Source organism: Mixophyes fleayi, chromosome 1 (assembly GCF_038048845.1).
Source record: "Mixophyes fleayi isolate aMixFle1 chromosome 1, aMixFle1.hap1, whole genome shotgun sequence".
Lineage (NCBI taxonomy): Eukaryota > Metazoa > Chordata > Amphibia > Anura > Limnodynastidae > Mixophyes > Mixophyes fleayi.
In genome coordinates, this window is record NC_134402.1 from 355,459,015 (window position 1) to 355,531,103 (window position 72,089).

Consider the following 72,089-nt stretch of genomic DNA (forward strand, 5'->3'; position numbering starts at 1 on the left):
TAGGAAGATAAGAAGAGCGTAGAAATTTCCTCTTCATTTGTGGGGTCAAATGAAGAAAGGGTGTCAGAGGGTAGTGGGAAGGAAATGAGCTGATTGCTTGTTGAGGAAGAGGATACCATTTCTAGTCTGATCTTGTCAATCTTGTCCTTGAAGTAGGAAGCAAGATCCTGAGCACTGATAGTAGATGGAGGGTTCGGGGTGGGAGGATTGAGAAGATGATTAAATGTATTGAAAAGGCGTTTGGGGTTAGAAGCCTGAGCATAGATAAGAGATTGAAAGTATGTTTGTTTTGCAGTGTCCAGAGCATTTCGATAGGAGTGGTAGACAGAAGTATATGTGAAGAAGTCATTAGAGCTTCGAGATTTACGCCAGTGACGTTCTGCTTTACGGGACAGTTTTTGAAGATTTCGTGTTGCTTTGGTGTGCCACGGTTGACATCGAAGTCGACGTGTAGTATGAAGTGTCGCTGGAGCCACTTGATCAAGGGCCGTTGCTAAGGTTAGGTGAAAATGAGGTACTGCCATCTCAGGGGATGAGAATGTAGAGATAGGGGAGAGAAGGTGTTGGAGAGAGGTGGAAAATTGTTGAAGATTAATAGAATTAAGATTTCTACGAGTATGAGGAGGCTTGGTTGAGTCAGACAGTAGAGAGGTTAGAGCAGTGGGGGTGAGAGTGTAGCTGATAAGGTGATGATCCGAGAGGGGGAAGGGTGTATTAATAAAATTAGAAACTGAGCATAGTCTAGAGAAAACAAGATCAAGGCAGTGGCCATCCTTATGAGTAGATGATTCAATCCACTGGGAGAGGTCAAGTGAGGATGTTAGAGAGAGTAGTTTGGAAGCAGCTTTGGAAGGTGGGTTATCAATGGGGATGTTGAAGTCACCCATGATGATGGTGGGGATGTCTGAAGATAAGAAGTGAGGGAGCCATGCAGAGAAATCCTCAATAAATTGTTGGTGTGCTCCAGGGGGACGATAGATCACCGCAACACGTAGGGAGAATGGATTAAAAATGCGAATAGCATGTACTTCAAAAGATGTGAACGTGAGTGATGGGACATTTGGTAGAACTGTGTATGTGCACTGTGGGGAGAGAAGTAGTCCAACCCCACCTCCTTGTCTGCCTTCAGGTCTGGAGGTGTGGGTGAGATGGAGGCCACCATGTGAAAGTGCTGCAGGTGAGGCAGTGTCTGATTGCATAAGCCATGTTTCTGTTATTGCCAGAAGGTTGAGGTTTTTTGAGAGGAAGAGATCATGAACGGAGGTAAGTTTGTTACAAACAGAGCGTGCATTCCAAAGGGCACATTTAAAGGACTTGGGAAGAGAGGGGAGACAGGTGATGTGTTTGAGGTTTGCTATAGAACGGTAGTGTTCTGATGTATGTGTGTGTGAGGAGTGTGGGGGACCTGGATTAGGTGATATATCACCAGCTAATAGAAGCAGAGTGAGCGAAAGATAGGCAAGGGGATTGTAAGATGTGTGGCCTTTTATTTTCTGGCGACAGGTGGAGGCTGTACTTGTTAGAGATAATAAATAGGACAACAGTTCATGGGTGTTAAATAGAGGTGAGTGGAGTAATGCAGGTGCAATATGAACAAATTTGTGTGTTGGTGGAGGGGTGAAAGATGACACAGTCCTAAAGATCATGCCATGAAATGAGACTAAGAAAAGCAATTTGTGAAACATTGTGATAAAAGGGGTAAAAGCAAAAAGCAAGGGTATTTTAAGAATTACCTCTTAGCAGTATTCCATATAAATAGACAAGTAGTGCAGAAATAGGCTGTGGCTGATGTTGCTTATTGCTGGGAGTTAAATCAAGTCAAATGTAGTCCAATGTTTGTCCAACTGTGTTGTCTAACTGTGCATTTTCGTCCACTTTGTGAGAAAATCCCACTTAGTGCAGAAATCACACACGTCTAACCCCACATACGTCTCCCCATAGAATGAAGCTAAGATGTAGTCAGTCTCATTTAGGAATACACTACAGATGTGCTAATTGGTCAGCTAATCAAAGGAAAAGAAAACATTTGTGGGAAAGGATAGAGGAGGCCAGATACCTATCATAAATTAGGCAGCAATAAAAGACTGTGCCAACCTAAGTTTACTCAGGTATGCAGCCGTGTAAATACCCCAGAGTTACCACCATAAACTCCACAATCAATACACAGTAATACACAATTGGTACGTACACTGGCGCTTCCGTCTTTGACTCACAGAAAACCTCTACAACAGAGGAATGTGTCTCCTCAATCCTCTCGTCATACGAGGTACATGATAAGGAAAGAGACAAAGAAAACACATGGCATAATAACGCACAACATTGCCAAGTCTGGAGGAAATCTAGAATCCTGAATTATAGTCTTGCTTTTGTCAGTGTCCTTGAAAGACTGAGAGCCCTAGTTTATTGTGATTGTATCAACCAATGAACATCCAGATCCGGTGCTACCATTGGGAAAATTGGGAGGTTTCTTGCCTATGCACCTCCTCATTGTCAGTGATAGGCTGGGTTCATTATCACATATTACCTTCCTGCTCAGAATGCGCTGCATCATCTGGGAATTCTCTCTTTACAACAGGACCTGAGACAAGAGAGGCTGAGCTAGAACCAGGGAGACAGACCCAAGTGTATTTTAAAGTGAGAGAGAATACATTCTGCTATACTGTTAAGGGAACAGAGAATAACCCTACAGGCTCATATTGATTTCCTTTGATGTAAGCATATACCCTAAGGGGGAGAGAATTGAAGAAATCACGGGTGCTTATTGGAAGTTTTACTGACATCACCTATTTTTGAGGATCAACATATACCCCATAGTGGTGGTGGTCTTTATTTGATGTTGTGCGTTATTATGCCATGTTTTTTCTTTGTCTCTTTCCTTATCATGTACCTCGTATGACGAGAGGATTGAGACACATTCCTCTGTTGTAGAGGTTTTCTGTGAGTCAAAGACGGAAGCGCCAGTGTACGTACCATTTGTGTATTACTGTGTATTCATTTTTATTCTAATCACCTGTCACATAGTAGTGGTTTGTTCATTAGCATAGATTTTGATCTTTATTTATTGATACATCTTTTCATATGGAATGACATATAAATCAAATTTTTCCCATTTTTGAGCAGGGCTGTATTATATGTAATAACTAAATATTATATATGGCATCACTTTGCTCTCATTTTTTTCTTTGGTAAAAGATATTTCATTTACATAGTAATATATCCACTGGTATGTATAAAAAAAAAAAAAAAATCATGTACAGGGAGTATTCATCATCATCACCATTTATTTATATAGCGCCACTGATTCCGCAGCGCTGTACAGGAACTCATTCACATCAGTCCCTGCCCCATTGGAGCTTACAGTCTAAATTCCCTAACATACATACACATACAGAGAGGGAGAGAGAGAATAGGGTCAATTTTGATAGCAGCCAATTAACCTACGAGTATGTTTTTTGGAGTGTGAGAGGAAACCGGAGGACCTGGAGGAAACCCACGCAAACACAGGGAGAACATACAAACTCCACACAAATAAGGTCATGGTCAGGAATTGAACTCATGACCCCAGCGCTGTGAGGCAGAAGTGCTAACCACTGAGCCACCGTGCTGCCCAGAGTATTGAACGTATGTGGAAATAAATATAAGACATATAAAAATATCAGGCGAGCACTGGCGTTTCCAATTCTCCTGGGACCAGCCACCTTACTGCATGCAGACATGGATTGGCCTGACCCATTCCTCTCCTCTCACTGTTGACAGCATGTAAAAATACTTTTCACATTATCGCTAACACTGAATTCCGCAGTTTATGTTGCACGTGTAATACAGCTTGTAAAGTTTGCTAACAATGGTACTCTGACATAAATCTGCATTTTTTTTTCGAGGGTCACTTTAAGTTCATAATCTGCCCCTGCCCTTTACTATGTCGGTGGGGCCCCCTGAATCAAAAATTTGCAAGGCGCAAGTGACCTGCACCTTTAAGAGTCGCACACGTCATGACGTTGGACCGTGCACAACCGACCACAGAGTGGAGATGAAGCAGAGGTCAGTCACGTTTATTTTATTGTAATTTTTTTATTTGATTTTTTTTTTTTTAACTTGACAATGTTCCCTATTTACCTGGGGGTGGGTAGCATGTTCTTGGCATAATATGGATTGGGGGCAGTACTCTGTGAAATAATTTGAATTGTGTCATAAATTTAACAATGTGGTATAAATTGAACTGGGGCACTACTGTGTGGCATAATATGAACATTTATTTGTTCCATTATTACTAAATTTTATATATATATATATAAATAATCTCTCGTCTATCTAAATGCACAACTGGAACACCTGGGCTTGACTAGATTTTAGCTAAACGTAGTGAACGCTGCAAGAACAGGTAGGAGAGAGCAGGACAGTCTGCCAACTGTTCTGATTCTAGTGGAGCAAGACTTTGTCCTGATCTAAGGAGCGGGCCTAGACTATGCACTCTTTATATACACTGCATTTCTTGATATACTTCATTATGTTTGCTGTGTCTGTCATGGGCTGACCACTCCCCCTCTAGTGTCTGGACTCACCTCTATGGTGATTGACCACACCCCCTTTGGTGGGCCCCTCATGCCCCAGTCCGACACTGTATACAAAAGTGTCCTTTCTCCAGAAGGCACTTACAACAACTGAAGTCAGCTACAGAGGAGGGGCATAGTGGGGGAGGAGTCAGAGAAACAAACAAGTTTATAAGTGCCTAACTCCAGTCCCACCTACTATACCCCAATGTAACGCAGTGTCCCCCAGTGGTAGGATAGAGAAACAATGTGTAGCACATTCTTTCCATAGTGTCAGGAAACAGATCTGTTAGCATTAACATACAGGAACAACTCTTTTCACTATGGTCACCTCCTATTCATTCAACCCCTACAACACCTGAGAGCAAGGCACTGTTACCATTAAGTCTGGACGATTTATCTTCTCCTACCCTAAGTATTTTACCAGAAGACCTGCTCCGGGTCTAACTCCCCCTCCAAGCTGAAATCTGCTTCGAACGGATCATAGCCAAACCACAAGGCAGAAGTCTGCCTCAATCCATAGCCCTGTTTTTGCTTTGCACTTAGCCATTGTAACTACATCCATTACTTCACCTAAACATTTCTTCAAGTCCAGCAAAGCAACTTCTTCAGTCGAAGATCCAGAATTCCCAAAGAATGAGGAATCATAATAGTTGTGATGTTTATATATAAATAGGACCAAACATTAATTAAATAAGACCAGACAAAGTGTGTAGAAAAATACAAACTACAATTAAAATAAAAAAATAAAACACCTGTCTTTATTTTATATGCCAATGAATACAGGACACTTAAAGATTTAACTGTTCATGTTACACAAATTATGTTTTCCACAAAACCCATATGACAGACTCTTCAATTGGCACAAACTATGTTTTAGATCATAAATGGACAGATGGACTCTTTGATGTTCTCAGCAATTCCAGATTTGTTAAATGACAAGAAATGTACCTTAGACTTACAATGTATGTAGACGACTAAGGCCAGATATTAAAATTCAGCACTCCTAAGGTATCTGCCATTAGAACATCCCAGACATCATCTGGAAAGTGAAGCCGTCATTTGCTGTTGCTTGCTGCAGGGGAAGATACAATGAACAATGTAAGCAGTGCCCCAAATCTTCAATTACCAATATGAGATCTCCACTGTACTACACAGTTCCAAATGTCTTTTCATGGTTCTCCTACAATACCACATTATAGTTTGTGAAGACACCCACATGAAGTACTTTGTGTACCTGTTGCTTACATACAGTGGAGGCATCCATTTATTCTGGTAAACCAATACACATGAAAAAAGCAGCCTTTCAGTTAACCAGGCAAAACACGTTTTGGTGTCCTTAAATCCTAGTGATTTGATAGAAAGCACTCTCTTCAATATTGGTCCAGCCTACAAAAAATGGCTGCCTCCACTGTGTGTAAGCCATGGGTGGTTTAAGGTCTACTTTTTTTTTTTTTTCAAGGGGTTACAAGTAAAGCATGTGTGTGCATGGTTCAATTTACATCACATATTCAGATATAAATGATGAGAATTTCACTGACTGTAATAATTAAGTTCAGAAATGTTCTTATCATTGATTAACACCAGGATATTACTGGAAAATAGTAAAGCTATTACATCAGCTTTAGGAAATCTGTACTATAAGGAATAATATAACCCCTCCTGTACATTTAATGGGAATTAGAAGTCACTTTAGAGCCTTGTATGAAAGTACTCAGCCTTTTTATTTTATTCAACCATAACATTTTTGTTGACTTCAACTATCCTTCACACAATTATTTAGGAGAGGAAACACATGATAGAACTTTGACTTTAATTGTATCTGTCTCTCTGAAAGAAGAATAATAGCAAAGCCAATGCAAGTCTTCAGAAGGAGTATATCTCATGCATACCTTATTGATTTCTTTGTGCCTGTCTTTGCTTACAATTTCTTCAAGTATTTCGCCGTCTCCTTTAATGAGCCTAGACAAGAAGAACTGAACATTAATACATCATATTCATTTTCCATACTGCCATTTTATTTGGGTAAAGGTCTATATAAACATCAATTGCAGCCACTATGGTGATGGTATATACTGCACACAATGTTCTGGGTGCAAATGTACACGATCTTAAAAGATTGTTTATATATTATTGTAATACAAGGAACCTATCTGGAAAGAAGGCTGTTTTAATGAGCATATAGGAACCATTTGATGAGCATAGGACACATTTAATGTCATCTGATTGTTCTTTGCCCTTTAGATCAGAATGTGACAAAAGAATGCCAAGCTCTGTTCTAGCTTAGGTACTTATTTTGTACAATTTATTTTAGCCTGAAATTTCCTAGCGAAAGTGGGTCATTTCCTTTGTATAAAATCATTAATCAGAACTGTGGCACCTGAATCATTCTACAAATAGAACTGCTCATTAGTTACATTTCTCCAGTCAGCACCATATGTCTTACTGGCCGCCTCACAATTCATTAAATTGGGAATACACTCAAAAAACATATTTTCATGTGTTGTAGTGTAGGGTAAATTAGGTGCGCCTTACCTTGAATGTTAAATAGTATTGTTTATGCAAGGAAATTCAAAAATGTATCACTGAATGTAAATGTGACTCCGAGGACAGTGGCAGGTGGGGAGTTTGACTGGGGCAGTACACCTGTCAAACCGTAACGTAGGTGTCCTAAGGCGAGCTCAGGGAGGACACAAACCTCTCATGGAGCAGAAGTTGATAAAAATAGAGCGCTGTAAACTCTGCAGGACCCCCTCTCCCAGGCTCAGGTCAATTTAAATGACCCTTTTCTGAGCTGAACCAATATTTAGCCAATAAATTTACCAGGATCTAGTGACATTATGCCAGAGTGATGGAACTAGTTCTCAGTGATCTGCAATCTCATGAATATTGGTCCACAAATGACTGTCCCCACTATAATAAGCAAGTAGCATACCTCATTCTACCAGTCTCTGGGTCCACTACTTTCCGGATAACACTCTGCCGTGCATCCCACTCTTCCTTAGTCATTGGTTTCATTGCTTGAACGCGGGTCTTTTGTTCATCGGTTAAAACTGATAAGCAAAAAGCAATAATTGTACTAGAGACCTCATACAAACAGTCCATTCATTTATTGACTCTTCAGTTGGAACAAGTTTCCAAAAGTTGTATACAAATAACTAAACATATAATTTATAACAAAAAGAGCTAAAGCAATTTCTCTGGTTCCATCTGGGGGCACACTGCAACCATGGAATTATAGAGGCAACGTTGGAGCTGGGCACTTAGGAGTTAACTAATCAAAAGGAAAGCTTCTCCCTTCTATAAGGATACTCCAGTTTATATAACAAACAAAGATCAAGGAAATGTTAGAACAATATAACTGAACCAATGAGCATAAAGAGAGGTAGCACAGTGTCCCCCAGATGATATCAGAGAAATGGATCCTCTTTATCCATCATACAGGTGGGGGACAACGCAACCATGTGGACGATCCAAAGCTGTCCCTACGTGGAGAGAACGCTCAGAAACATTGGTCAGCAAAACCTTCTGTCCAAAACTAACATCCCTAGACGCAAAACCATTTATTTTGGAATATTGAAAAAGAAACAATGAACAAAAAGTGGAACATTAGAGAAACAGGCACAATAAGAATACAGTACAAGAAATAGCCAAGCATGAACATACCAAAAACAATATTTTAACGTTCGTTCATGCATTTTAGGGAGTAAATGTAGGTGGGAGGTAGGGAAAGGAAGGGGTGGGGGAGGCGCTGGTTATTGCAGGTGGGGGAAAATACTTTAGAGATATAGAGGGTGTGGCCTTGGGAATGGGTTACAGGTAGAGCCTGGAAGTCCAGATTTGGTGGAACTTGTCTTCCTCATCATGCAAGTGATGGGTAATTTTTTCCCATTCGGGCAATAAACCAAATATAGGACTGCAAGGCAGACATGCCATGAGGGCTAGTCTGCTTCCAGGTCTTGGCAATTAAGCAGCACATTACAGTAAGGATATGGGAAGCTAATTTCGCTAAGTGGTTATCAACGTCCAGCAGGGGGTAGCAGAGGAGGAAGGACCATGGGTCCTTCCGGAAGTGACAATAGATTTCCTGGCTTTTAACATAGTTCAGACCACTTTTTCGGAAAGACCCTTGGCTCTCAAAATCCTGGCTTCAGCAGCCAATCCATTAAAACCAAACGAAAACCACTGACATCACTGGACCTCATTTACTCTCTGCCTTTTTGAGGACATGAGTAATCATGGTTATTGGAGGAAAAATTTATATAATAGCAAATGTCCCATGGTACCGTAAAGATGTCCACCAAGTAGGCCCGAGGTTCCTTGGTTATGGAACAAAAACGTTCCACGTTGTGGATCAGCAGGCGAGGCCATCATGTCAACCTCTGGCTTACACCACCTTTCCGTGTGCTGATGAAACACTTCTGGGTGGAGAGACCAGTCTCAATTTTCCACTCCTTGGATGTAAACTGCTAAAATCACCGGCACATGTCATTCTGTCCATGCCAAGCTCTTGGCTGACTTGTTCATTTTTTAAGGGCTTCTAGTGCCCCCGATGATTGATATATGCCAATGCTGTGGCATTGTCTGATTGAATGTGAATTAGCCTGCCAATCAGGAAGGGTTGAGCCCGAAAGCAGAGTGTTTGTCACAGCTCTGAGCTCTAGTTCGTTGATGGAGAGCTTTGACTCCTCGCTGGACCAGAGCCCATGAAGACGCAGATGTATCCTCACTGTCCACCAACCACGAAGGCTGACCTACGGCATTATAAGAGTCCAGTCTCAAATGCAAAAGGGTCAGCCCTTGTTTAGGTTGTCCTCCCTGGGCCATCACAGAATGGCGAGGAGAGAATCTAATGAATTGAGTGGCTAGGCATAAGTTAGATTTGCACCACATCTTCAAAAAATTGTTCTGAAAAATCTGGGACTGGAAGTGTGCATACTGAACCGTTTCAAATATAGACACCATCTTTCCCAGCAATTTCATGCACAGGAGAACAGAGATTTTCTTGCAAGCCAGGACCTCACCAGCCTCCTGATGGAAGCTGAACTCTCTGCAGACAAGTGTCAAAAAAAAAGAACCATGAACACCATGCGCCTGGCCGAAATAAAGTTGGATTTTCTGTAAGTTATGATCCACACGTGAGATTCTACAGTTGTTATCTGAGAACTATTATTCTGTAGGGGGGGGGGGGGATCTCCAGCTCTGGGAGTGGGTCAAATTGAAGGATTCTCACTCACCACCTTCTGATGCACAGCAATACAGGCAGCTCAGCCAAAGACAGTGCCACCAATCTCACTCAAGCAGGATCTGTCTCAGCAACACTAACTAGACACGTGTGCAGATCACGGTCCTCAGACTCGCAAGTTATGCATTGGTCACCTGGTTTCTATTGTCTATTAGGCAACTGTGCCTGGCATCTGGGAAAGTAAATGACAGACTTTCCCCCAGTGGACTTGGAACTGGTCCCTTTGTCCAATAAAGCAGCAAGGAAGACACAACTTTAATATTGCTGCTGTTTACAGTTGCTGTTGACTGAAATTCTGAAACAGTACAGATAATATAGAAATATAAATATCTGAATAGGTGTAATACAGTAATATAACAAAAAAAGAAGCCATCACTCAGCCCCTTCTCTCTTGCAGAAGGAGAACAGAGGAGCTTTCCCTCAAGCTATGTGCACTACATGCTTCCTAAAGACTGTCTGCCAGCATCTGGTGGGCTTTCCAGAAACCTTAAAGCCCGCCAAGTAGGCGGTCCCAAGAGGCGGGGATTACAGGACCAGTCCAGCTATGGCTGCTGTAGTTAAACAGCACCCTTGTGCCAAGCTGTCCCGAGAGTCAGGTCACCCTTTGAAGGAGCTGCCGCCTGACCTGCCCCTACCCAGCCCCTGGCACTCCGTTTCTTCCTGCAGTGCACCGCCAGGGTTGGGGTGACCACAAAGGTAACCCCATATTCCCTGATGGGGAGAGGAGAAGCCTACATTCCCCCAAATTAACCAAGTCTGTCATAGAGTGGGCCAGGGAATCCTCTGAGTCTCCCTGACCTGGTGAGTGAAGTTGGAGTGGCTGTATCAGCCACCTGACACTGGCACTACTGAAAGAGAGGTAGGTGCCACTGCAAAAGTGGTAAAGATAGCTGCATTTTCTTTTTAATGCACTACAAAATAAAATAAAAGCAATAAAGAAAGAAACCTGTAAAAAATCTAGCTGCCCAAGGCAGCCCAGTGCAATGGCACCCAGACTCAAGGGCACTTAGAGAATCCTTCATTGGAGGAAAATCTAGAGGGGCGGAACTTTCCTTTTGACTAGTTAAGTGCCCAGCTCCAACATTGCTTCTGTATCTACATGGTTGCAGTGTCCCCCAGCATGGTTGAATCACAGTGAGTATTTAATAGATCAACAAAAAAGTAACAATTTACCTGTTTTGGGAACTCGCCCTGGAAAAATAATGACATTTTAGATTTAGCAAGAAAATATAGCACTGATTCACCCCACTTTACCTGGACCAGTGTCTTCCAGAGTTTCCTTTTTCCACAGATCTAAAGAAGGTCCAGGGTGGGATTCTTCTGTCCTGCTCAAGACCTCCTGTCCTTTCAACTTGGACACGCTTTTCTTTATATCCTTTTTACTTTTCTTTTTCACCTTTTTTTTCTTCCCCTTTTTGAGCTTTGATTTATTTTTGTGGCGGCTCCTGTGCCTCAAATTGTCACTTGATTCTTCTAAAGAAGAGCTTGATGACGATGATGAACTGGAGCTATCTGAAGATGAACTAAACTTTCTCTTTCTCCTTTTCTTGCTCTCTGAAGAGGAAGATGATGTGCTAACCTTCCTCTTTCTTTTCTCTGAAATAAACACAGCATGAAGGAAGAAAAGGTATTAATGCAACAGGCATTATATATATTTATATAATAAACAACCTTAAGCTGTATTCAGTTTCATTGCAGTCCACAAGAACATGATTTTATAGACTATGTGGATAGCGCTGTTAAGAAATAATGCTTTGTAGAGTATACAGGAAACGTGAACATGAAGATAAGAGGGCACTAGATTTAGGAGTCATTTGTAATATTTTGATTACATGTAATATACACTACATCTTGCACAAAGCAAACACTTTTCATTTGTATTATGATGGCTTCATGCACCTTGATGGGAGATACAAGTTTACAAATTTTATTACCCACAACAAAAGTTGTATAAGAGAAGACATCATACTAATATGGCTCTTCTGTCTTTCCTCCCTAATTCAGCCTGCATAGACAGCATAAAACAAATGATCACTGTCCTGTCTATTGATACAGAAATAAGCTGTAACTATAAATATTGGCACTATTTCTCGATATTACCGCCACCATGGCCCCAAGCTAATCCGTATCCATAACCCAAACCTGCTTTTAAGCCAAAAAATTAAAGCGTCATCACTCCTTCTCAAACACCAACTAACAAAGCAATAAAACACCAAATTAGGACATTACTCTGCCACCAACGGTGACCAGACAATCTGCCCCATGCTATGAAAGGACCATAAAGTGGTTATCCAGGGCAACCTAAATCAGAGCAGCTGCCCAAGCTAAAAAAAAACAAACAAAAAAAAAACTCCACAAAACTTAGAACTCGAAAAATCCATGTTGTTATCTCAGAGAATATAAAAACTCTTGATACAACATATAAAAATTCTGGCGCAGCAGAGTATTACAATAAATTGCCAAGAGTAAAAGACGAACGGAATCTTGTATTGTCTGCGCAAGCCTGAAGATTCCCTTAAGTGGCTAAATCAGACCTTTAACAAGAAGGGGGACAAGGCAGATAGATTACTTGCATCCAGCCTGAAGGTTAAACTGTCACAGAGTAACTTCCTGGTGATCAAAACTACTTTAGGTAAAATAGTTAACCCGAACAAATCAGAGATGAATTATAGTTATCCCAACAGAGGGTAAGTATCTGACCAACTGAGCCTAATTTATTATTATCCTTTATTTATAAGGCACAAGATATCGCAGCACCATACAGAGTACAAACAGTAGACCATATAGGGTAGAACAATACAACAATACAGAACAAAGACGAGTAATACCAAGAGAAGATATGGTATAGAGACAGGAGGGAAGAGGGCCGGGCTCATAATAGAGAGAGCAGCGCACAAGAGGTGTAAAGGGAGGTGATAAAGCACAAGAGGAGCGCAAGCAGGGAAGAGGGAGGTGAAAAGAGGAAGAGATGAGTTTTAAGTGCCCGAATTAAGGTGCACAGATTAGGGTACAGACGGAGGGAGCGAGGGAGACACAGCGTGAGAAATCTTGAATTCTTGCATGGGATGAGATAAGTGTGGAGGAGATGCAACGGTCATTAGCTGACCGCAGGGAATGGGCGGGAGTGTGAATGGAGAGATTAGTGATATAAGGGGCAGTAGAGTGTGACAAGGTCCTGTAGGTGAGGGTGAGGAGTTTGAACAGAATTCTGTAGAGGAAAGGGAGCCAATGTAAGGAAAGACAGAGGAGAGGCAGAGGAAGAGCGGCGTGAAAGGAAGATAAGTCTCACAACCGCATTGAGTATAGAGCGAAGGGGGGCGAGGTGGGAGTGGGGGAGGCCGGTGAGGAGAAGGCTACAGTAATCAATACGGGAAATTATAAGAGCGTGAATAATAGTTTAGGTGGCATCCCGAGATAGGAAGGGCCGGATGCAGGCAATTTTACGTAGTTGGATGCAACGGGATTGGGCAAGAGTTTGACTGTGGGGAGCAAAAGAGAGGGAGGGGTCAAGGGTGACCCCACGGCAGCGGAGTTGGGGACCAGAAGAGATGGTGGTGTTATTAACGGTGATAGAGAGATCAAGATGAGATGAAGATTTAGAAGGAGGGAAGACAGGAGTTCAGTTTTTGCAATGTGAATTTTAAGAAAACGTGAGGCCATCCAAGAGGGGATGGTGGAAAGGCAGTCAGATACACAAGAAGGGGGAGAGAGAAAAGGTCAGGAGAAGAGATGTAGAGTTAAATGTCATTGGTATAAAGGCGATACTGAAGACCGAAGGAAGAGATAAGTTGACCCAGCGAGATAGTGCACAGTGAAAACAGTAGAGGGCCAAAAACAGAACCCTGAGGGACTCCAACTTGGAGGGCAGATGGGGGGGGAAAGAGGATGAGTCAGGGATGGAAACAGAGAATATGAATTATAGGCCCTTTTTATCAGAAAGGACACCACCACCAAGCAGGGTTGCCCCCTCTCTCCTGGTAATTGCACTAGTCAACAAGCCCCTGGTAGCAATGACCCAGTTATCTCCAGATATAAAATTTGTATCAGTAGGCTCGGAGGATTACAACATCTTCATTTGCGGACGATGCCCTTCTTTCCTTAACAGCCCCCCACATATAAATCTCGAACCTATATAACATTCTCTCCCTAAGCGGCTAGTTGTGGGGATATAAGAAATTATTCTAAAACATATTCCTCTCTGCTCTTTAACTATTAAACAGCAATTATAACTTTTCCTGTAAGACTCACAAAATGAAAATTTGGGGGTATTCATCACCCATAGATATGAAATGTTATACAAGGAGAATTTCCTCCATTTTATTAAGTCCATAAAACTGGACCTGTTCAGGTGGCAGAAGATGTTTATATCCTGGCTGGGTAGAATAGTAGTCCTCAAAGTGAATCTTCTGCCTAGACTGCTTTATTTATTACAGATATCTCTGATCCAGGTACCCAGATCCACCTTAAATCCGTTACAGAGGTAGTTTATTCACTTTGTATGAAAAAAGTCGAGCCACCACTGTGGGTGTTTGCCTATATTACTTGCCGTTCTAGGTGTGCAATCAATTATGTCCCAAAGTGGATAGTCCTGAGGCCTCATCTTTTAAGGTCTCCTCTGTGGCTGCAGTTGTTTGGGACACAGCCAGAGAGAGACCTACTTTAACGATCTCGCACCTGTTTATTCACTTTTCTTGTCCAATTTGGGACCTCCGCAAACTTCACTTCAAAACTACATTCCTTCCCTCTCCACTTAATCCCCTTTGGAATAACTTCCAGATTCCTCATGGCCAAACCCTGTCATGTTTCCTGCCCTGGTCTAACAGGGGCATTAGGATGTTGCTGGACAATGGCCTTTGCACCTCACTGCTACAACTAAGTATGAACTAACTCAGTTTCTTCACACTGTAAACTTCATATACCTTTATAAGGTTTTGAACCTTTTTTATTTATTTTGTCAAAAATCAAAATAAAACTTAAAATAAACAAATCAAAAACATGCAAGAGTGTAACAGTCTATTACAAAAAACTAAATATAAACTGTAAATCCTATGCTTGAAAGAACTGCAGTTTGTGTCCGAACCATAACACAACAAACCTTTCCTACTAGCATCAGCATGATATTTGGCAAGAGATTTCTGCTTCCTTGCAGGTGAAGGGCTACTGCTGTCTCTGTGTCGTGAGGACGATTTCTTTTTCACAGACTTGTGGTGAGATACAGTACGGCTCCTACTACGGTCTCTTTTCTTTGCCTGAGTGCTGTCCATGATAGATTCTCAACAAGAAGCACTGTAAATCAAATATATAGTTTGTTACTGAAATACTGATCATTTTAAAAATTGATTTCATTACAGAAATGGCCACAACTAGACACAAATTACAAAATCTTATTTTAAAGAACTTGGAGTGGACCAAATCAGATTTGGGGAGCAGGAATGAGAGTAACATCCAATGTGAAAAGAAATAATATATTGGATAATTATATCTTATAACAAACAAGTCATAGACATTTTACATGACCTAATTGCTCATCAAGATTTGATAGTCACAACAGCATGGAAGACTATTTTACCATTGGTGTCTATGCTGTTTAAATGATCGAAATAATGTGTGACTCTAAACTTGATTACCTGGATACATATCAATTACTAGACAGATTGATCCCAACCATTTTCATAATATTAATTAATTTACAGAAGTTACAAAATATGCAGGATGTGATGAGTGCAGGGCCTGGTCACAAAGGGTGGATGGAAGAGCAGCTCATAACATCCACATAACTGGTTTTCAGAAAGACGAATAGCTGAAAAACTGTATCTGTTTTGGGTAGGAAGCCATTTGTGCACAACAAATGAAGCCCATTACTCTTCTTTTAATAACAGCGAGAGCATAGCTTGTCTCACAGTATGCTTAATCAGATGTACACAATGCAAATATTTTTACATAACACTATATATCTCACAAAACGAAATCTTTGCGAATCATTACAGACCCAGCAGCACTACAAAGCCTCACTCACGCCTGTGCCGGCCGTACGCGCATGCGCAGTGACATGTCTAGGTATCTGAGCCCTTGTTAACAATAGGAATTTTTTTACAACAAAATAAAAATACCAGCCCTCCCTCAGAGACAACAAGTCCATAAGGTGTTAAAAAAGCACAAGCAGTCCAGCGGCTGTACATATTTATAACGTTTATAAGATGCCATAATATACCTGACCAGTTCCTTGTGCAGCACTCATAAGCGTCCCAAGCAACAAGCCAGACTTCTATAGTTCCGGTGTTCTAAAGTAACGGGGCGTTCAGTTTCAGATATCTTCCAAGACCTCTAAACATACTGGAAAATATATCAACATAAGTTCCCCTGCTACGTTTGAATTAGTTTTCGTGGCCTGATTCCTCCTCCCGAAATCAGGTGCAGCACTGACGGCGATAATGTATTACAGGTCCTGGCTCCAGCACCTCACCTCACTGCTACCTGGGGAAGCTAAGGCGATCCCTGGTACTAAGATGTACAGCTCAGCCCTTGTAGTAGATATTAATATTCTGTATTTGTGTTCACTAGCTGGAAAGAGCATAAACAATTTAAATGTGTAGAAGTATTTCTAAGAGCATCTCATCAGGCTTTTGTATCTCTACCTAGAATGGTAGAAAATAACCATGTAATCTGCCATTTTTTGGCATTCTTGAATTGTTGTACTGTACGAGTTACCATCACAACTGCTTGTAGCTTATTCCATGGATCTGTTATTCATTATGTAGCATGAACATACTCCGCCTTATAAATATTTTTTTTTCCCTTGTTACCTTACAGTATTCTTCCCTTTTCATAATGTTTCACCTTGTTTTATATTCTTATTTTAAAAAAATACTACCAACTCTCCCAACACCTAACCACCTCTTTAACTTATCTTTCTTCACATTTTGGGGCTTATTTATTACATACTTTCCAAATTTGCCTCGTTGGCTTCAGGGAGATCCCGGGGGAGGTAGGCGTGCGGCAGTGGGGCCTGACAAATCACATCATAATGGCCCCACCCCCTAAACGATTGTCACAATTTTCGCCAATTACAACAAGGGGCAGGGCTAAGATAACACAATATTTGTGCCATTAAGCCCCGCCATTTATCTATTGTAGGGACGAGAATCGGGAGGTTGCCCTGCTCTCCAGGGAGCCCGGGAGGTCTCCCAGAAATGCGGGAGTCTGACGGACATTCCAGGAGGAGGAGGCAACTATGCGTTAAAGAAAAGCAGCTAATGAATCTATAGAGACTTAAGTGTCTTTTACATTTCTGTCTCCATTACTGAAGTCATGTTGTCTTACCTGTCAGTCTTTGATTAAATCTTGGTCTCCATGAAAATGGCCAACTCCATAGGCATCAATACATGGACATGACACAATTTCTGAACTGTGTCATCCTGCCATAGATGGCAAAGCCAACCACGTCTTGTACTGGCTCAGCATTAGGGTGAATGCCAGACTCTTCATGGAGTGAGGGAGATCACCCTGACATTAAGGGAGAATTGGCAAGTATAATTTATTATAGTTAATTTACTTTATTTATTTTATTTGACTCCTCAAATGGAGGATGGCCGGCCTCCAAGCAATCGACTGCTAGATGGCTTACGGAAACTATACGCAGGTTCATATCAATGCTAACCAACCTGTGCCAGATTGTATTGTTGCCAGTTCTACCTGTGCAGTGGGAGCATCTTGGGCTGCGCAAAATGAGGCCTCAGCGGACCAATTATACAGAGCAGCCACTTGGTCCTCGGTTCATACTTACAAAATTTTATCAATTCAATGTATTTGCGTCTGCAGACGCCAGTTTTGACAGTAGTGCTCTACGTGCCGGGCTGTCAGAGCGGTCACTCCATTAAGGGGGCTGCTTTAGAAAGTCCCCATGGTAGCAGTATCACTCAGATAGGATGAAAGAGAAGAGAGGATTTTTATACTCGCGATAAATCCGTTTCTCTGATTGCATCTGGGAGACACTGCATTCCCTCCCTTCTGCTCTTCGGTCTCTGGTTGGTTGACCCCCATTGGGGCTTTATACTTAAACTGAGGAGCTACAAGGGGGTTGCAGAGGGGAGGGGTATGTCAGCATTGATACATTAACAAGTTAACTAGTTAAGTGCCAAAATCCATTCCCCTCACACAACCCCGTGGTAGTAGTGTCCCCCAGATGGAATCAGAGAAACTGATTTAGCGGGAGTATAAAAATCCTCTTTTTTGCTGTGTGGTGTTCATACCTATAAGGATAATGAAGTATCTGCTTAATTCAAGTGTGACATGTTTATATGTTTAATGATAGCATCAATTCTGATTTTAGTACCACACATAACAATGAGACCAATATGGATTACTGTTAAAGATTATTCCTTTTACAAATGATCGTAAACTTTGCGTACAAATTGTTTATATTATCTCCTCTAATACATTGTACATATTCCCACCCTGCTGCAACATTGAATATAGGAAAACAAATAAATACTTTGATTATAAATGGAAAGTCACGTTGTTGTCTTGTTAGAATGTTACAGATAGACATGCTAGTAGGAATTGTCTGTTCCAAAATCTAATATAATCAGAAATTAATGAATAGTATACTACAAATGCTATCCCTAGCTACTAGAATCTCATGTCCTCCATAATATAGATTTAATTAAAAAAAAATGCTGCTCACCAACAACTGACAATGTTGTGTTTAGTTACAGCTACAGTTTCCGCAGCAGAAATCAGGGGGGAAAAAGTCTGACAAAAAATAGTTTGCACTAAAATCCCCGTCAAGCTACATTGGTAGTGACCAAGTGTGCAGGTGAGGGCATAAGAATAAGAGGATGAAGAGAGTCCCATGTTGCATAAATGAGCAAAGGACCAGCAGTTAGACGAAGAGGATATTGTGCTGACATTGGAACTACGCATATTCCAATTCATATGTGCTCTCTACATTGGAAGGTAAGGTGCCTAAATAGGTGCACTCACAATTTTAATAAGCTACATTATTTCAGTGTCACATATTTAGACTATACACACACACACACACACACACACACAGATGTTTTAGTGCATAAAAATCACAGCACTTTATAAGCTTAAATAGACTGAAAATAGCTCAGAGAGCAATTTAAATCTCAGATACAGATGAAACAAATAGGCTAAGCTGTTTCATGGCTTTAGATGAACATTTGCAGCCAGCCATAATTTTTACAGTATAATTTCATATGACCCATTCTACAAAATCTCTATATCTCTGCAATGCATTTATATTACAGTACAAACATCAACAGTCTCTGCTCTGTCCTCTCTTTTCGCCACTGTAAATCCATCTCCTTCTCCCGTTGTCTCAATGAGCTGGGGCTGGTTGTCGCACATAGGACAGAGTTTGTTGCGTACTGCTGAGGATCTCATCCATATAATGAGATTCCACCGTTCACCAGAAGTAATGGGGAGGGCTCCATGAACGTGCTGCCCTCTGTGCAATATTCCCTGGCCAATAATGTGTTCCACCTCTGTATAAGTTCTCTCATTGGATGGCACCTGGATAAGCGAAACAAAAAAAACTTTATTGTTGTGCCGTTTTCAAGACATATTTTTTTGTAGTGCTCAATAAAACAAGTTTTGTGATATGTCTGAGAAATACCTTATTCAAAAAAGTTATTGCTTGATAGACCTAAGAAATATTTTTTTGTTTTATTAATATGATCATGTATGGCATAGTTCACTTGGCATTTACAAACAATGCAGCATTATACTTCAGAGAAAATAGCATTGCAACTTCTGCTGCTGCTAATAAATGCTAATTAATAATAATAATAATAAATGCTAAGAAATGTCTCATGTATGCATAAAACTAAGCTTTCACTGGCAATTTATGTCCATGGGTTTTATAGAACAGTAAACAAATATAGTGACAGAGAACACTTAAATAATGTAATTTTTTTCTTGTTGCCAAATATACTAAGAATATTAAGAGTTTTAAGTCTTTCATCTCAGCTGTACTACTTGCTTTATACATTTTTCCTGCGTCTGCTTGGTTATACTGTACTTGTTAATTATACGGGCGCCACACTTGAAAACGAACCGTTCTGACATTCATGCCGCCCACCTCTAATTCCTGGGATTCAGCTATCCGCTTCATGAGTGAGCAGGGAGATACTGGGCCTGAATCATTAAGGAAAGCGAAGCATAAAAAAGGAGTAACTTTGCACCTGGTCAAAACCATGTTACATTGGAGGGGGAGGTAAATTTAAAATGTGGGGACAGATTTATAGCTGAGACAGGGCATGTTCTAGATCAACTTTAAATTTCAGTTAAAAATAAAGCTATCAAGTATTTGTGTGCTAGAGAAAAAAAACAGCCAGTATATAACTTATGTGCAAAATGATAAGCTATTTTGCACCCCTTGCATTGTTACATGGTTTGTCCCAGAGAAGATTTACTCCTTTTTTTGCCCTACTTTCCTTAATGACTCAGGCCCACTGTGATATGGCCAAATATGCCAGAAAGCAGCGGAGCACTCTAGGCCGGATCCTGCACAGCCCATTCTCTGTGTCAAGTGTGGCGCCCGTATAATTTACTAGTACTGGTGCAAAATAATAACCTGCAAAACAAAACATATAAATATGTTGTGCCATATGAATAGCTTCAATTGTAATTGTCACCTAACACAGTGTCTCATGCCTTAGTAACGTCTTGTATTCTGAGTGAATTGATAAGTTGCATTTTTATGAATAACGTTTCAGCCCAAAAAATGGATGACTATTAAGACGTTCATGCATATGTGATTTTTTCAATGCAAATGTTTTTTTTTATCGAATTGTAGAGAATATGGTGTTTATCATATGGAATATATCATGACCCTAATAAATAACCTAGCAAAATCATTTCCCCCCCCTATAAAAATTACTATAAAAACCCTGGTTGACAATCCCATAATCAATCATCATTTTTTTTGCAACTTTTGTGATTCTCTATTTGTTGCTGTCATTATTTTGTATTCATAAGAATTTTTCTTAATTATGCAGTTAGTTTTCACTTTAACTCTTTGATGATTATCTCAACATGTATAAAATTAAATCTTTAAAAAATAAATAAGTAAAAGAATATGATGTGTTTGGGTGACAATAGATCTATTGCAAATATTGATGGCCTAGGTCGATCAATAGTCCTGTCAGATTAGGTGGAAAGTGTTCGTCCAGAAGGCTTAGATTGGAGCACGGTGTGCATGCACTGAATAGACCTTTCTGCTCAGTAAGATCAAAACTGCAATTTATGTGCAGTAATCACATTTTGATTTATAATGTAATTGAACACAATCCGACAGTATAGTGTGTGCTTAAATTATACATTGATTTGATTGCACAGGAATGGAATCACTTGTCCAATAAAGAAATAGAGGCCTATGGACCGAGCTTCACACCTTAAGATGAAATCTAACCATTATTTTGTCTGTTAGACAATATAAAATAAGGATTGTCTGAATTATTCCATTATCCTTTTTTGAATGATACATATTTAAAACAATTCTGTTTGGAATTCACCTCTCTCATGTCTGAAAAATACAAGTTTCCTTCTGTGAATTCTTTCCCCAGCGAAACATTCAGAGTGACTTCGGAGTTGTCATAGTGGCAGCTCAGATCTAAGTCTTTGTGCAGAGAGTACTGTACTACAAAGGCTTTGTGACTGTCCAGGCAGTTCCCTCCCCAATCTGGATATAACAGGGAGAGAAGAGGCCGGAGATATTTCTCACGCAAAGGAGTAATGAACGAGTCATCTAATCCCAGCTCGTTTAGAAGGATCTATGCAAAGAAGAAACCAATAACTGAAATTAGCTATACACAAAACCACGGACACCTGCTTATAAACCACGTAAAATTAAGATATCCCAGTTATCGGAAATCATTTTACTTGTATTAGCACTAAGCATTGTGGTGGGAGCATTCATACGCAAGACATAAGCAGGGCAAGAATACTAGAGGTAGATTTACTAAACCTAAAAGGATAAGTGGAGGTGTTGCCCGTAGTAACCAATCACATTCTAGCTTCATTTTCTAGGTTGTACTAAATACATGATGGCTACACCTACAATTTTCCTTTTAGATAGTTTAGTAAATCTACCCCCTGGTCTGTTTTGTTGTCTAGTATACAAAGAAGTGGCCACCAGTGACAACTGTACAATGCAAAGTCCACTCTGGTGGCAAGTATACAATGCAGACTTTTGACATGTGTGTGTCTGCAACTACAATCTAATAAATATTATACATATACACATATAAAAGACCTAACAGTGTCGTGAAAGCACCCTGTAGTTGTATGCATATCTGGAAAGTGTTTTGAAATTATACAGTACTTTTCTGCATGATTTGATATTGTAATAAGGCACATCAAGGTAGATTTGAGTTAGTCAGGATTTTGTTTTTGTATGTTTTATGTTTGTATGTTTTATGTTTGTATGTTCGAACAAAATTTTATATAAAAGAACCTATTTAAAAAACATAGTACCCCGTAGTTATTCATAGTGTTTGGACGTCCCTTTGTCAAATGTGACCTTTCAAAGTTTTCAAGTTCTTCCACAAGGTCATTGCAAAACCGTGAAACAAATACTGGGAGTCGATAGATTCTTTTAGCTAAGAAAAGAAAGAACAAAAGAGACACAAATGTGTAATAGTAAGCATATTTCTATGTATGTCTTTGCTATTAAAATGACTAATTAGCATGCACGTAGGAGCAATAAATTTAAAATGTATTGTGACTAAGGAAAAAGTGAAGGAATTATTACCACTATTCTCCCACATGACCATTTCAACTATTAGAATCACTAAGTTCTCCAGAAAACATAACTGACTGTTATATTTTTGGAGACATTAGTCATTATAATAGTAATACAAAAAGAATTGTCATATATGAACAGAGTTTGCCTTTTCAATCAGCATCTGGCTTTACAATTACACAAACAACTTAATTGAAAATTATCATTTTGGTTGATGAAAAAATTACAACCCCCCCCCCCCCCCCCCACTAAATTGAGTTTGTAGGGATGGAAAACAGTAAATAACATTTCTATATAATATTTTAAATCATAAAATGAATGAGTTTCATTCCACCAATTATCCACACTAGAATATCTTAAATGTCTGCTCTCACATATGTGTACCGCTAATCTTCACCAAGGAAAATGAGCATAAAATGCCGGTGAATGATGCAATCTTCACACACTTTTTAAAAACAAACTACTGTAATTTAATCACAGGTTTTGTGAAGTTAAGATGCTTACATCAGTGTGTCAAATCCATACTTTTGTCAAATTATGATAAGGTGTCAGAGGCAATTTGTATCAACAAGTTTATCTTTATAGAGCCTTTTTGGTATCTGTATCACTTTCGTAAGAATTATTGAGGTTTTCTACAGAATAATTACGGAAGCAATGCATTAAAAATAACAAAAACTTACATGATCGCTGAATCCAGAACCAGCTTTGGGACTAAGAAGAAGCCTAAGGGCTCATTCATACATATGTGGAAAATGGGTGAAATGTTTAAATATGTTTTGCCTACAGATACTGTACTGGTAGGGTGTCTTAGAAGGTGCACTTCAGTCTAAAATTATTATTATTAATTATTATTATTATTAATGTTAATTATTATTTTTTTAACACTGGTTTCAGATGCTAGTGGCTAATAACAGATGATAAGTGTGGCAAGCACTAACATTCTTGGCAAGATTCAGGTCATGGATTGGGTGCAACCTTAGTATATACAGATATATCCATACACTTTCCTTCATATATAATACACTTTCCTTCATAGACCTGCAGTGGTTGCAGTCAGCACATGATTGCTGCTATAAAAAAGTAAGTATGTTACGAGGAGAATCTACTTTAATGCAAATAATGATGTCACAACTAGAAGTTTATAATGCAATGTAATTAGCAGACTTAGTAGAGAAATAGATTAATTTTTAGTCTTGCAGTCAATGAAAATAATTCAAGTTCACCAATATTTACACTACCTGGAATTGAATGAACAAAGTTTAAGAGACCTTCCAGACTTGCATGGGGAGACATACAGAAATGGACAGCTTCCAAAAATTCTTCTGTTAAAAAAGTTTCCTTTGTAATGAGAAAAAATAAACAGATGTTACAGCAAGCAGTAAACAGTTGTAGAGTTTCATCATGGAAATGAACACAGTAATGTTGCGGATGTGTAGCTTGTATGCAAATGTGTCCACATTAACTATTTCAACACTTCTGTTCCCATTTTTACCACCTTTATTCAAAAAATGAAATAACCTGAGCTGAAATAGTTATTAGGTGTTTTTTTAACAGAAATGATTTACACTCACAGATCAAATCCTGATTATGCCACTAATCTAAGTCAACTACGTGTTTGGCTGGTTACAAACTACAGTGTTTTGAGCCAATCACACAATAAACGACCGTTCAGCCTGATATCACATTAATGTGTACACTGCAACCATGAACGATTATTGTTCCAAAGCTCATCGTATTGTTTCATTTGAATTTTAAACCGGACTAAAAATGGCGTTTAACGATGGAACAATGTTGTTCCAATTCTGTGTATGTAATCACAACCGGCAATGTCCATACATCTGTATGGAGTGTGCAGAGTCATGATCTTTTCATCCGATGGTTATGACAGATGAAGAGCACAGAAGTGAAGGTAAATCGTGTAAAATGTGTTTAGTGTGTACACAGGAATCCACATGCTGATCAGGACCTTCTTTTTTTTGTTAAATCAATGGAAAATCATTAAGGATATCGAATCGGGAGAAATTTTGTATAGATTGTACCCAGGCTTAGACTACACAAAAGGAACGGAGTTACCTGTAAAACATACACCTCTGGGTGCAGTGGTTTATAACAAAGTGCAATGTCTGCTTTCCGTTGCATTGATTCCTCGGCTAGTTTCATTCTTCTCTGCACTTCTTTCTTAACCTAAAACAAATTAATACATTTTAAATAAACATGTTATGAATTTAGCTCATTTAGGTGCTTATTTGTCAATAATAGGTATTCACAAAGTTAGGCTCAGGTTTGGTAATAAAATAATAACACTGTATACATGCAGAAAAAGGCGTTTGACCAGATATCGTGGCGCTTCATGTTTCAAACCCTGCAGGCATCCCGGCAGAATTTCTGTCGGGTATTGCTGCCCTGTATGAGTCCCCTTCAGCCAGGGTTCTAATCAACGGTTCCCTCTCAGACTCTTTCTTCCTCTCTATTGTGACTAGACAGGGTTACCCTCTGCAGTCCTCAACTCCGTCTCAGAACGACCATTAACTAAGGACCCATGGACTTTCCTCTTCTTCCGTCCTATGCCTGACGAGAGCTCCCCCTCTAATAAATTGATTTCCCACATTTGTGCAGCTGCTAAATCTTTAATAGCCAACCATTGGAAAAACCTGAATCCCCCTACTCTACGGGAACTTAACAACTATGCGTGGCATATCACAAGCATGGAATCTATTACTTACTACCTACATGACAAACGCCATAAGTTTAACTTCATTTGGGCCCCCTGGTACCTTTAGGATAGCCGGGACTCTCTGTCTGCCTCGCCTAATGTTCCGTGACTCCTAGCTCCACTGACGACTTGAGCCCTAAGCTGCCTCGGGATCCTCCGGCCCTGACGTTCTCCATCTAGTCTCCCAGAAACAAAATGTGCTGTTTGGTTGTCTGCTTGTTCTTTCCTTGTCTACACTGTTGTATACAGACTAATATTTATCATTGTCCTGCAGGTGTCAATTAACTCCATTTTGTACCTTTCCACCCCCCCTCTCTTCCCTCCCCCTATGTATACAAAAAAGGTGAAAGGGAAAGACTTGAATGTTTGTATATCGATGCTCACCATTTTTGTTCCCTTTTGCCTGCTTTCTAAATAAAGAGTTAATAAAAACACTGTATACATCTTAAAACAATCTAAGGAGAGTGTTAAGGGGAGTATGAAACACTACAATAGACAACAGAAGTGTATTCAGCCTCTGTGAAATGAGACAGCAACTTCCACACTTGGAAGTAAAGGTTGAGTTTCCATAACTTACAAGAATCAATTACCCAAGTGATAACTTTATTCTGTTGATAGATTTTTTATGTTTGGTTTCGGTGTTCTTCCATATAAGTATGTTTTATGGGTTTTTTTTCTCCATCCCACTCTCACAGTCACCGACTAGAGACAAGTTTTAAAGAATTAAACTCTTCTTTTATTCACTCTCAAAGCAGACTTAAATCTGCTTCTGTGGCCTCTGTTTGGCTGTAACCAATCATATCAAAACATCTTAATAAGTACAGAGATTGTATTTCAAGACAACTGCAGCAGTGTGATCATGTTTGGTACCAGTAATACACTTGCTATTTATTATTCTTGAAAATGTAAGTCTGTAAATACAAACAACCTGCTGGCTTGCTTTCTCAACAATATGCCTCAGTTTTGTAGCTTAGAGAGTATATACTTTCACTCATTTGTAATTCTGTAGTTTATTCATAAGTGTAAATGTCTGACCTACCCTTATATTCCTAGGCTTGATAATAAAAAGTGTACAGAGAGACACAAAAGCTGCTGTGTCCATACATATAAAAAACAAATCCAACAAAGTTAAATATGTAAGAATTGAAGAATGACTTTCACTCTATAACAGAAAGCCGGGAGATATGCCAATAAGATCATTACTGAATAAATGTATTACCCATACCTTTTCCATCACATGTGCAAACTTCTCAGGAGTACGGCATCCTCTATTTAGCAATACCTTGGATAAAACGTAAAACATACTGATCATTAATACAGGTAAAATAACTTTAGAAGTTTATACAGAGTATTATTCAGAATTACAGGATTATCATATTTCAAAGTTTGTGGACTCATTCTAACTATTTAGGCTACAGGATGATTAGTTAGACCCAAGCCTCAATTGTCCAATTAGCTGTTCTGACATAAAGTAAATTAATGGAAAGTTACTTATTTTCTCATCATTCCTTAAACATACTATGACAGCAGAAAAAACTAAATGGTCCATCCATCTGCCAATCCTAATTATTATACCTGGAATGTAGCATGTGAAACACTGCTGAAGGCAGAAAAAAAGATAGCAAGATCCAACCAAGACATAGACTTATGCAGGGAAAGACACAATTGTATTACATTAGTATGGGGAGGAATTACCTTATGGTTTATTCTGCTAGACAGCACCTGCTCTGCAAAGGAGTAACTTTCTGTCTGACAACTGCTCTCTCACTGTGACACACACTTCCACTAATCCATATACATAGTAAACACACATCCATAAACATAAACAACCATAAACACACACACACAACCCAGGTGTTCTCCCGTTCACACCCTTCTCTCTGCCCCCTTTTTCCCCATCCAGTACTCAAAGCAAAAGGCTAAATCTACTAAGCCCCATCATGTGTGCATAATGTACAAAGCCATGCCACTATTCAAAGCCTCTATCTTGTTATTGACACAGGATCAGTGCAATAGAATGGATTAATGCAAGAAAAATAACTTACCATAGGTCCCCTACCTTTTTTTTTTTACTAATGATCATACAAACAGGACAAAGCCCTACACATTACAATATGTCCTCCACTGTCTACAGCAGGTCTTAAATTACTGCAAAACTTATAAGCCAGGGCCAAAAAGTTAGGGGCCAGGAATTTTATTGTGACACACATTAAAATAATACAGATTTGGGTCTATGCACACTAGCAGGTGTGGTTGCTCCTGTACATTATTTACCATCCTGTGCTCCTGCCACATGACATATGACATTATGCCACACACCTAATTTATCAGCCATGTGCACATATAATACCTGCCTGTGTCAAACACATTTCACTTTACCAGTCCTTTTCACTCACACATAATATACTTATCCTGTGACTCCACACAATTCTCTAGCCATGTGCCCACAAATTGCACACATTATTGTGCCCATATTATAGAAGGCTTGTGTCCGCACAACATATGTTCCCTCAGAATGTGCACTAAAACACTGTCCCCCATCGTCATCACAACTGCAGCAGCTGGGGACCATTAAGAAGTGGTTATCGGGGTAAATACCTCCCATCATCATCATCATTTATTTATATAGCGCCACTAATTCCGCAGCGCTGTACAGAGAACTCACTCACATCAGTCCCTGCCCCATTGGGGCTTACAGTCTAAATTCCCTAACACAGACAGACAGAGAGACAGACAAACGGACACAGACAGACTAGGGTCAATTTGATAGCAGCCGATTAACCTACCAGTATGTTTTTGGAGTGTGGGAGGAAACCCACGCAAACACGGGGAGAACATACAAACTCCTCACAGATAAGGCCATGGTTGGGAATTGAACTCATGACCCCAGTGCTGTAAGGCAGATGTGCTAACCACTACGCCACCGTGCTGCCCGCCATGCACAGTATTCTGTAACACTGTTATTACAGTGGCAGGAGCTGCTCTTCGGCCTATGCCAAACAAATGTCACAGTATCAGCCCAGTTCATACATGTATTACACCAGCCTGTGTCCACACACAATATAATTATCCTATGATGATACACATAATTCTTCAGCTATATCCCTACAGATTATTGGGCCAACCTGTACACATTGTATCATGTGCACATACACATACCAGCCATACCCATATTATAATAAACTTGTGTCAACACACAATATACCCCCATAGAATGTGCAATAAAACATTGCTCCCTATCATCACCACTGAGGCAGCTTAGGACCATTAAGAACTGGTTCCCAGAATGTATGCAAGCAGGGTGTTGGGATTCGGTGAATATAATTCTTTTGGGGTAAGTTTATTTAGTAGGCTTTTTGTGTGGTGAACCTGTGTCCAAAAGATAATAACTTGAAGTATGTAATATCTAATAATAAAGCATGTTTGCGCTTCTAGCAGACTGTTTTCCCCAACTGATTCCAGACCCACTAAAAGTACCAAGTGTGCCAGTCTAGCACTATGCTGACCAGTCAACTGGCAGGGTAAAAGAGCCAATACCTCCCATGCACTGCATTCTGTAACACTGTGCTATTGCAGAGGCAGGAACTGCACTTCTTGACACTTGCCCATGATTTCTGGTGATTGTAGAAATACAGTTGCGACCACTGTAAGAGAACAGCTTTACAGAACAACACATTATACTACGTTTCCCCTCTTGTTTTTGCAACCCAAAACACTGCTTTAATCCAAAACTCTACATATAAAACTTTATTTATACTGCCTCAAATATTAGAGAGAACACTTTCCACCTTCAGTGAAAACCATTCAACTGTCATGATTTGTCCCTGCTCATATTCTAAGACCTTTGCTTATCTTCTGTACTATACCATGTAACATCAGACATTGGCATGTTGTCTCACTCCCATCCTCACGTACATCTAAAACCAACAGGTCGCTTTTGCTAGTTTTACTTATACAAGTTCTAGTCTCAGGACAGACCTATGTTGAGCCAAAGCATATTTGATTTATTTTATTTATGGTTTCCCTCGTACATTAACTAGGGGGTTGTTCCAAACACTGACTTTTATTGTAATAAAGCAATACCTTCTAAAAACGTGTATAACATACATTAACAGGCTACAGCAGAAATATTTGTTTTCTACAGTATATTATACAGTACTATGGTCATTTCATATCAGCAGGGTCGTAACTAGGGCTGTGTGACAGGGGCGACTGCCCAGGGCGCAACGCTTAAGGGGGTTGCAATTTAGGAATATTTTAGGTTCATTTGGTTAAAATTGAGGGCTAGGGGGGCGGCATTTGTCTTTCTCGCCCCGGGCGCTAGAATTCTAAGTTACGACTCTGCCTATCAGCAGTAGGTTCCCTGCTTCAATGGTAGATTTTTCACACCCCCATCCCACCACTGAACGCACATAACAATAAAACTAAAAAATAATAGATGTAAAAAAAATAATCTATACCCTCTGATAGTCCCTGGTGAACTGCTGCACATCTGTGAACCTGACATGCACCTGGTAATCCTCTATGTAAATGTTATCAGTGTAGAAGCAGGCACAGGTATAGTGACTCCTAGCCATCATGCACAGGTATAGTGACTCCTAGCCATCATGTACAGGACTGTCAGACACCTCCATGAGCAGCACACACGTCTGTGTACACTCAGCCCAGTGCTTCCGGCTACATCACGTGTTGTACGTGTCCCCGCCCACCCGCTAAGGGACAGTCAGCAAGTGTCTACACTACAGTCTGCAGTCTGTTAGTGACATGTATTATTATAGGTATAACTCCTATAATCATTTTACAGTAAAAGCATCTGCTGGTTACATTATTATAGTTTGTAATTTGAAATGATTTACAGTTCCCTAATTAATATATATCCAAGTACACAACATTGTGTGTATGTGGCAGCAGCTCATATGCTGATTATGGACCAGAGAAAGCTGTAGCTATTTTTTAATATCAATACTTTGTATTTTTCATCTCAATCATAGCTCAGTCAGAAACTTGATTCCTTAATAATTATTATACATTTTATCTCCTTAAAATCTGTATAGTCATCATAGTCATTACTATGAAGTACTTAATATATTTGTAATGGGTTTTTATTCCCTGAGTCCCTGCTGTTAATTTCTTGACATTTCCTACATAGTTATCTCAGACAGTGCTAAGGATATTTCCTGTAAATCTATGGCAGTCAGGGCTGTGTGTTGCTTTATAGTTCCCATAGTTATGTCAGTAAGTGCTGTAAATGGCTTCTCACATGTTTATAGCAGACACTGCTGTGACTTCCCTAATATTTATATACTACTGCATTATGCACTGGACCTGAACTGTCTGCCAAACCCACACACATGTATGAAACCTGATACAGTGTCTCTGATCTGCAGATGTTAAATGTGATACAGTCCCTTATGTACAGTGTCACAGTAAACTAGGGCCCCGGGAAACAGCTCCCACATCTAGTTACTACAAGAGGAAACCCTGGAAGATGGAGCCTCACTTCTCAAATACTGTGCCCTATGTTTTTATTTTCAATAAGTGGCTGTCCTGAGCCCAGGTATCGGGGAAAGTCAGGGTCTGGTATTGTAGCACTCCAAATACAGCTTCTGCTAACCATGGAGCCTCTGCAGGTGGCAGAGGAAGTGGTGGAGTCCAGCCATAATAAACTGGAAGATATTTACAGGCTGCTTGCTGAAGGATCTTTTCCATCATCTTTCTGCTCCATAAAGAAGAAAAATTTGAAAAGATATGCACGCAAGTTTATCCTGGAAGGTAAAAGGCATTATAATGAAATACAAATTCTTAGAAGTTTATTCTTTGACAGTGTGTCCATTCATTTTATTTTCTAACTAACTACCTAATAGCACTTCTTTTTAACATTTTAAGTATTAATTTTATTATGTACTAGCAAAAGGGATGTGGTGATTGTACCTGGCATAACAGTTTGGCAGTAATGTGATTTTAGATGTGAGCATGAGGATGGAATTGAGGCAACATGTCTGAAGTGCCCCAGATGTTACATCATACTTGAGTACTGTTCTAGAATGTTCGGGAGACTTCATCATGGCCCCGCCCCAACTGTGCAATGGCGCTAATTGGGACTTGCACAGTAGGCTCGGGGCCGTGATGACACAAATTGTGTTGTTACACTTATCCCTTGGTTCTCTACTGTGGGAGAAAAAGTCCATGTGTTACATGGTATAGTATAGCTGGTGAGAAAGAATATTGGCAGTGACAAATCCCTACTTACCAACTTTTCACTCTTTCCCATATTTGACAACTCTCCCGGAATGTCTGGGAGACTCCCGAAGTTCAGGTAGGTCTCCCAGACTCCCGGGAGAGCAGGCAAGTATCCCGCATACTGCAACTTCCTCATCAAAATTATGCAATTCACGGTGAATTGCGCCATTTTGGCACCCCCCGCAACAAAATGGGGTGATTTACCACGCCCCACCCCTTCCGCCCTCCAACCACGCCCCCTACCTGGGATCTCCCGGAATTCAGTTTTCAAAGGTTGACAATGATGGTCTTTCCCTCCAGGAGATCCCGGAGTGCAGGTGAAGTATGAGGACGGAGGGAGGTGGGGAGCAGCAAATCATATCTTTTTGGCCCCTCGATGCAATGATGCAAATACATCAATTTACCACGGGGATGGGGCCAAAATGACGCAATTTACTGAAAATCGAGAATCGCGTCATGAAGGCTCCAATCCTACCCACTTCATTAGGAAGTGTGCAGGATGCAGGAGAATGGCCGGCTCTCCCGGGTGGTCCCTGTTAGATTTTTCTTTCAGCGGCATTATAGAGGATGCTCTGTTTGTTTCTGTGACAGACTTTTTACAGCTGTCCCCCATAAAAATGCACAAAGCTGACAGAAGGACCACTAAACGAGTGATTTCTCCTCTTCAACAAAAGAACTACAGTTTAGAAATAAAAATAAGAATAAAACTGATCATCCGTTCTGTAAAATGCAGGGTGGATCAGACCATTCTTTTAATCACTATTTAGAAAAAATATTTTGAATGGAAGCTTTGCCAAATATCACTTACTTACTAACATTGTTTGTGTTGTATTATTGGAAAATCAAAATACAATGTAAAAAAAATAAATATTTTGTACAAAGATCAGGGGGTAAATGTATCAAGCTGAGAGTTTTTCGGCGGGTTTGAAAAGTGGAGATGTTGCCTATAGCAACCAATCAGATTCTAGCTGTCATTTTGTAGAATGTACTAAATAAATGATAGCTAGAATTTGATTGGTTTTTCAAACCCGCCAGAAAACTCTCAGCTTGATACATTTACCCCCAGATGTAGTCATAAATATAAACTTTTGTAGCCCTCCAAACCCTTTAATGTGCTTCTCACTGTTCACCATATAGCATACCTTAAAGGTGTGTGTATGGGGACGGAGCTGCTTGATGATTGGTTAGCTGGATGTTAGAGTAAAGCTGCACTATGATCTACTAGTTACATTTTACTAAGCTTCTCCCTAACTTAGGCAATCCCAATGAGGCAGCTCTATACAGCCATTTTCCGGGTCTCCTCCTATTATTCCTGCAGGACTGATTGGAAAATGGGGAGATGTGAGCAATAAGGCCAGTTGATTGGTCTACCCCATGTCCTTCACTGCTATTTTAGTGTGGAAAATGGAGTTACTTTGCCAATTCTGTATTAGTCGTAGAACTGGAGAAGCCCTTGGAAAAGTGGCTGCACAGAGCAGCTTCTGAGATTCCGAACAGGGATAAGCTTCGTAAAATTGATCAAGTAGGTGGTAGTGTTGCTTTAAATTAGTCTGAGACTATTATGTTATTCATCGCTGTTTATAGATTTATTTTTTAGTATGTAAAAGCAGTATGTGAAGATTTCATTATGCAGAATGTTTGTACATTAATGCTACAGGTGTGTTCATCAGTATAATTTTCAAAAAAAAATTCCTGTTAATTATTGCTGCTTCAGGTGGTTGCTTGTACTATGTTGGACCAAAAAATGAAGAGAAGAGGGAAGTGCTTGTAGACCCAGAAAGAAGACACCACGTATTCCTAGAGAGCCATCTCACAGAGTCTGGTCATCATTTAGGCCAAAAGAAAACCGTTAACAGGATTCAAAGTAGATATTATTGGCTTGGGGTTGTGAAGGATGTTATAGACTGGGTAAGTTTGCCTTGCCTCATATGGAAGCTGGAGAAAGATTTTCAGAATCATGATTAAGTCATCCAGTGACAGAATTTTGTTACTCATTTGTTACTTTGAGACCTATTTTCATGTCGACAGTATTGACTTAGTTAATCTTTCAAGTGGTTAGTATGTCTAACTGCTCCAAACACCCATCATTGATACTAGTAACTCCAGCTTACTTCTAAACTACCATTATGGCAGGTCTATGGTGTTTTGGAGAAATACTCACCCTTATGCTCTTTAAAGGAGAATTAAAATTTTCTGTGCTAGTGACAACTCGGTACTTTGTTTGAGAGCATTGATTGGACGATTGCAGCAGCCAGTCAATATGTGCTCTTGGTACAATTGCACTGAGGTATTGGAAAGCTACTGAGATTTAATATCCATGTGGTTTTTATCCACTTACTTCTATCTTATTGCCTGTGAGGCACCAAATCAAATGGTGCCTGTGATACTCAGCTCTGCCCTCCACCCCAAGGTGTCATAGGAAAGTGTCCATATGTATTAAAAACAACCCCAGAACAACAAAAAAAGTTTCATGTTGGTGCTTCACCTCAATATATACTTTGATAGTACTGTACATATTGATTGTAAATGTTTACTGCTGCAAATTCTTCATTTATTCATCACTGCTATAAACAATAAAAACTCAAAATTTAAAATAAATGACAACTTTTACAGGTGATTTAAACATGCAATATCTGTAATCATCAGTTCCGTTGCTGCCTGTTGCTTTGTAGATTATGTCTTCCACATTATAAACTGCTTCTCTACAATTGCCAATTTGTCTTAATCTTAACATTTTTCTACGCTGTGTCCTGACGCAGATCAAAGTATGTGAAACATGTCAGAATGCTGAATACCACAAGTATCCATCCAAAAAATGCAAACCTGTGAAAGTAGACTATCCCTGGGAGATCTTGGGCCTCGCTTTCCATGGTATGTGTTAATGAAGTCAGAATTTAATGGACTTCTATACATAACTTGCAAAATGTTTTATATAAAAGAAGTGCTAATAGTAGTCTTAATTATAGGAAACTGTGAATATGTTTCATATACAAAAACATGACTTGATTCAAGGTTTTTATATTGTGTTTTATGGTGCATTGCGCTTTCACAATATAACCCGTTACAGTAATTCATGTATGGAGCTAGATGCTGGTATCTCGGGGGGGATTGCAGAGGGAAATAAAAGGATCATGCATGTAAATATCAGATCAAAAGTTACGAGCAGGAACTAGATGGGATATGCAAAAGAAGTTCAAAGTTTATTCAAGAACACAATTAAAAACTTGTAAAAAAAAACAAATAAAATGTCGGCTTCACAAACAAGAACTGTTTATGAAAATAGCTGGGTCAACTATGCAGAAACTACAACAAAGGTACTATGACAAATCTGACAAAGCAGATTCTGTGTTAGCCAGAAAGCTTCGTAAGAAGATGGCTCTTGGCCACATTGATAAAATTTACGACCCACAAAGGAGCAGAACTACATATGACCCTAAGGAGATAGTCCAGACGTTTCAAGATTTTTATTTCTCCCTCTATAATTTAGGCCCCCCACCCACCCTTCTAAGAGCTCATACGGTGCCGTCTCTGGACGAATACCTAGCCGCCACCCCCCTCCCTAAGCTCACTCCACCTCACATAGAATCCTTGAATGAAGATATCACCCTGACCGAGGTTTTGGCCGCTATTAAATCCCTGAAACCCTCTTCAGCTCCAGGCCCTGACGGTTTTACCCCGCAATACTATAAAAATTTCGCTGCAGTACTAGGCCCCCATCTGACATCTTTTTTTAACGAGATCCTGGATGGTGCCACGTTTGATGCAGCCACAACCAGAGCTAATATTATTGTCATTCCAAAGCCTGGGAAGGACCCAACTCTCTGCTCTAGCTATAGACCAATTTCCCTCCTTAATGTGGACCTTAAAATTTACGCAAAAATTCTGGCCTCTAGATTGAATCCCCTCCTCCCTTCCCTCATCCACCCTGACCAGGTGGGATTTATCCCGGGACGTCAAGCCCCGGACAATACTAGGAGAACAATTGACCTGATACACACAATTCACAGGGGTAAGCTCCCCTCCCTCCTTATGTCATTAGATGCTGAGAAGGCGTTCGACCGCATCTCCTGGTCGTTTATGGTTGGGGTACTGGGAGCGATGGGTTTCTCTGGCAAATTTATGACGGCCATCTCAGCCTTGTACCGTTCTTCGTCGGCCACAGTCTCTGCAAATGGTCTATCCTCGGTCCCCTTCACTATTTCCAATGGCACACGGCAGGGCTGTCCCCTTTCTCCGCTCATTTTTGCCCTTATCATAGAACCTTTAGCAGCTAGAATCCGGACTAACCAGCAAATTCTAGGCATCCCGGTGGGTAGCTCTTCCCATAAAATAGCATTATACGCGGATGACGTCCTGTTAACAATTGCTAATCCAATTTCCTCTGTCCCTCCTCTTGTAGACGAATTAATGCTTTACGGCCACTTCTCAGGATATAAAGTTAACGCGGACAAGACAGAAGTCTTAGACTTTTATGTCTCCTCAGCTGACAAGGTGTCTTTAGAAAGCTCCTTCCCGTTCAACTGGCGCCCTCAAAAACTCAAGTACCTTGGGGTATATCTAACTAAACAACCTCATCAGCTTTTTCAGGCCAACTTCCCCCACACTCTTGCTCAAGTTAAGCTAGACCTTGTTTCATGGTCGCAACTATACATCTCCTGGATAGGTCGTATTAATGCGGTCAAGATGAACATACTCCCTAGACTCCTCTACCTTTTTCAAACCCTCCCCATCCGAGTCCCCCCCTACGTTTTTAAATTTCTCCATTTCCATGTATCTAAATTCATTTGGGCGGGTAAGCGCCCCCGAGTCCGTTTCAAGCTTCTACAGAGAGCCCCGCGGGGAGGGGGACTGGGAATCCCTGATTTTCGACGCTATTATCTCTCCGCTCAGCTTGCTCAATGCGTTCTGTGGTGTAGCTTGTCTCCCTCCAGGGTCTGGGTCGAGATTGAGGCTGAAAGTCTGGGTATGCTATCCCCATCCACTCTCCTATGGCTTCCACGAGCTCGTCGACCAAAACGTGTCTCACTTTATCCGGTCATTACACATTCCCTAGCGGTCTGGGACTCATGCTCTCAAAAATTTGGCCTTTCCCCCCATCCTTCTCCCCTAGTTCCTTTGTTTAACTCCTCAGACTTCGCTCCAGGCCTTACCCCTAAAGCATTCTCCCCGTGGACCTCACAAGGGGTCCGTTTCTTAAACGATCTCACCTCTACAGCTGTGTTCCCCTCGTTTTCTGACATCCAAATAAATATTCCCACTAAATTATTTTACCAATTCCTTCAGCTCCGCCACTTTCACCATACTGTCAAATCTCGCCTCTCCTCCCGCCCCCTTACCCCATTTGAACGTCTCTGTCTCCGTCAGTCTTCCACGAAAGGCCTTATTTCAACATTATATTATGAACTTGCCCCACCTTCCTCAAATACTAGAGTCTCGCATGAACTGGCCTGGAAACATGACCTGGGTGAAGTTCTTTTGAGCGAAGAATGGTCGGAGATATATGAGAATGCTGCCTCCAGCTCAATCTGCGTTAAAATAAAAGAGAATGCCTATAAGGTATTGTACCGCTGGTACTACGTTCCCTCCCGGATACATAAATTCCTCCCAGACTCTTCTGGTCGCTGTTGGCGTGGGTGCTCCCATGAGGGTAACTTTATCCATATATGGTGGACTTGTCCCAAACTCTCAAACTTCTGGGCCGAGATCAAACACCTGATCCAATCGATTATTCAGGTAACGATTCCATTTGAGCCTAAATTTTTCCTCTTGCCCCTGGGAGCGCCAGCGGCAAGTCGGCATGAGAATAAGTTAGCTAGGCATATCTTATCGGCAGCTACCTGCCAAATAGCAGCAGACTGGAGGCAGCAAACTCCACCTTCGCTTCAAGCCGTTATCAATAGAGTCTGGCAGGTTCACCGCCTGGAATATATGACCAGCATTATCAATAGGACATCAAGATCGTTCACTAAGGTATGGAGCCCATGGCTCTCATATTTTCAGATTTATCCCCCTTTCACTTGACTCTTCTTTTACACATGTCCGTCCTCCTCCTGTAAACCCCTCTCTTTCTCTTTTCTTCTCTCTTTCCTTTCCTGTTCTCTACTGTACTAGTCTCTCTCCTTTTCTCCTCCTGCGTCATGCCACTCTCTGTTGAGGCATTTCGCCCCCTCCCTTATTTCCTTAAAAATCCTTGGTCAACTGCCATACACGCATATTGTTGCACTGATTATTTATATATATATACTGATTTTATGCTTTGTTACCTGTGATGTGCTTCTATTGCTTGTTTTTTTTTTCTTACTGACAGTGCATGTCGGTTCTGTTTGTTACTTGACCATTCAAAAATAAAAATTATAAAAAAAAAAAGAAAATAGCTGGGTCAAATATATTAAATTTGCAGCCTCAAAAGGTGCAGTCCAACATTTTTTAAAATATTATCCCACCTGTAGTAAGACTTGTACTTTAGATAAAGTATACGACTAGCTAGCTCTAAAGAACACCTCTGGCATATATTATGCACAGTGTACAGAAAGAATATGAAAATAGCTATTCACACCATCTATAACAGGCTGGATGTATGAGCTGTGTCCCACATAGTGGTGCAATTGGCAGCAGTATTCCTTCTAGAGTGCTCACATCACCCTGCTCCCCCCATTATCTATATCTGTGGCTTCCTGCTTACCTCCATTTCCACTTTATGTTACACCCACTTCAAAACTGAGGAGTCCTCGGATAACCGGAAGATGAAAACTGAAGATGCTCAGTCTCTAGGTAAACCCACCTTAAAACCCAGATCTGTTTACTATAGATGCTCTTTAGAACCACCTATTACTGTAAATATATCTATAGGCCTTCATATATTACAAGTGGAAAACATGTTGTCAGATCCTTTAATGTTCTATTTCTCTGAATCTGCGAGGTATTGAGCAAGCTGGTTTTGTGGTGAACTCCACCCTGAGAGCTTCTTCAAATGGGAATTTTGCCCATCTAAATAATCAAATGTTCAGATTCACCTAATGCCAGATCTATAGAATATCCTTATTTGTTGTTCCACATTTTCACTGATGTGTCTAATGTATTGCCCTGTGTGATAAAATAGAGGAAGCTATGTCATTTGTATTAGATTAAGGTATTAGGCAAAACAATGCTTTAGAAATATTATATGTACAGATCTCCCATGGTCATTACATTTGCGAACAAATTCCTAATTAAAAGTCCTTTTACACATTTGTTATCTAGGATGCCATCCTGAACACCACTGGTTTGATCCAAAATTTGTATGATTCTGGTTTAAGCTGGGTACACACTACACTGTTTTCGTCCAATAATTGTCACGACTGATAGTGGGTGTATGACTGGTAGAAAGTACCTGCTGTTGTTGGCGCAACTCAGAGGAAGGCGCGGAGTCTAACGTGCCCCTGGTATTCACCAGGAACCCCCGCAAGGAAGTATGGACTCCGCTGCAGGGACACGCAGGTCGCGGTCCTTCCTAGAGTCCACAGCGAGATACAAGGGGTTATCAGACAGGCCGGTTCAGCAACGTTCAGGTAGAGGAGGTACAAAGGGAAATCCAGAATAATGGTGAGGCAAGCCGAGTCGGTAACGTTCAGGGAGTGCAGTACAAAGCCAGAATCCAGATAGGGGTGGTCAAACGGTCCGGGTCAAAAGGGTCACAAGCAGCACGAGGAATGTCAGGGACAAATACAGCAACTGGAACACACAAACGCTGGAGACAGGAAGACCTGATACTCTGGCACTGATTAGAGGGCAGGAAGAGGTTTAAATAGTGTGGAGGTCCAATCAGCATCAGCGCTGCAGCGCTGTCATACCTGCCGCCGGAATCCTACATAGCGTCCCGTTGCCTAGCAACGGGGCGCGTCATACAGCAAGGGGTCAGGCAGGGGGAATCCGGAAGTGATGCGTCTGGTTGCATAGCAACCAGACGCGCGGTCAGGCAGTCAGGCGGCCGTGCGGACGGCGCCTGACAGTATACCCTCCTCTTCTTCCTCCTGTTTGAAGGAACTTTTTGAGAATTCTAGGAGCGTGAAGGTCCTGCTTGTCCACCCATGATCTCTCCTCTGGGCTAAATCCTTTCCAATGGACAAGAAATTGCTGTTTGCCACGAAGAATGCGAGAGGCCAAGATCCGATTGACTTCGAATTCAGTTCCAGAAGAGGTTTGTATTGGTGGGGGACGACAGGGAGGTCGATAGAATTTATTGAGTACCACTGGTCGTAGTAATGAGACATGAAAAGTATTATGACATCTCAGAGAAGGAGGAAGTTTCAATTTAAAGCATACAGGATTAATGACTTGCATGATGGTGTACGGTCCAATAAATCGAGGAGCCATCTTCATAGAAGGAACCTTTAGTCTTAGGTCCCGGGTGGATAGCCATACTTGGTCTCCCACCTTTAAGAGAGGAGTGGCCCTCCGATGACGATCTGCAAAGATTTTGTGATGCTGAGTAGCCTTGAGTAAAGCCATCTTAGTCTTAGCCCAAATGAGAGAAAACTCCCGATAAAGAGTATCTACGGCTGGAACCGGTGAAGAGGACACTGGAAAAGGATCCGGAAACACAGGATGACTTCCATGTACAATAAAGAAAGGGGAGAATCCGGTAGACTCATGAATGTGTTGATTATGGGAGAACTCCGCCCAAGGAAGGAATTGAGACCATTTATTCTGGTTGTCGGAGGTAAAACAGCGGAGGAATGTCTCGAGATCTTGATTGATTCGCTCCGTCTGTCCGTTGGTTTGCGGATGATATCCCGAAGAGAATTTCAATTCTATGTTCAATCTCTTACAAAAGTTTCTCCAGAAATGGGATGTGAATTGGACTCCACGGTCCGAAATGATCTCCTTCGGGCAACCATGTAATCTGAATATCTCTTTGATGAAGATATCTGCCAAACGACTGGCCGTGGGCAGTCCAGTTAGAGGAATAAAATGTGCCATCTTCGAAAATCGATTAATAACCACCCAGATAGTGGTAAACCCTGCACTGAGGGGTAGGTCCGTGATAAAATCCATGGCCACACTTTCCCAAGGAGCATCGGGGATAGGGAGTGGACGAAGAAGGCCTGCCGGAACTCTTCTACAAGTTTTGTGTTGAGCACAAGTAGTGCAGGAAGCAATAAATTTACCAATATCGGCACGTACATTAGGCCACCAGAAGCGTCGGCAAAGCAGCGATGTTGTCTTCTTTATTCCAGCATGGCCGGCAATGCGGGATGAATGAGCCCACTGCAGGGTCTTGAGCCGGAGATGGGGTTCCACGAATGACCGGCCTGGAGGAGGAGAGGACGTTTTGGTCCTAGTAAGGGCTACGATATTAGCAGAATCAATAATATGCTGAGGAACCAACGGTCTTAAACGATCGGAATCGTCAAATGAGCGAGATAATGCATCGGCACGTCCGTTCTTGGCTCCCGGGCAGAATGTGAGCTTCATGTTAAATCGAGCAAAGAAGGCTGCCCAGCGGGCTTGCCGAGGATTAAGGCAACGAGCCTCTTGAATGAACACTAGGTTCCGATGGTCGGTAAACACAGTAACAGGAAATATAGCCCCCTCCAACAGATGTCGCCATTCCTCCAGAGCCGCCTTGATGGCCAGTAACTCCTTGTCCCCTATTCCATAATTACATTCACTAGGAAGAAATCGTCTGGAGAAAAACCCACACGGGTTGTGTGAGCCAGCCGGAGACTCTTGAAAAAGCACCGCCCCAATGCCTACCGAGGATGCATCTACCTCTAAGAAGAAAGGTCGTTCTTGATCTGGCTGGGACAGAACTGGGGCTGAAGAAAATGCTTTCTTTAACATTATGAAGGCAGACATGGCTTCCGAGGACCAAACCCTGGGGTTGGCAGTCTTTCTGGTTAAAGCTGTAATGGGGGCTATAATGGTGGAGAATCCCTGAATAAATTGGCGATAATAGTTTGCAAAGCCGATGAACCTTTGAATAGCTTTAAGGCCTTGTGGCTGAGGCCAGTCCAGAATAGCTGACACCTTGGTGGGATCCATACAAAGACCTTGACCCGACACAATGAAACCAAGAAAAGGTACCTGGCTAATCTCAAACACACATTTCTCCAGCTTGCAGTAGAGGTGATGTTTCCGGAGTCTACGTAAGACCTCCTTTACTTGTTCCCGATGAGTCTTCAGATCTTTAGAAAATATTAATATATCGTCTAAATACACTACCACAGAAGTGTACAACAGGTCATGGAAGATATCGTTAACAAAGGTTTGGAAGATGGCTGGGGCGTTGCAGAGGCCGAAGGGCATCACCAGGTACTCGAAATGTCCATCTCTGGTGTTAAAGGCCGTTTTCCATTCGTCTCCTTCTTTGATGCGAATCAAATTATAGGCCCCACGGAGATCTAGTTTGGAAAAGATTTGAGATCCACTGAGTTTGTCAAAGAGGTCGGAGATGAGGGGTAGTGGATATCGATTCTTGACAGTGATGCGGTTGAGAGGACGATAATCAATACAAGGCCGAAGAGACCCATCCTTCTTCTTAACAAAAAAAAACCCTGCACCCGCTGGGGAAGTGGATTTGCGGATAAATCCCCGTCTCAGGTTTTCAGAAATATATTGAGACATGGCTGACGTCTCTGGACGAGATAAAGGGTAGGTCCTTCCTTTGGGGATGGGTTGGTCAGGAGATAAAACAATAGCACAATCCCAGGGACGATGAGGAGGCAAGATCTCCGCTTCCACTTTACTGAATACATCTTGGAATTCTATATAGGCCTCAGGAAGGTGGGTTAACTCGGAATGAGCCATTACTTGACATTTTGGAGGCAAGACTCTAGACAGACATTCAAAGCGACATCCTGAACCCCACGACATGACTTGAGCGTGGTCCCAATCCATCTGAGGAGAATGTTTTCTCAGCCACGGTAGCCCCAAGATGAGGGGATTAATGGACCTCGGCAACACCAAAAGTTGGATCATTTCGCTATGAAGTACTCCTACCCTCAACCGAACAGGAGACGTCACGGAGGAGATGGAGCCGTGAGTGACACGACTTCCGTCGACTGCCGTCAGAGATAACGGTTGGGGCAATGGGTTTAGAGGTATTTGGAGCTGCGAAGCTAGATCTGCCGAAATGAAGTTCCCGGAGGAGCCGGAGTCCACAAAGGCTGTGGTGGAAAAGGTACCCTTGGGGGTGCTCAGGATGACAGCCATCTGAAATTCTGGGGAATTTTCTTTAGAATAGGGAGCAACTGTGGATTCTCCTAAAACGGCCTCCCCGCCACCGTTTAGGAGGAAGAGTTTCCCGGTTTCTTGGGACAAACTCTTAGCAGGTGTCCCGGATCTCCGCAATACAGACACAGGCGTTGTTTGAAGCGTCTCTCCCTCTCTTCAAGGGATAATTTAGAGCGGCCTACTTGCATTGGCTCGTCCACTGGCAGGATGGGATTTTGGAACTGGGGTGCTAGCCGTGGTATGAACCGTTTGCCGGGAGAGCGTTCTTGCGTGCGCTCTTGGTAGCGCAAATCCACCTTGATGCACATGGAGATGAGAGAATCTAACTCAGCCGGGAGTTCTCTGGAAGTTAGCTCATCCTTAATCCGGTCCACCAGACCTTGCCAAAAGGTTGCCACCAGTGCTTCGTTATTCCATTTTAACTCGGAAGCCAGGGTTCGAAATTGAACTGCGTATTGCCCCACGGACAGGTCACCTTGGCGGAGGTTTAACAAGCTGGTAGCTGCAGAAGCAACTCTTCCGGGATCATCGAAGACTTTCCTGAAGGCTTCAATGAAAGAGTTGGAGTTATTAAGAAGTGGACCCCCTTGTTCCCATAAAGGTGAGGCCCAGGCAAGGGCTTGACCACTGAGGAGGGAGATGAGAAAGGCTACTTTGGTGCGTTCTGAAGAAAAGGCCCCTGGGTTGCACTCAAATTGAATGGCACATTGGTTCAAAAAGCCCCTGCACTTCTTGGGATCACCGTCAAACTTTTCGGGTGTCGGGATGCGTACACCGGAGGCCGCTGTAGAGACCGTAACCACACTGGATGCTGTGGATGCCGCAGAGGTTATGGCTGGTGTAGCGGGTGCAGCATTCTGAAATGTATCGAAGCGGGAAGCAATCCCTTGGACACATTGTAGAAGATGTGCTTGGGCTGCTTCTTGTTGCTCCACTCGTTGAGCCAAATGCAGGAGTAGGTCACGAGCAGACGGTTCACCAGACCCCTCCGTTGTCATGGCCAGAATATACTGTCACGACTGATAGTGGGTGTATGACTGGTAGAAAGTACCTGCTGTTGTTGGCGCAACTCAGAGGAAGGCGCGGAGTCTAACGTGCCCCTGGTATTCACCAGGAACCCCCGCAAGGAAGTATGGACTCCGCTGCAGGGACACGCAGGTCGCGGTCCTTCCTAGAGTCCACAGCGAGATACAAGGGGTTGTCAGACAGGCCGGTTCAGCAACGTTCAGGTAGAGGAGGTACAAAGGGAAATCCAGAAGAATGGTGAGGCAAGCCGGGTCGGTAACGTTCAGGGAGTGCAGTACAAAGGCAGAATCCAGATAGGGGTGGTCAAACGGTCCGGGTCAAAAGGGTCACAAGCAGCACGAGGAATGTCAGGGACAAATACAGCAACTGGAACACACAAACGCTGGAGACAGGAAGACCTGATACTCTGGCACTGATTAGAGGGCAGGAAGAGGTTTAAATAGTGTGGAGGTCCAATCAGCATCAGCGCTGCAGCGCTGTCATACCTGCCGCCGGAATCCTACATAGCGTCCCGTTGCCTAGCAACGGGGCGCGTCATACAGCAAGGGGTCAGGCAGGGGGAATCCGGAAGTGATGCGTCTGGTTGCATAGCAACCAGACGCGCGGTCAGGCAGTCAGGCGGCCGTGCGGACGGCGCCTGACAATAATCGTCTCAATCAGCCGACATTCGACCGATCGTTCAAAAGTCGGGTCAGTGTGTGCAGTGACACAATGGTCGAAAGTCGGCCCAAATGGACGATTATCGCCTCATTTGGTTGGTCGTACCGTTTAATATTTTCGTTCCAATCTCGTCTCCGCTGTGTAGTGTGTATAAACTTCCGACCGATCCACAACAGTGAGTACGAAATTACAGTCATTGCTCACGTCAACATGGCTGTAAAAAGTCGCTAAAGGGATGTCCGCTCTTCCCTTTATCGTCCTAAACAAGGCTAGTGTGTATGCAGTCCATGGACCGAGCGATCGGACCATCGATCGCATGTAAAATCACTCTGCATAAAAAGTTGGTCGAAAATTTCTGTAGTGTGTACCCAGCTTAACAATGTATTTACACCATATGTTTCTTTCTGCAACTTGTTTTTCTTTCCTTTGTAAATATAGCAGAATCATGTGAAAGAGAAGACAAATGCACATTTGAACACTGAAGACTTTTTAGTTAGTCATTAAAAAGTACCACATATATGGCAATGCATTTATTGCTTAAGTATATACATGATTTTTATCCTATGAAGTTTATTAATATTCTTTGTGGATAAACTACAAATCCACCTACAGTCATGGTTATACTGCAAGTTTTCTATCTCTTGGAAGACACTGATGTAAACTTCTAAGCAGTAAAATAGGAATGTGCTGTATACTTTAAGATTACATTTTGAAATTATCGTTTGTTTTTTTTATTTATTAAGTCATTTATTTTTTCAGGTCCATTTCCTCCAAGCTCTCAACTGAATACCTATGTAATAACAGTAACTGACTTCTTTACAAAATGGACAGAAGCCGTGGCAGTCCCCAGAAATGATGTTGTGTGTGTAGCCAAAGTGCTGGCTTCCATCTATTACAGGTCTGAATTTAAATACTTGTTTGTGTGTCAGTAGACTATAATTGGGCAGACATAGACTACATGTCCAAAAATATGTGGACACCATAAAATCACATCCATATATACTTGTTGAATATCTTGCTGCAAAATCATAGACATTAATATAGAGTTGGTACCCATTTTGCTGCTATAACAGCCTCCACTCTTCTGGCAATGCTTTCCACTATAGTTTGGAACATGGCTTACAACCATTCAGCCACAAGAGCATTAGTGAGGTTGGGCACTGATGTTGGCCTGGCTCACAGTCAGCGTTCCATATCATTACAAAGGTGTTCTATGGGTTGAGGTCAGGGCTCTGCACAGGCCAGTCAAGTTTTTCTACACTAAACTCAGGGAAACCATTTTTTGATGGACCTCAGTTTGTGCACGGTGATATTGTCACTCTGAAACAGGAGACGACCTTCCCCAACCTGTTATCACACATTAAGTGGTCCTTGGGTTTTTGAAATGTTCTTTATATTATTAAGTATGCTGTAAAATTTATAGCTGAAGTTCCTATTTCAGAAATTATTTAAAACTACTTAACATACTTCAGTAAGAAAGTAGACAGTATCTCCTGATATATAAAATTTTGGTGATTGTTTAGTGTCATATATAATTATTGTTCATGTTATGTTAGTTGTTTATATGTTATTGCGTTTGTCTGTAATTGTAATGTTTGTACCTCATAGCACTGCACGTAAGTGTGCAAGGTCATGACAATAATGGTATTAAATAATTAAATTACTGTCCTCTTTGCTAACCACTTCATCTATTCACTTGCAGAATGCAGCTCTCACCAGGGTATAGCAGATTGGTGAGGGGTTATTGATATATTTTTGTGTGTATAGCAGTTTGGTGTCTAGATGCATAATGTTTGCATGTCACATTGTTCCCTCTGGTCCATGTTACAGAATGCCCTGAGGTGTACCCTGATTGACTGTAGTAATCTTTCTTGGCTTTCAGGAAAATAAATTCCAATGTGCAATATGATGTAGCACGTGCCCTTGTGTTTCAAACTCCCATTGTCCCATAGATTGTAAGCTTGTGAGCAGGGTTCTCTTACCTCTCTGTCTGTATGTATTACCCAGTATTGTTTTATTCATGTTTGTTCCCAACTGTAAAGCGCTACGGAATATGCTGGCGCTATATAAATAAATGATGATGATGATTCCATGTTGCCGCTTATTTCTCATTTGAAAATATAGATTTATTCTTTATCCATTTATATGTCCCATTTGTCAATATGTGAAATGTATTTGTGATGTATATTCTTGTCCATGTAGATTCGGGGGTGCGGAAAACATCTATTCTAATCAAACTTGGGACTTCTGTGAGGAGGTATGAAAAATAACAATCCTACATGACATAGTGCAATACGAAAAAATAGCTATTTATGTTGCTAGGGTGATTTGAGCCCAATAATGGTCAGTAGATCAGAGTTGAACAAATGAAATTTGGGGTCAGTGTTTGCAAATAAATTAATATGAACAACTACATCCATGATATTATGCTGACAGTAAACATACCGCTTAATTGTCCCATGGGAGTTCAAAAGGTCACTTATTACAGCTATTCATTTTTCACTTTTTAATTTTAATTTTAAGCTTCGGTTGTTCAACATCATTTCCCTTTACTGCTGTAATGTTAGGTAATGAATTCTACCATTCTATTAAAGTGTTCTTGTTGCCTTCTCACATCCAGAAATTGGGATATGAGGACTGCTAGTAGGTATTCTAGTGACTTCAAAGCTCATTGTAGATTCTCCTGCTTTCAGGTCAGTAGGCTGCTGTGTGAAAGGTGGAACATATCACAAGTCCTGACTGCAGCAGATACCTGCGAACACACTGGACTAGATGACCGATCCTATGACGTGCTAAAATCCTCTATAAGGAGGGCGGTGAACGACCACCAGAGAGATTGGGATGAGCACTTGGAACCCATTTTATTTCAGTTCCGGACATTGATTAATCCAGTAACCAAACAAACACCATTTTTTCTGATGTTCAACAGAAATGTCCATTCTTCTAGTACAGTAGGTACCTCAGAAATAATTTTTTTAGAATTATATATGTTATGTGTGTTATTGACCTGTAGATCCTTAACATATTAGCATTTATTTATCCTTCATTTTAGTTTAGCCAGCATCAGAAATGGTGAATGTAACACTTAGAAAACACCTAGAAGTGATAAAGTGCGTATGCCTAGAACGTAGTAGCACTTCAATTGATAAATATATTTTTCTTTCCTGCCATTGGGGGGCACTGCGATACATTGGGGTATAGTAGTGGGCTCAGGAGTCTTGTCACTTTAACTGCTAAGTCTTTGGACTCCTCCCCTGCTATGCCCCTCCTCTCCAGAGAGATCCTCAGTTTTTTGTAAGTGGCTGGAGAGTCAATGTCACTAGAGTATAGGCTCCTACATATACTCTGTTTAGTCTTTAGGTTACATGTTTTTATTTTTTATTCCCTTTAGGTGCAGCGCAGGATCCCAGAAAGAGTGAGTAGGACTTAGCTCTGCTCACTCTGGATCCTAGCGCAGGTAAGTGAAGCTTCACGCTCACATTACCAGCACATCTGCCAGCATTAGTTTTAGGCCTATAGAGGTAATGGAAAAATCACTGCTTAGATGCACTAAATGGTAGCGACAGGGGAGGAAGCTGTAGCAGCCTCTCCTCCCTTGCCGCGGACAGCTTGCCGGCAGCTCCCCGCAGATAACGAGCATTTTGGGGGACAGTTAAGCAGCGCTCACACTCGGGAGAGGTGAGTTGGCTGCAGGAACATCGCGTGCTGTGCTGGGCACTTCTGACAGCGCGCGCCAAGGCACTCCTAGGCGGCCATTCGTGGATGGGGCCAGCGAGTTTGGAGGAAGCAGAGCGGGCAGCGCCAGGAAGGGGAGGAGTATGAACAGCTTCCTGCCTCTGGTCTTCCAGCGCGGTGAACGGTGAGAGTCACTGCTGAAAGCGTGCAGCGCTGTCCTGGATCCCTCTGCTCTGCCTCTCCTCCGGTGATATCCACATCTGCCTTAAAATCTAGCAGTATTGTGGAGAAGTTATATGTGAATATTCTGGTCTTGTGAGTTATTTCATGTAATAGGAATTTTCACAGACAGTACTATACGGTCTTTTTAATATTTGGAGTGGTGCTCTTCGTAGAGACTTCCCAGCACAGGAGCCTTCTATTCTGTAGCCTTAGTTTGTCTGCCTTTCTTTTAATAATTATTTTAAGAAGCAGGACAATGGCGGAGAAGGGGACAGCTAAAAGCAAGGGTCACTCTGTGCCTTCTGCAATGTATTTTACCTGTGAAAAATGTAACACAATACTTTCTGTTGGCCACACAGACCGAAATGCCCTTTGCGCAGCTTGTACTGCGGACGCTCAGAGGCAACACAGCTCAGCCCAGGAGGGGTCTTCTGCGATGGTAGAACCGCCCTGGATGCAGTCCTTTTCCTCAACTATGGAAAAACTGACGACCGTGATGATGCGGGTAATAGAGGTACGTGAGAACACTACCCCACTTACACTTGCAGACAGCCAGTCGGATGACAATGCTTCCACATCACAGGCACGGTCTACCCACAGGGAAGATAGGCTAGTATCTATTTCCCAGCAGGGTAAGAGAGCCATTACGGATGAAGGTCTGGACGTAGATCAGCTCTCTGATCTCTCCTCCGCGGAGGAAGGTGAGACAGATATAGACCCGGAAGGGGAGACCCTTTATGATTCTGACTCTGGCTCCACGAGTGTGGATAGTCTTGTTTGGGGAATCAGGCATGCCTTAGGGTTGGCTGATCCGGAGCCCACAGCACCTAAGGGTATCTCTCTATTTAAAAGACCTTAGGCACAGTTAGCGATATTCCCGCATTCTCCAGAAATGTTGGAGATTATATCTGAAGCTTGGCAGAAGCCAAATAAGCAGTTTATGATACCGGGAAAGTATAAGTCCCTTTATCTTCTGCCTCCTGAGGACACAGTAAAATGGGACACGTTGCCTAAGGTGGACACTTAGGTAGCCCGGTTAGCATTATCTTCGGCTATCCTGGTCCAGGAGAGGATAACCCTTAAGGATTATACTTATAAGAAGTGTGATCTGGCCCTTCGATCAGCTTATACAGCTGTGGGAAGTTTGTTTAGACCCAATATGGCTGTAGCCTGGGCCAACAAGGCGGTGCAGTTATGGATGGAGGCTTTGATTAAGGGCCTTAGAGATAACACTCCGCGTACAGAGCTTGAAAATCTAGCCGAGCACGTACTAGAGACTTCGGAGTACGTAGCGAACGCTGCCATGGATGCAGTTTCTGTAAATGCCAAGGCCTCTGCTCTTATTGTAGCTGCTCGCCGTAACCTATGGTTACGAACTTGGTCAGTGGACGCAGACTCTAAGAGAGCTTTAGAGAATTTACCCTTTGACGGACTAACTCTATTCGGGGCAGAGCTCGAAAGGGTTATTCAGGAGACCACGGGAGGAAAGAGTACTTCTCTACCCACGGTTTCTAACAGACCCTGTCAGGGTAGATTTCGTTCCCTTCGGAGTTTTTTCCCGAGGGGGAGGTGCCTTTGATAGAGGGCATTCCTCAGCGTCTAGATCATCAGCAAATAAAGGCAGAGGAGGTAGAGGTACAGCAAGGAGAGGTTCTGCTCGTCCAGCAGACAAACCCTCCGTGTGACTTAGTTCTTCAGGGGGAGCATCAGGTGGGGGCACGACTTCTTCAATTCAGGGATCAGTGGTGGAAATCCACGACGGATCTCTGGGTTCGAGGAGTTGTGTCCTGGGGCTATGTCATGGATCTAGCCCACTCCCCTCCTCACAGGTTCTTCGTCACTCCTCTCCCCTCTTGTCCCCTCAGACGTGTAGCACTTCAGTAGGCCATGCAAATGCTCCTTACTGCATAAGTAATAGTTTAGGTGCCTCCTCTAGAAAGGGGGCGGGGTTTTTATTCAAACCTCTTCCTGGTGCCAAAACCAGACGCATCCTTCCGCCCCATCCTGAATCTTCGGTCTCTAAACAAGCAGCTAAAGATTCAAAAATTCTGCATGGAATCCCTTCGCTCTGTGATAGCAGGGATAGAAAAAGGGGAGTTTTTGGCATCATTAGACATCAAGGTTGCTTACCTACATGTACCGGTCTGCGAAGGACACCAGAGTCTCCTTCGGTTCGCAGTAGGAAAGGGCGCATTTTCAGTTCAGGGCACTCCCCTTCGGCCTGGCTACTGCTCCCAGAGTCTTTACCAAGATCATGGCAGTCATGGCCAGTCTATTGCGCCAGAGTAGCATAACAATTATCCCTTACCTAGACGACCTTCTGTTGAGGGCACCGTCTGCGGTTCTTCTATCCCAACAGATTCAGACTGTTATGCAGTTTCGTCAGAGTCACGATTGGGTGTTGAATTTACCAAAGTCATCGCTGGTGTCAACTCAGCAGATGCACTTCTTGGGTCTGCTTTTCGATACTCAGTCTCTGAGAGTTTATCTTCCAGCAGAAAAACTCTTAGCTTTGCAGACAAAGACCAGAGCCATGCTGAGGAAGAGAAGTCTCTCGGTTCTCAGTTGCATGAAGCTCCTGGGGACAATGGTCGCGGTATTCGAGGCAGTCCTGTTTGTTCAATTTCACTCCCGTCCACTTCAGGGAGAGATCCTGCGGAAGTGGTCAGGGTCTCAGACGAATTGGGACAAACAGATGGCTTGTCTGTCCACAGCCACAAGGCTATCTCTGGTCTGGTGGACGTCCCGATCCAACTTGGAGAGAGGCCAATCCTTACAGGTATGGTCTTGGACTCCAGTCACAACAGACGCGAGTCTGTTGGGATGGGGGGGAGTAACAGGAACCCTGAGGCTTCAGGGTCTCTGGTCCCCTCAGGATTCACGTCTTCCAATAAACATTCAGGAGCTCAGAGCAGTGTACAACACTCTGATAGGAGCACAGGATTTTCTAAGAGGAAAACCTCTTCAGATTCAGTCCGACAACGCCACCACGGTAGCGTACATAAATCATCAAGGGGTCACTCGCAGCGCGGCTGCTATGCGAGAGGCCAGACGCATACTAGCGTGGGCAGAACATCAGGTCCCCAGGTTTTCAGCCATTCACATTCCGGGAGTGAAGAATTGGGAAGCAGACTTCCTCAGCAGACACACACTTCATCCCGGGGAATGGGCTCTAAACAGTCAGGTATTCTCCCTACTGGTGGAGCGTTGGGGCCGTCCGAAGATAGACCTGATGGCGTCCAGTCTGAACCATCAGGTGCCGCGCTACGGCGCAAGAGCTCGAGACCCAGCGGCAGAAATAGTAGACGCCATGTTGGCCCCTTGACAGTACCGAATGGTGTACATTTTCCCGCCCATTCCAATGATTGCACGGGTGCTAAAGAAGGTGAAGAGGGTTCCCGCTATCCTAATAGCTCCATTTTGGCCACGCAGAGCGTGGTTCTCAAATCTGCTATTATTAGCAGGGGCTCCTCCATTCCGGCTTCCCATGCAGGCAGATCTTCTAGTTCAGGGTCCATTCTTTTACCAAGGTTTGGATCAGCTGGCTTTGACGGCCTGGCTATTGAAACCCTAATACTTAAAGCTAAGGGTTTCTCTCAAGAGGTCATAAACACCATGATTAGGGCCAGAAAGCCTGCGTCATCTTCCATTTATTATAGAGTGTTGAAGACGTATATTGTGTGGTGTGAGTCTAGGGGATTTCATTCTTCTAGATTTAAGATTTCCCGTGTCCTGGATTTTCTTCAGGAAGGTATTTAGAAGGGTTTGCGGCTTAGTTCCCTTAAGGGGCAGATATCTGCCCTTTCTGTCTATTTTCAGAAAAAGATTGCTGAATATGCAGATATCAAGACATTTTTGCAAGGAGTTTTGCGCATACAACCTCCTTTTTTTTGTCATCCTGTCGAGCCCTGGGACCTCAATTGGTTCTTCGTGCTCTTTCTAAACCTCCGCTTGAGTCTTTACAGTCTGTTGACTTGAGGTATCTTACGTGGAAGGCAGTATTTTTTGTTGGCTATAGCTTCAGCACGCAGAGTGTCTGAGCTTGGGGCACTTCGCTGTGACCCTCCTTTTCTTATTTTTCACGCAGACAGGCAGTCCTTCGGACCTAGCCGTCTTTTGTTCCTAAAGTGGTTTCTAGATTCCACCTAAATCAGGAAATTGTTGTCCCTGCTTTTAAAGCAAAGAGGGACTCTTCAGAAGGGTTTATGCAGTACCTGGATGTGGTGTGAGCTCTACAGAGTTATGTAGATCGTAATGCGCAGGTCAGAAAGACCAGAGATCTGTTCGTTTTAGATGACGCCAATAATAGAGGCTGGCCTGCTTCAAAGCAGCCAATTGCTCGGTGGATTACGTCCACGATTCGTGAGGCTTATGTTTCAGCTTCTCTAGCCGTTCCGCAGACTTTAAGGGCACATTCTACTAGGGCAGTAGGTGCCTCCTGGGCGGCTAGGCACGGCGCGTCGGCAGAACAGTTGTGTAGAGCGGCGACTTGGTCTTCCGTCCACACATTCACTAAATTTTATAGGCTTTAAGGCTGTGCATCGGCTGATGCAAGCTTTGGTCGCAGGATTATGAGTGCAGCTGGTCCAGAGCATTCCCACCCTTGAGGAAGCTTTGGTATATCCCCAATGTATCGCAATGCCCCCCAATGGCAGGGAAGAGAAAATAAGATTTTTACTCGCCGTAAAATCCATTTTTCTGACTCCATTGGGGGGCACTGCGCACCCTCCCTTGCTCTGTATATAGTTCTGTGTGTGAAAACTTTGGTTATGGTTCTTTATAATTTAAGACCTACGGTGAGTAAAAATCTTATTTTTTTGGCTCTCTGCTTTCCATGAGTCTGCTATGTTGTGCTTTGGATGTCTAACTGTACTGCACTTTATATACTTTGAATCTACAGATTGAAGCTGTGGAGGAATCCAATGGACATGTGTGCCCCAGGAATGATGCCCTGGTCCAGTACACTTCTGGTGTGCAGAGGACGGCAGCTAGACAGATGGTAGGTATTCTAATGGTATGAGGAGGTTTAGAAAATTGCCCTAATTATTTCAAGATTTACATTAAATTTCCACATCGGTCCACCTTCAGACGACTTTATTTTCATTGGCTTGTAGATGTCCTCCTGCAATTCTTATATTGTTTTATCTTTTCCGACTTCCTTCTGTGATTGTCAGCTATGTACTTATATAATTAGGCAACACGTTTATCATTTGTTGCCTCAGATTACAACAATCTTCTTTACTCTTTGTGTTGTATCCGCTAGCAACAAATGTGGACAATTATTCCTTCTTATATGAAGACAAGGCTGGAAGCACAGAAGGCAGTTGTTACGGTTCTATGGAGTTTTCTATCAGTCAGTGTTAGCGCTGGCCTTCCTAAGGCTCTTATTCTAACGAACCCCCCGGTCTTCACCAATGGATTTTGCTGCTGGAGGTCCGCAGGTGGCGGCCCTTAGGTTAGCCCACTGACGTGATAGGTGACAGACGGTTGGTAAGGAGAATAGACTCTGTAGAGGTAGTGTAGCACGGCACAGAGGAGCAGGATCAGTAGCTGAAGAAGCAGCACATACAGAAGAATCCAAGCCGTATACAGTGGAACTCCGGGTCGGATACATTGAGGACACACCACACTCAGGAGAGTCGCCGGGTCGGATACCCAGGGGAACAGGCAGCAGCGTAGTCAATAAGGATAGCCAGGTCAGATACACAGGTACACAGGCAGTAGCGGATCCAGAAACAGAGGTTAAACAAGCCAAAGGTCATACACAGGGAAACACCAGAAACGGCACAGGATACACAGGGAGAGCCAGACACAAAGTGAAAACTTGCTGCTCTGACAAGGCTGCAGCGTCCAGGTGAGCCTTATATAGTCTGCAGATTGTATAGGCCGCCTCCCAGACACGATCATGTGACCACCCAACCAGGAAGTGCTGAGCTGTACACAGAGGCAAAGAAATCAGCAGCACAGGAGCAAGTAAGTTTGTGACAGGAGTTTGGGTAATAAAGCCTTGTGTTTAGTAAAGGTTGCAGGAAGGCACCTATAAGTTAAAGCCATCTGAAGGTAGAGAAGCCCTCGAAGCCTAAAGTATTCCTGGATACATTCAACCGTTACATAGAAACTCTGTGCAGCAATTAAACTTTTTATAACAAGAATAAGTTGTCATATTTCCCTGTTCCCTTTTTTCTCTAGGTTGCGGAAAACGTATCACGTGTTGATAAGCCAGGAAGGAAAATTGTGCAGAAGTGCAGAAGGAGCTCACTACCTGTAAATTGTCAAGGACAACAAGAGGTGTTTGGGAGCGTTGCAGATCAGGCTTTGAAAAAATTCAAGCACAACCACATTGTGTCATTTAAATTTGAGACTGTCCTGTCCCCAGATGAGAACGCGGCCGTGGTAGAAAAAAACAGCTGAAATTTGAATTTTTCTGCCATGTTCAAACATTTTAACGTATAAGACACCAACACATCAGGGGTGCTGCATTTACAGAAGGTCATCTATCTACCAGAGTCTTATCCTCCAACCACACACATTATATTCACTCATGTTCAGAATGAAAGGTTGCATTAGTGATGTCTGTGTGTTCTATATCTCATGTTTACATTCTATGGGCTAGATTTACTAAACTGCGGGTTTGAAAAAGTGGGGATGTTGCCTATAGCAACCAATCAGATTCTAGCTTTCATTTATTTAGTACTTTCTACAAAGTGACAGCTAGAATCTGATTGGTTGCTATAGGCAACATCCCCAGTTTTTCAAACCCGCAGTTTAGTAAATCTAGCCCTATGTGGTTAATTATTTCTTTCAAACGAATTTTGGTTAATATGCAGTGTTTTATCCTTCTAAAAGAGTCCCTTTTCCACATGTAGATTTTATTATGTGTACAAGACATATGGAAGGGATGGTAATTGGATAATCTGTAAATTATACATGTGTCTCAGTTTCCAGCACATGCTCTAGCTCTGCTTACGTTTTAGGAAGCAGCAGTATATGGCTGTAGGCCTTGCATGTCAAACTGGCATTTTGGGAGCCAAGCATAGCCCTCTCATTCCTTTGCACCCCTCAGTCAATTTTATGATGTCCATTTACATGTGTCCTGTTTTAGGACATATATTCATGTTTCTAGTTTGGGTTAGAAGCACTGATAGTGTCTTCTAATCGGAGCATTTATAATTTCTACTGAATTGCAGCAAACTAAATTACAAACTTAAATAATTAAAATATATATGAATATTTATATAATGAAATCAAGGAATAAATACAGGAATATTCACTTACTGTGTCATTTTTTTCTAACAAATTGTGCCCAGCTCCCATAAGACCTAATGCAGTTCTTATTTAGTTTTACCTATTAAATTCAGGCCTTTTCTCAGCTGATATAGACCCTGCTACCTGCACCTCAGTACAGAAAATACCTCTGACCACAAGCAATGCAGCAGAAAGAAATGCTACTTGGGGGGATACAGACATTTCACTAATTTATTCATTATTCGCATGTAGATTGTTAGTTATATGCTGTGTCTGGGTGCATAATTATACCATTATTAGCTGCTGTGATAACCATGGGCACACCCTGTAAAGCCCATTCTAAAGCTGGGTACACACTACAGAGTTTTGTCCAATAATCGGCTAAATCAGCCGACATATGACAGCTCGTTCAAAAGTCGGGTCAGTGTGTGTAGTGACACGATGGTCGAAAGTCTGGCCAAATGGACGATTGTCGCCTCATTTGGTTGGTCGTGCCGTTAAATATTTTCGTTCCAATCTCGTTTCCGTTGTGTAGTGTGTATAAGTTTCCGACCGATCCACAACAGTGAGTACGAAATTACAGTCATTGCTCACGACAACATGGCTGTAAAAAGTCGCTAAAGGGACGTCCGCTCTTCCCTTTATCGTCCTAAACAAGGCTAGTGTGTATGCAGTCCATGGACCGAGCAATCAGACCATTGATCGCATGTAAAATCGATCAGCATAAAAAGTTGGTCGGAAATTCTGTAGTGTGTACCCAGCTTAAGGAGTTGCTGCTGCTGTCTTTCCTGTTTGTATATGAATGTAACATACATGCTTCAGACCACATCAGTTTTATACATTATTAACTACTACAAAACTTATTTTTATACAAAATGCAATGTGTTTTTAATTGTGTGTCAGCAGTAATCACTTCTTTATATGTTTCTTTTGTCAGACCTAATATCCCTGAGGCTAGTGATAAATTAAAATATCTGTGGTTTTGATACTAGTGACTTTAATTAGTGACTTTAATATTAACAGTGTTTTAGCCATCAGAGCGATGATACTTAGCTTATATTTGCATCAGTTTAAATCAAATTTCTAAAAGGTATAGTTACAGATTTTTAAAAAAATCTTGAATTTTTTTTAAGTAATGTTATTGATGTATCTATATTTAATAGACCTTTAATATTGGATTATACAAGTTTAATCAAACTACTTTTCTTGTAGGGTAATCGGCAATAATGTTGGACTGGCTGCTTTGTAACAGGAGATGTTTTTCTACTAGTACCACACCTTCCAGATTTGAGGCAGGTCAAAGTAGGAAACATATCAAAGGGGGCGGAACTATGTTAAAATGGGGGCTTGTCCCCACCCCAGGGGTATCCCTAGTGCTTCTAAATGACTATCCACAGACTCCAGACAAAGTATCATTAGTATTATATATACGTGGCTGTGAGAGAGGGTGTCAGGTTGCCAGCAGCAGTCATTAGCAGGCTGTCTTATGAGAAGCAGTTTGCATGCAGCACAGGTGTGTTCATTATGAGAAAGAACTAGATGCAGGAAGTCTTATAGTACACACAAGCTGTTACACCAAACATACGGCCTACAACAGATGATAAACCGTTCCTATTGTAAACTTTATTTATTGGCGAAATCTTGAATCTGCAGTTTGTCTTATGGTATCCACTCAATGGGGGTTTCTGTTCTGTACTATAAGACTTCTAGTGCAAATCGATAAAATGATTTCCACACAGAACAGACTTAACTGATACCAGTATATGCAGTGGTCCAGGTCTTTATTTGTCTCCTGTTGGAATCTGTGCTAGTGTTCTTGACGGGATTAAAGTTTGGTGGTGTGAGAGGAAAGTGAGCAAATGTCCGCATTGATGGAAGAGTCCGCCTTTTCAAGTTGAGACTTGAGTGACTGCTTAAAGTCGGTGAAAAGAGTGGTTAAGGCGAGGATGTCCTCTTTAGTGGAAGGAGTCGGGAAGAGGACAGATTTGTGCTCCAGAGAGGAACCTGGAGGTGATGAGGGGTCCTGTCTAGTGAACTGGCGCGTGATCTCAAAGGTGACACCCTTCTTTGATTTAACCGTGGAGCGTTACATTGGAAGGTCTGTGGTGACATCGAGGAGTGATGTGCCCAGGAACAGCGGTAGAGGTCTTTTAGAGGAACCATTGCGATTGTGGATAGGTGCCTGAGATGTAATAAGTTCAGGGGGCAAGCTATGGTCCTTGTACTTACCAGGTAGGAATTATCCTTTGCTACCAGGATTTTGTGCACAGTAAATTATAGCAAAGTTTAGTACCTGTGCTACACTGCAGGTAGTAATACAGTCTGGATGAGTTTTCATGTGGCTTTGTCAGCAAATATCTTGGACTTGGTCAAGGGCAACAAAATACCTTAGGTGTAATGATGAAGTAGATAGGAGGTGCAGTTCTCCAATATGGCCACTTGGTGGTAGCAGATATATGAAAAATTAATATATGTGGGCTTGTGACGAACATCAAAATTTACAGAGTGTGCCCCATAAAATAAGGCCTTTCAGAGTGGAATCAGCAAGGCCACCAGTATTTATAACAAAAGAGCAGGCTACAATAAAAGATAATGTGTTACTGGCCTGAGTGCTTGGTTACTGGAGCTCAAACAGGGTGACATTCAGTCTGGTGCTGCCTTGACAGGTTTGCAGGTGGAGGCTCGGGTAGGTAAGCGGTAACTCTATGGTTGCAGGACAAGTCTCGGACAGGCATGTATTGGGGCCATTGGAACGAGAATCCCCAAGATGGTGGTGGTGCCTCCTTTGATGGCGGGTTCTCTAGCGGGAAGTGCGGGCTTATGGGGGTAGAGCCTTGGAGGTATTTGAAGGGCTCATTACCAGACAGTAGGCATCAAACCCGACAAAAAGCCAAAGTCCAGTAGATGCTCACCACGAGGAGCAGTAACTGTAGCCATGAGAAGCGGGCCGCCTGCTGTCGGGTACAGGTAGTTAAAACTACTGGCATGCAGTGCCAGGGGAGCGAATCCACACTGGGAGCAGAAGAGCATTGGCCACCGGCTTCTGCCGGTTACGGGTCCCTGCGGACAGGGGCATGTAGCACTCCCATGGACTGTGTCTCATGAGCAGGCCTCACTGCGATTTCAGCTGAGGTGGACGAAATAGGTGGCAGGGGCAAGATAAAGTCTGACTGTGTAATGAGCTTGTACTTGGTATCCACTCTGAAGCGGCTAAGGCAGTAGAACACTCAAGTTAAAGGTGAAATATAGATAGTTTTGGCCGGATCTCAAGCAACATTTTGCCTCCTAAATATAACAACACTTTTTAGCCTTTAACAATATTTTACCTGATACACAAAATTAACTTTTTACTTACAAAATTCAATTTGTAAAAATTTTTACTCTAAAAAATACTTTTTAAAAATGCTTAACTTACAAAATGGCTTATTAAACAAGACTTTTTGCTCCAAAATTATTATTATTATTTTTTTTTATTTCTTTATTGGAGAATGTCAAACATGTACACATCAGTAAATAAATAAGAACAAAGATATGTTTATACTTAATAATCATGAACCACGACACATAGTATGAGGAAAGTCGTCATCTGTGAGTTACTGAAGTGAACTATAAATATGATATCACACATAAGATACAAAAGCCTGGAGAGACCGAGGCAACACAAGCACTCTCCTAGTCCAGAAAGATAGGTGGGTCATGCATGAATATTCTAGTTTCGTACCAAAGGGTGTGTTGAAAACATTTTTGTATTTGCTCTCTCAGCGGGACTGACAAAGTGCCAACAAAGCTCTCCCAAGTGTCAAAAAATCTCCCTGTGTATTTTGTTTTTTGGAGGGAGGCTTCCAACCAGTCCATTTTCATGGCAAAGAACAATTTTTCTTTAAAGAGGTCCAGTGTGGGGGATGTGCTCTGGATCCACATGTGGAGGATGCATTTTCTTGCCACTGCCGAAATAATCAGCAGCAGACGTCTGCCACCTCTGGATGTGCGGGTATTTGGTGGGAGAATGCCCAATATAGCCCAGTCTGGTGTGAAAGGGAGATAATTTACCAGATCAGTAGTAGCGAACCTCCACACGCGTATCCAGAACCCTCTAATAACCGAACATCCCCAGAAACAATGAAACAAGTCCGCCACTCCCATCCCACATTTAGGACACCTATCATTATCTGACAGACACATAGCCAATCTGCTATTATTTATATTTTTAACTTAAAAATTATTAACTTTTTTCTTCAAAAAAACATGTTCTAACTACAATCTTATTAAGGATATTTTTCAACCCGTGACTTAATTTGACAGGAACAGAGTAAAGCAGCTGACATTCTTGAAAAGTCAGGAACATTATTTAGAGTTCTGAACGTCATATGGTACTCTCTTTTCCAAGTCAATGGTGTTAAATAATGTGATTGGGCAGCGACTGTCCAACCCATTTAAAGTAATTTTATTAATAATACTCCTATTAAACTACTTTATATGAACATACTTTATTTCATATTCCAAATAAACCACTTAAAAAATTACACTAACACAAATTTTAGAGAACAATGTGTGATTCATACACCAAAAATAATCTCCTTTTTTTTAACTCCACTTTTTCTGAAGTGTTTTTATAGAATAACCCACATTGAGACTAAAATGCTATAACAATCAGGGCTGCCCACAGGGGGGGGACACATTGGAGGGCCCGTTGCAGGTTTCTGCGGATACTACTGTAACTTTTGGGGCCCGGAATTAAAACACACTCCCGGCATTCTATAACCCTGCTCTTTATGCTCCATGTCATAGCCGCATAATGTTTTCATCTTGCCAGTCATGTGACATGCAGGGCATGATCATAGCTGAAGGGAATACCCAGTTCAAAGCTTACTACCTACTGGTTAAAAAAACACCACAGTAAACCAGGGGTAGTGATGTACTATAGAAGTTCTCTCTCTGCTCACTGTAATTTTACAGTGTCTTGGAGGGAAAATACCCCGGGGTGCATATTTCATCTAAGGGAACTCTGAATATTTGATATTTACCACCATAACTCTTTAAACCAAATCTGCATGCGCCTCATTGAGGCATAAAGTACATACTATTTAACTTTCGCTTGAAAGTTTGGAAGAGGAAAGATGGGCCTTGGATCAAAATCTGTCAGGTGGCCCATATTTTTTATGGACGGCCCAGACAACAATAACATTAACAAAATCAGCTTCACCATTTAGCACGATTTCCACTGGTCCTTAATTTCCACAGACATTCCCAGGTTTTGAGGACTCATCCCTAGATAATCCACCATAAGTCTCATTTTATGAAATGCGCAGACTCGCAGTGCAAATGCCATTTTGTGACAGCAGAAGCATTTTTTTTTTACTTTTTATTTATATAAACAATGTGTAAAGCAGAAATAAACAATACAAATTTCCAATATGAAACAGTAGCATTTCTTTACATTTTCATTATTATAACATGGAGGAGGATAATGAAAGAAAACATTTTTTTATGCCAGCAATAAGACTTTTCACCCAAAAGTCTTCTCGATATTACTCTCATTAGTACCCTGTATCAATATAATATGTAAGCTAAGATTTATTAAATAGGATATGTAAAGTGCAATTTTAAAATGATCGGAACAGAAAAGAGGTTTTAGTCAATCATCACCCCACTCCCCATCCCATCCATGACACATATAGCTGCAGCGTCCCACCCAGCATCAAACTGGAAATTGTCCAGAGTCATCCAGGGCTGCGCTGGCCCTTTAACCAGACACTGAACTTGGCTCCTTGGCTGCTGTAGGATAGCAGCTACATATGTCTGTATAAGGGGGCGTGGTCTACGTGACGTCACTGGCTGTATCATTACTGCAGCGTTAGCAGGTTGCTGTAGGTGAGCTGCAGCCGTAGGGAAGAGGTAAGGACCACACTGCTGTATCCATCACATGACTCAGCCCTGAGCCTGTCCTCAGCTCTGCAAAGACAGAGCTCAGACAGGTGATGATTTCTGTGTTCACGACAGGAAAGACATTATTGTGTATTGTGCAAGGGACATCCTGACCCCTTATAGTGCCACTTACTGCTCTTACTTCGGTTAGTGCCCAGATCGTTTCTGTATTGATTGATGTTCATGTCTATATTGTAGTGAGTGAACTTACAAGCGGCACTACGTATTACATCTGTTTAAAAAGACTTCCTTAGCTATACAAGATAACAGTAGAGCTATTACTTACTGACACTTAGCTATTGACTATATCAGAAAGCACCTGTGTCTTTGAGTTGTTTAACAATCACTAGAGTATAGATTTGTAACTGCAAAGATTTTTTTTGCATTGCATTTATGAAAAATGACTTTTACAGTACCATGCTTTGCTTTATAAGACTTACTTTATAATAAAACATGATGTTTGCAGATAATTCGATTTTTGTTCTCTCACTTTCATAGCCATTCTATAGCCATAATATATATACATACCTAAACATTAATGTCACTGTAGACATTTGGATACTGTTATATTGTATCCAAGCAGCTGTAAAATAACCTCTAATCTGAGGGAGAAGGGATGTAAAGAAAAAAGTTACAGCTTCTGTTCTAATTATTATAATGCTGTCATCCTTACACTAGATATTCTGGTTGCAGAGGGCATTTATGGAAAACAGTACAAAAAAAAGTTGTGTTGCCCATGGAAACTAATGAGATATTTGCGTGCATTGTCTAAACTGCTCTATGAACAACAGTATCTTTTGGACTAGTTTTCATAAATGTCCTCTAATGTGAAGAAAACTAAATTAGTCACAAAGTTTTTTCAGTGGCAGTGCCAACACTACGTGGAAATGGTGCTGGTTGTATGATAAAAGCACAGCAAAAGCAGACCTAAAAGAGATAAACCTATATGTTAAATATCAGCAGATATAGGGGTAAATGTATGAAAGTCCGATTTGTTCAAGTCGCCGGAAATCGGCGATTTGGCAGCTAAAATTTAAAGCGGCGATGGCTTGTAAAGGCAAACCTTTACAAGCCATCGCCGCTTTAAATTTTAGCTGCCAAGTCGCCGATTTCCGGCGACTTGAACAAATCGGACTTTCATACATTTACCCCATAATAATGTCAGTATTACTTGGGTATTGGTTTTAATGTATTTATTATTATATACTTAATAGAGCTGCAGAATATTGTGATAATATTGAGGTATTGAAGTGAATGAAATCAAGCACTGGTGTTCCTAAGGGGCATATTTAAGAAAAAACGGTATTGCACTATCGTGCACTTACCGTGTAATTTGGTCCAGAAAGTGTCCAACGCAAATTTATTAAAGTCCCATCGCACTGATGACTGATGAAAATGACTGCTTTTCACTTCAGATCGTTTTTGGGAGCAGTCACCATTCAACAGAATGGTGACTGCTCCTGGCCGCAATCTAACAAGTCCCGAAAAAACATTTTTTTCGGGAACTTGTCATGTTAATGTATGCCAGCTGAAGCTGGCGTACATGATCCGAATTGAAGAAATCTAATGCTGTCAGCTCTGCTCCGAAGAGCAGAACTGGACAGCGCATGTGTGGAGGGATCACATGATCCCTCCCTGTCACTCAGCGCTCTCTCTCTGCAACTATCGTTGCAGAGAGAGAGAGGGGATCTGTGTGCGCATGTCCAGTTCTTGGAACTGGACATGCGCAATTGAAGAGTGAAGAGAAGACCCGGAGACAGCGCTTCCGAAGAGGGGGGTAAGTATGATTTTTTTTATCACTGAAACAGCAGTTTTTCGGAACTGCTGTTTCTGTGCAGGGCTGTACATAAATGTGAGAAATAGTTCAATCCTTATCATTGCGATAAGGATTGAAAACTACTTTTCACTTTATGTGAATATTGATAAATGTGCCCCTAAGTCACTCCATGAAGTAAGTGATAATGTCCATTCCAAAATTACTGAAAAGCTGCTTTCTGTGATCTACACATTTCCCTCTTTGGTTATGAAGCATGCATGGACTATGTAAAATGGTTTCTGCTTTTCATTCATTATCTTTGCTGGACTTCAGGTTTTAGTAATCATAAAGTCACTACGAAATAAATGTTGTCAGTTTTGTAGAGTTTGTCTAGTATACTGTATTTGAACACTTTTAATAACCAGGGTTGTGACTAAATATAAGTGATATGCCAGTGTCCCTTGGAATATTTTATTTTATTTTATAGCCAGGTGAATTTTATATTTCTTTTTTTGTAGGAAGGGACAAGAAGCATTCTTTTGGTAGCATTTGGAGCATTTTTATTTTATGAACATTATACAGGTAGAAACAAGAAACAATCGGGAAAAAATACAGTTTCCCAAAACGATTCCCTTAGTGGTTTTCATGCAGTTAGAGGAACATTTGTACTAATTCAAATTGGCCGCTTTATTGTAAAAGTAATGCGGCCTGCGCACAATTGCCGTTATTACGGTAGTTTTAAAGATGGCTTTTTGCTTGCAGCTCCCTGAGCTGTGAGCAGAAAGCCGGATTAATATTACCGTAATAACGGTAATAGTTTTTAGGCGGCGGAACTTTAAAGGTATTGGGACAAATGTAGGGTGCAGTGCAAAGAGATTTTTCAATGAAAAACAAAGACAGTTGTCATCGCTTATCCTTAACACTGCATATCTGTGTGTATCTAGCAAAATAAAAACATGAGGTATTAGTTCATATTTTGATTAAAACATTTAAGCCTGCATCTCAACGTCAAGGGCACCTCATTATATGCAGGTCTTACACTGACCTGTATGCTTCAAACACCATTAAAATACAGTTAAAATCAGATGCAGGCTTAAATGTTTTGATCAACATATGAACTAATACCTCATGTTTTCATTTTGCTAGATACACACAGATATGCAGTGTTAAGGATAAGCGCTGACAACAACTGTCTTTCTGTTTTGTATACATATATGGGCATTTATATTGCCATGCAGCTGGTACCATATATAAAATGGGATACACCAAGCGCAGGCTTATTTCTTCTCTGGAGATCCCGCAATGATTTGAGTGCAGACCAGCACTATAACAAAAAACTTTTTATTTACACTCCTCTTCACTCCAGCACGATACTTGAGTTGCAAATAGCACTAAAATAAATATGTACATCTCCTTTCTTACTCCAGCACAGTTAATCACCCCTCCTCCACAGGGGCCTTATCCCTTGGACTATAATATATGCTCGCTGTGCTCTCTCTGCCCCTCCTGGGATTCTCACATTCACTGGAATCTGTGCAGGCTCTGACTCCCCCTGCATCCGGTGCGCTCTTAGCCTTGCTTGGTTCATCTAACTCTCTAGTGTCCTCTCGCAGGCTCTGCACTCACACCTTGGACCAGGGTTTCCCAAACCCAGTCCTCAGGGCTCCCTAACAGTGCAGATTTTCCATATCGCCTTGCTGGAGCACAGGTGTATTCATTACTGACTGACACATTGTAACAGATCCACAGGTGGTCCTAATTATGTCACATGTGATCTGGAAAACCTGCACTGTTGGGGAGCCCTGAGGACTGGGTTTGGGAATCCCTGACTTGGACTATAACACCCTCTCTGATGTCATTAAATACTGCTGCCACCCTCTCCATACTCTTTACATGATGTCATCTCTCCTGACATGGGGACTCCATATGGCAGTTCCTCAATGATGCCGCTGTTTATTGGCTCCACACTGCTTTGGCAGCCACCCACCTTCTTTATTGGGGTCCCCCCTTTTTTCACTCAGGGGCTCTTCTTTATTATTATGGGGACTCATTCCCCTTCTTGTGGCCCTCTGAATTTGAGGCCTCCTTCACCTCATTATATGCAGCCATGCTCAGAGGTCATTTCTCCCTCACATCTCTCCCATTTCACTTATATTCTCTCAGTTATAATGTACTTTGGCCCCTCGTGGCAGCAGGCCACGGACCTACTCCCACATTTGCTGGGGGTTCCAGCTTATACTAGCTTTATGTTGCTAAGCAACTGTTCCTGGTGTGTCTCCTCTGGGTCCTAGTGCTAGGACCACACATTCAGTCACATGGAGGTGTCACTGGATCCTAAGTGCACTGATAATGGATCTGCCCACAAAATGGCTACCTTCACTGTGTTTGTAGGCAACAAGTGTAGAGCCATCTACTGTGAGTCAAAAGAGGCTTTCAAAGCCTGTAATCCAGTGAATATTTAATAGTATTCATATTCAGTAAAGTAACAACGAGCAATATTAAATATAAACCAATTACTAAAATATTTATTCCAATACTGGAAGGAAGGAACAAAAATGATACACACCAGTAATCTGGTGCCTTCCCATAACAGAGTTGAGGTTTTTAGTGTGCCCACTTAATGCAAGCACAAGAGTACTTTGAAATTCATTGATATGTTGACTGATAAAAAGTTCCCTGTGGAACAATTTTGCTTTGGCATTAAAAATATGAGAGCTCATACAATGGACACTCTCAATATTAATAAACAGTCTTTCTGCAATTTTTTATTGTGTCTCATTTTATTCTGGTAATTGAACAACTATTCATGTGATTGATATTTATTGACTAGATAACAACTATACCACTTTATCTTAAGTACTATGTTTTCAATACCACACTTCTGCAACAGTGAAAAGCAGTACTGTTAAGTCTTGGTTCTGCCAGTCAAATAGTAATGAGTCTGCCTATTAAAAATGTATGTCGGTGTAGGTAATATGATCATGGTAGGAAAGGGCAGTCTCATGGTTAATTATCAGCATGCTTTAGAGAAAGCAGCTGTACTGTGAATTGTTTGCAGATGCCTGTTTTTACGACACATAGCTTTGTGAAAGGACCGCTAAACTACAAGTTGAATCACTACGACAAGTTATCTTGCAACATCACTAGTACTATATACTTGCAAATGTTTCCTGTATTTGTATGTGACATCCCATAAACCAGGTATTTTACATTGAAGTTGAGTGCTATGTCAATAGCAATATGAAAGGGTTTTTCACTTTTAATAACCACTGTACTAAATCCCCTTCCTTCTCAATAATAATCCTTTGGAGGGGTTGGGTATGAAAAGTCGACAGTTAAAAGGTCAACAATAACAATGTTTACATGTTCATAAGGTCGACACAGCTAAAAGGTCACAGCAATAAGTTCAACAGTTCTACAGCTTAAAGGTCGATATGTAAAATGTAGACAGGGAAGTAAAGTCGACAGTTAAAATGTCGACATAAAGCACTATATTTAGAACAACTGAAGAAATTAAAAAAGAAAATGGCGTGCCCCCACTTGGTCCCAGATTGCTTAACCAACCCTAGTGCTTTCAGCCTAGGCTGGTACTAGCAAAATCTGGGGGACCTGGGGTCCCCCTGATTTTATTATTACCAGCACATCAGTGTAAATATTATATTAATTGAAATAAAAACAACGCTACGCAACCCTCATTTACTCCATGCTTGCATTCAAGCTGTGGGAAATCCTCATGTTATACATATGAGCACCTCCGTAAGACCTCATTTTACGCGAGGAGTTCCTAGGAGCTAGTCTTTCGTCATCTATTAGAGTTTACTATTTTGCCATGGATCCTTGGATGTATTAAAGATTAAAACTCTGGATGTAGGTGAGAAATTAAAAGGGTAAATGAGGGTTGTGTATAGGTGTTTTTAGTTATTTTTTCACACTAAGGAGAACACTATATTTGGAAAGCTTGATTGAGCACTTTTCAGTAAAGAAAATGTCACTGTTTCAAATTTTGGACATTGATTGTATGGAAAGTGTTGCACTATTACGTTTTTCTTCTTTGTTTTTTTCTTGTTTCTGTACATATTTCATGTTTCTATTCATATTTTAAAGTTTTTTTGAGAAACAAACAACACTGAGTGAATTTAAGTATAAATCTTGTTTTCTTATGGATTTTATAAGAGATATATACAGCACTTAGATTTTTCTTTATTTAATATTTTTTTAATATGTAAACACTATTTTTCCTATTTACGATTACTACACATGATTTCTAGATAAAGCAGTTGAGAGAATATTTGTTTATTTCACAATGTGATGGTTACATATGATTTATCACAAGCGTGCCCAACATGTAGCTGATACTGTCTTAAAAACAATATTGTTCTATGTGAATATTATAATGGCTTATAGCTGGTAAGTTCACCTTATAACTGGACCAAGAACAGGAGCTAATAGGGTCATTTTAATCCGATGTGTTTCTATGGATGATGTTTGGTAATTAAGAATGAACATTGAGTAAGTAGTAATTACATGAGATGTCTGGTGATATCATTACAGGGGAATCACAGAAGATGTGCCTTGTTTAATGCTAGAAGAACCAACACCGCTAAAGATGAGTCCTTGCAATGTTATGCTTTGCACACTCATATTCACCGTCTGTGACCTCACTATATCCACAATATTGTACATCTACAGCTGTAAAAGAGCAAGTATCATTCAAGACATGGTGCACTTTAGTATATTTCACAGTTTGATGGATGTCTGGGGGACCTGTTTGCTGAGGACCTGCATATCTGTGGGAGCTGTGATAGGTGTGGCAAGAAACAGAATGAATGGTCCTCAGAGGCTGCAGGCCTCCATAACTCCTATGACTTTGGTGTGCTACCTTATTGCTTCTTACACCGTGATAAAATTGTTGCTGTATTCTGAGGAGGAGAAGCCTGTAAAGGATCCTTGGTTCTGGAGTCTACTAGCATGGACCTGGATGTCATCAGCTGTCACACTGGTGACATGGAAACAACTGGGCGAGTTAACTCCTTGCAGAGAGGGAGCAAGGTTTTATTCTGAACTCTTTGATAATCAGGAAGTGACACAAGAGGACAGACAGAAAAGGGAGGCCGAAAGTGAGATATCTGGGGCAACTGTAGGAAGACTATTATCTTATTCTAAACAGGATTCTGGTTATCTGCTCATAGCCATTGTCTTCCTTCTTCTATGCACATTAGGTAAGTTAGGAGTAAATTGTTTCCTCTTCTACAAAAGAAGTCTGGATAGCGTGTTGTACTGTGAAACAGTATAAATTGTTAGGAATTGATAGGGTGACTGGGTTATATATAATAAGTATAAATCAATTTGTTTGAACACAAATTATTAACTTATTAACTGAATTAAAAGCAAGCAAACCTATGACTGAGCATTATTACATAGAAAAGCTATGTGTATGTCTATGCCTAATACTTTACTTGAAATAAATCAAACTGTTTATATAGTACTATGTTTAGATAGAAGAGACACAATTTAGTTAAATTGTGTCCCAAGGAGATAGAATAGATACAACTTAACTAAATTGATGCAGATGCAGTTTGTGTCACTTGTAATGGAGAGTAGAATACCATTGCAGATTGGCTTCATAGGTCTGAACTGAATTATTGCTTTGCAGTCTTGTAGGCATTGTAAATGTTTCCTGCATAATGGTGGATTCAAGCACAGGATCACAGGCAGTGATGTTGCGCTACCCCAAACAGATTATTAAACATACAAGCTTTCAGCAAAGAAGTAGGAAATTATATTATTTTTAAATAGGTCTTTTGTTTCTCATTTTAAACCTCTAGGGCTCTTACCCAACTGTGGTGCATTTGTTTAAAAAAGCAAGTGCTAACTGCATATGATAACTCATCAACTCTATGGTCTTGATGCTGAGTTAGGAGCAAAGAAAAGGAGCAAATTGGCACCTTGGCAAAACCATGTTGCATTGGAGGGGGAGGTATATTTGAAATGTGGGGACAGATTTATAGCTAGGATAGGACATGTCCAGAGGCGGATTGGCCATAGAACCTACTGGGACTTTTCCCAATGAGGGGATGTAGGGGGGGTTAAGTAAATAAATAAATGAGAGAGCCTGGGGGCTGTGGATGGGTGTTGAGTGCAGGTGCCACTGGGGGAGGGGTGGGGGGATTGGGGGTTGTGTTGTACTAGGTGGCTGGCCCCTAATGCAAAAGGATTAATGTAATTTAATAACACAGGACTGGCAGTTTTTGTCCTGCATTGCTTTAGGGATGACCCACTGTGTCTTAAGTCATCACATCTTTTTTTTTAGGTTTCCTAAATTATACTACAACAAAGTTCCAGTCGCTCTAAATCCCACCTACTTTTATGTTAGCTCCACCTACAGTTGTCTTGGTACTTTCCACATGAGGCCACTTGAAAAAAAAATTCCAGGGCCAATTTAAGTTCCCAGTCCGCCCATGGACATGTGTTAGATCAACTTAAACTTTCAGTGTAAAAATAAAGCTTTAAAGTATTTGTGTGCAGCCTGTATTTTCCCAGCATGCAAAAAAAAAAGCAGTTTGCACATTGTAACATGGTTTGTCCAGGTGAAAATGTTCTCATTTATTTTGCTTTTCTCCTAACCCAGCATCAGGCCCTATGTGTTTGTGCATGCATCCAATGCATCTTTGGTTCACATGTGGTCGCTAATGTGCTTTCACAACAGTGACAGAGATTTTCACATTCATTTCAGTAGCCAATTCATTTTAATGGTGGTTCCAGCATATGGGCTACATGTAGAAACCCCATTGAAATGAACAGGAAAGTTCTGGTAATATATAATGAAATAATCGGGCATTTATTTTTTATTATTATTAATTTTTATTTATAAGGCGCCACTAGGTGTCCGCGGCGCCGTACAGAGACAAACGAAATAACAATACGAGGAGAGACGGCACAGAACAGTAAACAATAATCACAGTACTCAAGGCACAGCTAGAGGGGCGGGGGAAGGTCAGCAAACAACGGCACCAAGGAGGGAGGGCACGGATTAGAGGTAGACCCCCAGGGGAAGAGGGACCTTAAGGAGTAAGGCAAGGTAGCTGGCGAGCAGAGTAAAAGTGGTGAAGACAGGAGGAGAGAAGACCCTGCTCGAAGGAGCGTACAATCTAAGGGGAGGGGAAGACTGACAGAGAGACACAGGGGAGAGAGGGAGAGAAGGAGGAACAGAGAATAAGGATAGGGGAAGGGGAATGAGGGGGAAGAGTCAGAAGAAAAGGTAGGAAGTTAAGTGGGAGACTGGAAAGCTTTAAGAAAAAGGTGGGTTTTTAAACACAGTTTGAAGCTGGACAGATTAGGGGAATTTAGGGGAGGGCATCTTGCCTCCCCTAAATTCTCCAAACAACGCCAGTGCTAAACAGCCTGGGCTGGTTTACACTATAACAGGGAGACCAGGAGTGAGGGGTCATAGTGGAATTCAGCTCCAAGTGACAGAAATGGGAATAGGCAGAATGACGGTGGTGTATCTGCTCTTATTAAACACTAGAGGGTGTATACGCTCCCAGATGAATGGACTTTCTCAAGTACCGTGTCATACAAGCAGCATCCAAAAACACAACATCACCACAAGCAATTATAAATGCATACACAGTGTCTTTGGGGAAAGGCCCAAATAAAATATGGGGAGAACATCCAAACTCCACATGGATACAGCAGCCCTGGTCAGAATTGAACCCATGACCCTAGTGTTGTGATGCAGCAATGCTAACCACTGTGTCACCATGCAGCCCTCACAATAAGGGACCTTATATAAAAGAACCACTAAGAGCATTCAACGATGTACATGTAAAAGTTTCAGGAGTCTGCCACTACTACTATTTAAGATGATGTCTAGTGAAGGGCACAGAAAGTGGGCCTCTCCCTGTCTGACATGGCTGATTATCAACTACAATAGCGTACACTCTGCTCCATAGCACATATGAAAATCAGGATTATCTCAAATACCGTCAATATATATATATATATATATATATATATATATGAGAAATATTGCTCTTCAATTGAGCACCTCATATACTAAGTAGTACTAGGGCGCTGTAGATAACACCTTCACTATATGTAGTTTACTGGGTCTCCATAGCCCATGTTAGGGATGGGGAGATTACGCAGATACAACTATGATTATCCTTTAGGAGGATTTAGCATCTTGATCATTATTGTCTGTTTCCACTATATTTTTTCTCCTTTTAGCCTGTAAATGGGTGTATAGGGTGCTGCTCTCCATGAGCCAGTTACAGTAGCTGTGCTAATCCCTGAAGCCAATCACTGACAGACCTCCCTTACTATAACCACTAATGCTACATTTCTGGTTTAAAGATGCACATTAACTAATACCAGTATCTTTGCTTATGATAGATTGTTGTTCACTTGTTTCTGGACTATATAAACAGAGGGTTAAAGCAGCCAGGACTACTAACTGAAGCCTCTTGTTTGTGAAGGGGCTAGTTATCAGTTTACAAATGAAGTTTTCCTTTATCACAGGAGAAATATTCAGTCCCTATTACACAGGACTGGTCATAGATGGTATTGTCGTCCAAAGAAGTTTGAAGCAGTTTTCCAACGCGGTTGTAATACTAGCAGTCCTGGCTGTGGGGAGGTAACATTCTAGCTCATTACTCATTTACTGGTGTCATATGGTCTGATTAGTCATGTAACATGCTTTGCATGTGTATTTAAATAGGTCCATTTGCAGTATATTAGATGTATAGTAACATGCAAAACCTTCTGTGGAACCACAGCTCTAGTCCTTAAAGGAAATTCAACATTTTGATTTTAACCTTAAATTACCTGTTAGGAAAAAAAAGGACTTA

The 72,089-nt window shown here is 41.5% G+C and overlaps 3 protein-coding genes across 8 annotated transcripts in view; 1 reads left to right on the forward strand and 2 right to left on the reverse strand.

The window, feature by feature from the left end:
• Window positions 1-5,283: 5,283 nt before the first annotated feature.
• Window positions 5,284-16,812, reverse strand: ARL6IP4 (ARF like GTPase 6 interacting protein 4). 5 transcript variants are annotated; one of them, XM_075177681.1, is made up of 6 exons: window positions 16,738-16,812; window positions 14,891-15,081; window positions 11,050-11,391; window positions 7,486-7,603; window positions 6,443-6,512; window positions 5,284-5,625 (listed from the first exon to the last, which is right to left on the reverse strand). In XM_075177681.1, the coding sequence occupies exons 2-6, from the start codon at window positions 15,057-15,059 to the stop codon at window positions 5,572-5,574; spliced, it is 753 nt and encodes a 250-aa protein (XP_075033782.1). In that variant the 5' UTR covers window positions 15,060-15,081; window positions 16,738-16,812; the 3' UTR covers window positions 5,284-5,571. The 5 variants fall into 5 exon arrangements, with proteins under 5 accessions (XP_075033782.1, XP_075033766.1, XP_075033774.1 ...); XM_075177665.1 differs by lacking the exon at window positions 16,738-16,812 and adding an exon at window positions 16,007-16,294; XM_075177673.1 differs by lacking the exon at window positions 16,738-16,812 and adding an exon at window positions 15,812-15,900.
• Window positions 16,813-18,836: 2,024 nt separating this feature from the next.
• Window positions 18,837-29,862, reverse strand: OGFOD2 (2-oxoglutarate and iron dependent oxygenase domain containing 2). 2 transcript variants are annotated; one of them, XM_075177702.1, is made up of 7 exons: window positions 29,789-29,862; window positions 26,503-26,559; window positions 24,638-24,748; window positions 23,803-23,902; window positions 22,297-22,421; window positions 21,336-21,593; window positions 18,837-19,332 (listed from the first exon to the last, which is right to left on the reverse strand). In XM_075177702.1, the coding sequence occupies exons 1-7, from the start codon at window positions 29,855-29,857 to the stop codon at window positions 19,057-19,059; spliced, it is 996 nt and encodes a 331-aa protein (XP_075033803.1). In that variant the 5' UTR covers window positions 29,858-29,862; the 3' UTR covers window positions 18,837-19,056. The 2 variants fall into 2 exon arrangements, with proteins under 2 accessions (XP_075033803.1, XP_075033795.1); XM_075177694.1 differs by having other exon boundaries at window positions 29,738-29,857.
• Window positions 29,863-61,241: 31,379 nt separating this feature from the next.
• ABCB9 (ATP binding cassette subfamily B member 9) overlaps window positions 61,242-72,089 on the forward strand; it is a 23,868-nt gene continuing 13,020 nt past the window's right edge. The window contains exons 1-3 of the mRNA XM_075177732.1: window positions 61,242-61,454; window positions 67,792-68,459; window positions 71,761-71,875. Of these exons, the coding sequence (XP_075033833.1) occupies window positions 67,820-68,459; window positions 71,761-71,875 (755 nt within the window). The 5' untranslated portion in view covers window positions 61,242-61,454; window positions 67,792-67,819. The remainder of the gene's footprint in view (window positions 61,455-67,791; window positions 68,460-71,760; window positions 71,876-72,089) is intronic.

Bases quoted from the DNA above. Each gene is read 5' to 3' on its own strand.
- ARL6IP4 (XM_075177681.1), bottom strand. From the start codon at position 15,059: ATGGACAGCACTCAGGCAAAGAAAAGAGACCGTAGTAGGAGCCGTACT. The intron at 7,604-11,049 runs GTAAAGTGGGGT...TTTGCTTATCAG, and splicing joins TCTGGAAGACACTGGTCCAG to TTTTAACCGATGAACAAAAG. The intron at 5,626-6,442 runs GTATGCATGAGA...CTTCCCCTGCAG, and splicing joins GGCACAAAGAAATCAATAAG to CAAGCAACAGCAAATGACGG.
- OGFOD2 (XM_075177694.1), bottom strand. From the start codon at position 29,857: ATGATGGCTAGGAGTCACTATACCTGTGCCTGCTTCTACACTGATAAC. The intron at 24,749-26,502 runs GTATGGGTAATA...AATTTGTTTTAG, and splicing joins TTGCACATGTGATGGAAAAG to GTTAAGAAAGAAGTGCAGAG. The intron at 22,422-23,802 runs GTAGTGTAAATA...TTCTTTTCTTAG, and splicing joins CTTTGTTCATTCAATTCCAG to CTAAAAGAATCTATCGACTC.